The 71,032-nt window shown below is 41.9% G+C and overlaps 6 protein-coding genes across 7 annotated transcripts; 2 read left to right on the top strand and 4 right to left on the bottom strand.

Moving 5' to 3' along the window:
- Positions 1–19,285: 19,285 nt before the first annotated feature.
- Positions 19,286–22,427, bottom strand: LOC134224451 (nuclear pore complex protein Nup107). The gene is made up of 4 exons (XM_062703808.1): positions 22,280–22,427; positions 20,926–22,191; positions 20,258–20,858; positions 19,286–20,187 (listed from the first exon to the last, which is right to left on the bottom strand). Exons 2-4 carry the CDS (start codon positions 22,144–22,146, stop codon positions 19,373–19,375), a joined length of 2,637 nt encoding a protein of 878 aa, XP_062559792.1. The 5' UTR covers positions 22,147–22,191; positions 22,280–22,427; the 3' UTR covers positions 19,286–19,372.
- A 14,416-nt stretch (positions 22,428–36,843) lies between these two features.
- LOC134224443 (heterogeneous nuclear ribonucleoprotein A3 homolog 1) lies at positions 36,844–52,118 on the top strand. The gene is made up of 5 exons (XM_062703797.1): positions 36,844–37,050; positions 37,140–37,470; positions 50,363–50,789; positions 50,847–50,948; positions 51,440–52,118. The coding sequence occupies exons 1-5, from the start codon at positions 37,042–37,044 to the stop codon at positions 51,501–51,503; spliced, it is 933 nt and encodes a 310-aa protein (XP_062559781.1). The 5' UTR covers positions 36,844–37,041; the 3' UTR covers positions 51,504–52,118.
- Positions 52,119–57,926: 5,808 nt separating this feature from the next.
- Positions 57,927–64,305, top strand: LOC134224420 (endonuclease III-like protein 1). Its single transcript, XM_062703764.1, has 3 exons — positions 57,927–58,059; positions 58,133–58,828; positions 63,767–64,305. The coding sequence occupies exons 1-3, from the start codon at positions 58,012–58,014 to the stop codon at positions 64,208–64,210; spliced, it is 1,188 nt and encodes a 395-aa protein (XP_062559748.1). The 5' UTR covers positions 57,927–58,011; the 3' UTR covers positions 64,211–64,305.
- Positions 58,808–59,465, bottom strand: LOC134224437 (ubiquitin-like protein 4A-B). Its single transcript, XM_062703785.1, has 2 exons — positions 59,306–59,465; positions 58,808–59,241 (listed from the first exon to the last, which is right to left on the bottom strand). The coding sequence occupies exons 1-2, from the start codon at positions 59,351–59,353 to the stop codon at positions 58,888–58,890; spliced, it is 402 nt and encodes a 133-aa protein (XP_062559769.1). The 5' UTR covers positions 59,354–59,465; the 3' UTR covers positions 58,808–58,887.
- LOC134224428 (testicular acid phosphatase homolog) lies at positions 64,281–65,857 on the bottom strand. The gene is made up of 2 exons (XM_062703772.1): positions 65,485–65,857; positions 64,281–65,422 (listed from the first exon to the last, which is right to left on the bottom strand). The coding sequence occupies exons 1-2, from the start codon at positions 65,593–65,595 to the stop codon at positions 64,415–64,417; spliced, it is 1,119 nt and encodes a 372-aa protein (XP_062559756.1). The 5' UTR covers positions 65,596–65,857; the 3' UTR covers positions 64,281–64,414.
- A 293-nt stretch (positions 65,858–66,150) lies between these two features.
- Positions 66,151–69,765, bottom strand: LOC134224408 (prostatic acid phosphatase-like). Of its 2 annotated transcripts, none has more exons than XM_062703743.1 (4): positions 69,340–69,765; positions 68,675–68,993; positions 68,461–68,559; positions 66,151–67,595 (listed from the first exon to the last, which is right to left on the bottom strand). In XM_062703743.1, exons 2-4 carry the CDS (start codon positions 68,813–68,815, stop codon positions 66,519–66,521), a joined length of 1,317 nt encoding a protein of 438 aa, XP_062559727.1. In that variant the 5' UTR covers positions 68,816–68,993; positions 69,340–69,765; the 3' UTR covers positions 66,151–66,518. The 2 variants fall into 2 exon arrangements, with proteins under 2 accessions (XP_062559727.1, XP_062559735.1); XM_062703751.1 differs by lacking the exon at positions 69,340–69,765 and adding an exon at positions 69,131–69,287.
- Positions 69,766–71,032: the final 1,267 nt, after the last annotated feature.

Raw genomic sequence — 71,032 nt, 5'->3', positions numbered from 1 at the left:
TCCGATTTTCGCGGTGTGAACGATGGATGGTTCTACCAACAGCTGATGCAACTCGTGGTTCATTCGCCTCCTCCACGTACCGTCCGCTATCTGTCGTCGGCGAAACCAAATAACTGGACGGACTTCGTGAAAATCGTACCACTCGTGTTCATCCCTGCCCTTCGTATTACTCCCTCCAAAGCGATGTTGAATAGCAGACACGAAAGACCATCACCTTGCCGTAACCCTCTACGCGTTTCGAAGGGACTCGAGAATGCCCCTGAAACTCGAACTACGCACATCACCCGATCCATGGTCGCCTTGATCAACCGTATCAGTTTATCCGGAAATCCGTTTTCGTGCATTAGCTGCCATAGCTGGTCTCGATCGATTGTATCATATGCGGCTTTGAAGTCGATAAATAGATGATGTGTGGGCACGTTGTATTCGCGGTATTTCTGCAATACCTGACGTATGGCGAACACCTGGTCTGTGGTAGAGCGTTCATCCATAAATCCCGCCTGGTACTGCCCCACGAACTCTCTTGCAATTGATGTTAGTCGGCGGCATAAAATTTGGGAGAGTACCTTGTAGGCGGCGTTCAGCAATGTGATTGCGCGGTAGTTGTTACAATCCAGCTTATCGCCCTTTTTGTAGATGGGACACACGACACCTTCCATCAACTCCTGCGGCAGAACCTTATCCTCCCAAACCTTGGTAATCACCCAGTCCAGCGCTCTAGCCAGTGCCTCACCACCGTGTTTAAACAGCTCTCCTGGTAGTTGATCAACTCCAGGGGCTTTGTTGTTTTTCAGCCGGCCGATCTCCTCCTGGATTTCCTGGAGATTCGGAGCCGGAAGTCGCATGTCCTGCGCGCGTGCTCCTAGGTTCATTACCATACCGCCACCGTTGTCTGCCATATCGCCATTCAGGTGCTCTTCGTAGTGCTGCCGCCACCTTTGGATCACCTCACGCTCGTTTGTAAGAAGGTTCCCGTTTATGTCCTTACACATATCGGGCTGTGGCACGTGGCTCTTACGTGAACGGTTCAACTTCTCATAGAACTTTCGTGCGTTATTAGCGCGGTACAGTTCCTCCGTCTCTTCACGGTCTAAAACATATTAAAGTCTAAATAACTGCATATGCATATGCATATGCACAACACATGTTTCGAAATGGACAAATTGATATGAAATTTGCGAAAAAGAATCCACGTGTCTTGGAGGGACTCCAACCCTCAACCTCCTACTCTCTAGATAGGCGTGATAACCCCTACACAACAAGACCACTTAAAGGTCACGTTTGCGGAAAAGTCATCAGAATCCGAGTACCAATCTCCACCGCGGTTAGCTCTTTTTTGCAAATTGAATATCTTTCGCATGCTTGATTTGTCTAATCTTCACATGTGCCGCCCAGCCCGTTGTTGGCGGCATAGAGTGCGACCCTCTCGTTCAATAAACAATGTGCACTCGCTTGACTGTGGATGATGACCGGCCGAACGATGCTTACTGAAGAAAACACGACCGGACGCAATACAGATTTTTACTTTCTGATTAATTTACAATGTTATGGAAACTCATATGTGAACATGTACGTTATGTGGAAGATATTGATTTGAAAAATGTATTGGAGGTAACCACTTTCCCTTCGATGGGACTCGAACCCATGACCCTACAGTACGCTAGACTGGTGCTTTAACCAACTAAGCTACGAAGGACCTCCGTCGGCCTTCGCAACCTAGCGGCTACTGAACGAGCTCGAGATTCCCAAATTGGACGCATAGTCAAATCACTCGCAATCCATTTCTCAAGCCAATACTTCCATATGTGTATTGTACACGTCCACATTAGAGGAGCGTGAGTATTTAGAATGTCTGGCGGCTATACACATTCTTCATCAGCAACGGTACTGATCAAGTGAGGTTGTGTAAGCATTTGCCAGTCGGTCGTCAAGCTCAGACCCGACCGCATTGCGTAGGCAAGAGCACGCAACTCAGGTTCAGTTCAATCAAAGTTAATTGCCTATTTCCGGGGATTAAACCACCCGACTTGGACGTTAATTTACAATGTTATGGAAACTCATATGTGAACATGTACGTTATGTGGAAGATATTGATTTGAAAAATGTATTGGAGGTAACCACTTTCCCTTCGATGGGACTCGAACCCATGACCCTACAGTACGCTAGACTGGTGCTTTAACCAACTAAGCTACGAAGGACCTCCGTCGGCCTTCGCAACCTAGCGGCTACTGAACGAGCTCGAGATTCCCAAATTGGACGCATAGTCAAATCACTCGCAATCCATTTCTCAAGAATGTGTATAAGCCGCCAGACATTCTAAATACTCACGCTCCTCTAATGTGGACGTGTACAATACACATGTGGAAGTATTGGCTTGAGAAATGGATTGCGAGTGATCTGACTATGCGTCCAATTTGGGAATCTCGAGCTCGTTCAGTAGCCGCTAGTTTGCGAAGGCCGACGGAGGTCCTTCGTAGCTTAGTTGGTTAAAGCACCAGTCTAGCGTACTGTAGGGTCATGGGTTCGAGTCCCATCGAAGGGAAAGTGGTTACCTCCAATACATTTTTCAAATCAATATCTTCCACATAACGTACATGTTCACATATGAGTTTCCATAACATTGTAAATTAACGTCCAAGTCGGGTGGTTTAATCCCCGGAAATAGGCAATTAACTTTGATTGAACATTTCTGATTAATTTACTCACCCGCACAAAGCAGAACACAATTTCGATGAACGGCCGATTTGTTTTTGAAAAATATTGTTTATTTGTCAATGGTATAATTACATAAATCTTTTTACATTTATATTTACAAAGCAAGACCATGCTGAGGGTGGCTGGGTTCGATTCCCGGTGCCGGTCTAGGCAATTGTCTCGACTTCCCTGGGCATAAGAGTATCAAATGCAAAAATGGTATCTTGGCTTAGAAACCTTGCAGTTAATAACTGTGGAAGTGCTTAATGAACACTAAGCTGCAAGGCCTTGTCCCAGTGTGGTGATGTAATACCAATTGGAAGGAGGAGAAGAAGAAGAATTAGCACTCTCCAAGCCCCTGATACTCGTAAACATTTGGAGAAACGATGCTTCAAGTCTTCATTGGCAGAACCACAGTTGAGACATGTAGCTGCTTCTGCTAACTGCATGGTGTACGTCAACTACGGTGCGCTACTTTTTGATTAATTAACATATAATAAAGATGTCTTTCTCCAGAGTTAAGTTTTTTTGAAGCTATATTGTTCCAGACATGTATCCAGTCTATTTCTGGATATTTAGGCATTACTTTAGGTGTTTCTACATTTTCTAGTAGTATAACTATTCCTTTGTATATCGGGTTTTGTGTGGTTTGTGTTGAGAAATATGCGCATTCTTGTTCAATTGATCGTATGCATGGGCAGTTGGAAAGCATGAGAAAAAAGGCATTGACTCCACTTTTTCAACTGTCATCTAATTAGTAGCGATTTACATTTGAAACTTGGAAGTGGTAACTTCAATCCTCCTTTATCTATGTCGAGAGCTAATTTTTTAATTGGTATCCTAGTTTTACAATCTGCCATGAAAATGAACCCATATTGATGTTCTGCATTTGTGCATTTTATTTATGTGTACAACAGAAGCAACATACCAAATCTTAGATGTAACAAAATTATTAAGAAAAATGATTTTCTGCTGTAATGATAGTGGTCGGTGTAGTGTTTCGGACGTTCTCAACAGCGAGAGTAAATCAAACGCACAACCGATCTTGGTAGTGAACAGAAGGAAACTGCGACTTATTTCGTATTTCAAAGTGTTTTATAACTAAGGTGCATAATACTCATGGTCAATATAATTCAAGGTTTATATAAATGTTATGGGCGACACTACATTCCACACTTTCTTTTCAATTAAACAAGCTTCACTTGTCATAAGACGAGTTTGTACAATCCCATTTAATTCCACCACTTAATTGTACCTCGACAGATACGTATTTCGACCTCAACAGTAAGGCCGTCTTCAGTGTCTCGTACTTGACTCGACTGGAACGATCTGGAACGAGCTTTTTAGGATGGGAAACATTTCGGTATATTATCTTTCCATTTTCTTCTGACTTTAAAGTCACGTTTGAACCTCTGCGAGATAAAACAATGTATTATTCAGGGTCGAATGGAGTTGATAGCTTGTTGTCTCTCTGCATTCGTTTCGCTACCAATGTATCACCTTGTTTTAGATCACTTGATTTTGCCATACGTCGAATATCAATATATTCCGCTCCTTTCACTTTCTGAGCTTGATCACGGTCTTGGATCTCTTCCAGTATTTTCGTGCCTTTCATGAGCAATCCCGGCAGCTTATCTTTAAGCTTTCTGCCGAACATCAGGATGGATGGTGCAACGACGGTTGTGAAATGTGGTGTTGAGTTATGCATGAGGACGAAAGTTCTAAGGCCCATTGCCAATCCGAGTCCAATGTTTCTTGGCTAATTTTCAATCTCTTTACAATGGAACGGTTAAATCTCTCAACCTCCCCATTTGCTTGTGGCCAATATGGTGTCGATTTCCTGTGGTCAATGCAATACTGCTTGCAAAATCCTTGAAACTCGGCACTGATAAATTGGGGACCGTTGTCCGTTTTTATACTTTCTGGCATGCCAAACGACAAAATGTTTCATGCAACGCTTTGACAGTTAGATTTGCTGTAATTTGTCGCATGATGATAACTTCCGTAAAACGACTGAAATAGTCTACTATTTCCAGTAGATTATGGCCCGATGGTAATGGGCCAACAAAAACGATCGCGAGATCCAACCATGCCGTGCCTGGCATTTTTGTACGGGTCAGTGACTCTGGTGGGTTTGGTGTTGAAACAAGAGTACAATATTTGCACCTCTTTACGTATGCTTCTACTTCTGCGTCCATGTGTGGGCACTAAACCTTTTGCTGAAGCCTGCTTTTCATCACAACTATTCCCGGATGTGATTCATGGGCGATGTGTAGCATTTGTCCCCTGAACTGTTTTGGAATAACTAATTTGTCACATCTGAAGATAAAGTTTCTAACTTGACAAAGTTCAGGTCCGAAGGGTTTGAAGTCCTTTGCTGTTTCATTCCATACTCCAGTGTCCAATCATTTCAAAACGTTTTGTAGGACATCGTCATTCAAAGAATTTTCTTCCACTTCCTGCACGGCACTACGGCACTCGAAAGTCCCGTCAGAGCCAATTGTAAGATGCAACAATCATTGGATGCGTTAAATGGACACAGACAATCGAGAAAGAGCATCCACTAAATTATTTACACCAGGCTCGTAGATTACATCGAAACAGTATGTATGCAAGCGCAAAACCCAACGCTCGATTCTGGCGCAAGGCTTTGACCTTTCTTTGAATAGAAAAATGAGTGGTTTACAATCGGTTATCAATTTTAATCTTTTTCCCAATAGGTATAATTGAAATTTATCGACCGCCCAAACAAGAGAAAGTGCCTCCTTTTCTGTTTGAACATATTTTCGTTTAACCTCAGTTAATACTTTACTGGCAAACGATATGATCCTCCTATGTCCATCGGGGTTTTGCTGCAACAAAACAGCTCCCAATCCGGTGGGACTCGCGTCGGCACAGGTCTTTAAGATCGAAATAACCGAGGAAATCTGTGTCGTCAATAGCCTTCTTTATTTCATTGAAAGCACATGAATGTTGCAGATTCCAAATAAACTTATCCCCTGTGCGTAGTGACCCGAATAAAAAATACAGTAGAATAACAGTACAATTTATTGTAACACTACTATTAATAACATTGAATAATTGGTGATAGATTATATTGCAAATGAAACCATAGAAATACATTAGAATGCATTGTTATGAACCATTTACTTAAATGTAAATGAAGTTTTTGCAATAGAATGTACGGGTTGTTAAGTATCGTAACTATACAAAATCTGAGATTTTTCCATACATTTTTTTCGTCCCACAATAGAGTGTATGGTTAATATAATGTTGAAATATCCTTACAAAACTGTTCAAAATACAATGGATTGTATTGTATTTGTATAGTAAAACAATACGATTTTTGATTTCTTAGTTGTGACAGCTTTACTGTTCAACAATGCAATTTAAAGGGAAAAAATGCATATTTGGCGCTATGATGCTATAGCTATAGCCTGATCAGCATCTATGCCTCAACGAACGATAAGCCTGATGACGTGAAGGATGAGTTCTATGAAAACTTTGATAAGGCCTACGGAGAGTGCCCAACACACGATGTAAAGATTGTCATCGGAGATGCAAATGCGCAGATCGGAAGAGAAAGTTTCTTTCGTCCTGTCATTGATACGGAAAGCCTTCATTCCGCCACCTACGATAATGGTCTGCGACTTGTAACCTTTGCTGCTGCTAGAGGGATGGCAATAAGCAGTACCTACTTCGAACGTAAGAGTATCCGCAAACACACCTGGCAACATCCGAGTGGAGACACTTGCTCACAGATAGACCACGTGCTGGTCGACGGACGACATTTCTCGGATGTTATAGATGTAAGGTCCTTCAGAGATCCGAACATCGACTCGGATCACTACCTTGTAGTTATAAAAATTCAGACGCGACTCTCCAGGGTCACGAATTCACGGAACAATAGAATGATGCGTTTCAATATCCAACGCTTGTCAGTTGAAGGAGTTGCTGAACAGTACCACCAGAAGCTGGACGAGCGGATAGGAGATGCCACCGGATCTGACGACGTCAACAGATTGTGGGAAAATATCTACGAAACTGTGACTACAACAGCGCAGGAAGTGTTAGACGTTAGGTTAGGAACGAAATGGTTGGTTTGATGAGGAGTGCCAGCGAGTGACGGACGAGAAAAATGTTGCTAAGAGTCGACATGCGATATTCGATCATTGGTGATTTGCTGTAGACAGCAAGCTTATTTTCAGGGACAATGACGATCGGCGGTTGATCAAAGGGTACAATAGTTTCAACAAAACGTTACACTTCGTCACCGTCTTGTCAACCTGTTGCCGGAATATAAGCTTGCTGTCGAGAGTCAAGTCAAGATAGTCGGCCTCATTGGCCCATTCCACAGTTGTTAAAAACTTCTCGTAGTTGGGATTTACCAAGCAAATAGAAATACATAAGTATAAAGAGAAAGAGTATAATTCAATAGTTAACTTCTTCCAATAAATTCCTAATAATTCGCACTAATCACCACTCATGAAAACGTTTGCCAATCTACTCCTTTTTGACATCTCCTGTATGTCAGCTTGATATGACACTTGAGCTGCCTTAATAATACAAAGGGTCTATCGCTCGACGCAACAACAGTCGTGCCATTGAGGATAATTTTACAGTCCTCAGGCGGAACATGTTTAGGGGATTTAGAGTGGGGGGAAATGATGACCTGGGACTCACCGCGTTGATACAGATCTTGCAGCTGGTAAGGTCTCGTTGGAGTTATGCCACTAGCGCTCTGATCCCTCTACCGTTGTAGCCGATGGAGGTGTTATATGCGAACAGAGACACAATGCCTCCTTCTTGAGGTTCTGGCATGTCGGCGGTGAACAGTTTGAAAAGCAGGGGCCGGAGGTACTGTTCTGAGGGACGCCTGCGACGATGTTGTGCGCATTAGAACTCGCTCCGCTGATTGAGACCTGGAATGTTGTAGCTTGTACATTGCCATACATTGGCGAATGCTTTCTCAACATCGAGTAAGGCCATGGCGGATGTTTTTGAGAGAAACTTGTTCCGTCTGAGAACGTTGGTAACTCGAGTCAGTTGGTGTACGGTTGACCGACCGCGTCGGAAACCAAACTGTTCCTCGATGCAAGATTTTCGGCAGGCTCAAGTAACGTGTGATAAATAGGTTTTTCGAGCTTGGATAACCCTGAGAGAAGACTGATGGGACGATAACTTTTGGCGAAGGAATGATCCTTCCCAGGCTTACGGATGGGGATGACTTTCGCTGACTTCCAGGACGATGGAAAGTAGCTGAGCCGGAGACACTGATTAAAGATCAGCAAAAGTTGTTTAAAGAGCGGTGCACTCATGCGTTTGAGCTCGAGATTCAGAATGTTATCGAAACCTGGAGCCTTCATGTTCTTCGATGATTTGATATTGGCCGTCTATTCGCCAGCTGAGATCTCCTACTCCTCCGAAAAGTCGTTGGGAGTCAGATGAATATTGTGTGCATTATCGTTAACGGCTGCTTCGTGTGGACTGATGATGTTCTGCCCAAGATTGTGTGAGCTGACGAAGTGACGACCCAATGAGAATAGATAGAAGGTGAGGAAGAAGACCAAATGCAAGTGTATTAGTGGATGATGGAAAATGTAAACAGCAAATGGTGACGTACATATTTGCACGGCTTCTTATGGGAGCTCGTTCGAATGTAGTAGTGGAAGGTTTTTCGCTATACACGAAAGGCACGCACACAGTATATGGATTTCCATACCTTAGTATTTATTTTCATTGGTGACGACCTATTTCAGCGACCTTCTCTGCAGGAGTTATCAAGCGATCCTTAGAGATGGAATTAAAGGTGGAATGGGCCAAGGCGATGCTTGAATTTAAGTATTTTGGTGATTTTCCAGAACGGCTTTGCATAGTCTGGGAGAGTGTGGATCTTATTCGAGAAATCGTTATTTTTGAGGTCCACCATTCTGACCTTAATAATTTTTGTGAGTCCAGTACGCTGAAACTTCCGCATTCGAATCTAATCTTTAGTGAGTGTATCGATGCCGAGCCGTCGGTACATGTTGTTTTCGGGCCACCGAGATCGCCTCCTCGATGGAACGCAGCTGCCGATCAATTGCATCAGGCGTTACTGGTCGCGCCTCATAGTCGACGTTGGCGTCCACGCACCTTTGGAACCGGGCCCAATCGACTCGATGATAATTTCGCCAGGACAGCTTATGCCGGTTAACCTAGGAGCCCACTTCCTTCACCACCGGAAAGTGATCCCCGAGCTGAGCTCCTGATAGACGACCGACTACGAGATGTGGTCGTTCATGTGGGTGATGTAATACAGCAACAGTTCGCTAACTGGGCGCTTTTTAACTGGACTGCTTTTTAATTGGGCGTTCGCTAACAGGGCCAAAGCCCAGTTAAAAAGCAGTTATCCGTCAAAAAACAAACACTAGGCAGCGAGGGGAATCTAAATGATATATTGTTGTCGTTGATCATAACAATACATTATAAACCCCCTCGACAGCCCAATTAAAAAGCGGCGCTAGTTGACTGGAGTGATGTTTTAGCCCAGTTAGCGAATGGATGCTGTACTAACTTAAAACTAATACAGCAACCATTCGCTAAGGGTCTGTCTCATTTGGAAAATTAAACTTAAAAGTGACAGTTCGAGAATTAGAAAATCACCAGGCCATAAGAATGGATGGTGCTACCCAGCAAATCCAATAAGACATCGATGCAAAATGATTCGATATCTGTCAAAAGTAATCTTGTTCTGCGAACAGGGTTATTCGCTAATTATTGAAATGTCACTTTTAAGTTTAATTCTCCAAATGAGACAGACCCTAAAACCCCAAACGCAATACAACGGAACGCCGACGGAAACGGAAATTTGACAGTTAGCCCACACATTTTCTGTCAAATTTGCCGTTTCCGTTGCCGTTATATTGCGGTTGGGGCTTAACTGTGCTAGAACATCAGTCCAGTTAACGAGCGCCGCTTTTTAACTGGGCTGACGAAGGGATTTACGAAGCATTGTTATGATCGGTATTTTATTTCGAACGAGAATAATTTACCATTTCGACTCTTCTCGTAGCCTACCCGACTAGGAGAGCATAACAGAATCTGAACACAATATTAACATATTGTGATATTTATAACTTATTTTGATACAATTTTGTTCTTAGATAGCCATTATCTTTTAAATGTTGTAACAGAATTTTATCATAATATGAGTTAAAAATGCTCAACACCGAATTGCCCAAAAGTAGGCAATTAAAATAGATGTAGCAAAGTCTCCCAGCCATATAGATATCATAACGCTGATAAAATTTGAAAAGACTGCCTTATTTGGAATCTTGTTAGTTTCAATTTCTCGAAAAATATTCTTGTTCAGATTAAAACAAAAATTTCTGAATGTTGATCACAATCTGGAGACCTATCACGAACTGTAATAATTTGCAACTGCACAGAAACAATATATTTTGTATCTAATTCTGTTAATTATTTCTAACAAAATATGTTATTTTTATGATAAATTGTAACAAAATTTGATAGTTTTTTTGTTTCCAGTAGTGTAATTTTTGATAGAAATTTAGATATTTTAACAACATCCTGCACCATGTTTCTAACAAATTTTGTTATAAAAATTGAGTATAACATAATACCATAGGTTGATATAATTTTGATATGACCTTCTAGTCGGGATACCCTTTGTTTTTGTTTTTTGACGGATAATCGCTTTTTAACTGGGTTGGCCCAGCCAGTTAGCGAACGTCAGTTCGACACCGATGGCCTCGATGATGATCAGCTGGAAGCTTGGCAGCAGACGGCAGCTGATGGTGTGGCGAAGAGCGATGGCCACACCACCTCCCCTGGTCGGCCGGTCGAGTCGCACGATGCGGAAGTCCGGGATGTGGACGCTGACCTCCGGTTTTATGTGCGTTTCAGTGATGAACGCCACGTCGATCACCTTCTCCTCGAGGAAATCAGCCAGTTCGATGCTTGTGCGGTTATCTCGGTTGGAGTATTGGAATCGCACGACGGGGAGCCGGGATGGCTGGAAAGCTCACCTCGTTGAGAACAGGAACACGGTTTTTCTTCGCCAGGGTTCTGGTGGAGGCCTTTTTCCGGATTTCCAAAAACGCCGCCCGCTCTGGACAGTCCTTGGTTGCAGCTGCGATTTCTGCTTTTCTCTTTTTCGGCGGATTGTCGGCGGCATCAAGCGGCAACGGCTAGAACACGTTGCTCTACAAAAGCTGCTTAGAGGGGCTACCCGCGCCTCCAAGAGCAGTTCGCTTAGGCACTATTTCCGCGACCGAATCGGCCACCGATTCTTCCATGATGGGTCCAGGAGAAAATAACGCCAACGCGTCGGAGCGAAAACGTAAACAGAGAACGAACGAGAAAAAATAGGGTAAAGTGCCCAATAGTGGACCCCCAACCAATAGTGGACCCTCCAGTCATTTTTGCATTATTACAGCACAATGTAAACATTTTGCTATGAAATTCCATCGGGAGAACCTACCTTACAGTTCTATGATTTGATTACATGCATTGGGAGTGCTATGTAAAGTAAAGCCCCAAACGCAATACAACGGAACGGCGACGGAAACGGAAAATTTGACAGTTAGCCCATATATTTTCTGTCAAATTTTCCGTTTCCGTCGCCGTTCCGTTGTATTACGTTTGGGGCTTAAAAATAGATGATTTTTTACAATTCTATAAAAAAAACCCAGATTAATCCACCTAGCAGTGATGATGCCTTTCTCGTGCATTATAAAATATATTGAAAAAATCACTTTAAAAAGGTCAAAAAAGCTCTTTGGGTGAATAGATCACATTTTTTCGATCATTTTTAATATTTTTGCCTTGCCACCATTCAAAAACAATTGTTTTTTGATTTTTTTTTTCCAAGGGGGACCTGTGGGAAAAAACAATGATTTTTCAATAATTCCGAAAAGCAATGATCGGGCCCATTTTTAATAGCAAACCCAATTCCCTGTCGAATGCAACTTGTTGCGAGTAAATCGGATAATTCTAAGTTCTAAAACGTGTGTCTACAAAATTTGTACACATACACATACATACACAAAAAAAAACAGACGTCACCTCAGTTTGTCGAGCTGAGTAGATCGGTATATAACACTATGGGTCTCCGGGCCTTCTATCAAAAGTTTTTTTGGAGCAATCATATAGCCTTTCGGTACAACTTTGTTGTACGAGAAAGGAAAAAATGCATATGTTACAAATATGCGATCGTGGGTAAATAGTACAATAATTAGTGCAGCGGCACGTTTTAAAAATACATTATAAAATACAATATGGATTAACTGTCCAGACAGCGCGTCTACAATTGTTTTAGGGCCGATTCCCACGTAGTGTTTTTTCACCAATGTAATATTAAAGTTCAATAAAACTAGTTGTATGTCATACATTGATTTTGCATGCCTTTGTGTAATAATTGTACAAGTACATTTGTGAAAATTAACAACACAATTCACATAAATATCAATGAAAAAAAGCCGCATAATATGGAAATAATGAGGTGTATGAAAACGAACGTTATGTTCAAATCACCCAAATGCCCAAACTACACCATCATTCCACCCAAACCACCCAACCCAATAAGCAGTTAGCCTCAATGACACGCCTCTTCTTTCCTTCCAAAGCAGGAAAAAAATGGCAGCAAACGTAACGAGCGCACGAGAAAGCATGTACGAATGCGATTTTTATTTCCAACGATGAAATTTTTATAACTGTGTTGATGCGAGCGGATAAAGTCATCGGCTTCGGTCTCTATAGCGCGTGTGTTAGTTTTCGTGTTCCACATTTGAAGCTTTGGAAAGCTTTGCTTGAGAGGTTAGCATCATCAATAAAGCACGAAAGAAGCAACACAAACTTTAATGCTGTCAGTATACACGGTGCGAAATTTATTCATTGAATGTGGAAATGCTACACACTTAATTTGTTTTACTCAATATTGTGCGGTTACTTGCTGAGATTTTTTTACTTTATTAAACTGTTTTTTTAATCTACAGATTATATTCAACACCATACTTGCTAAATGGACACGGTCGGTTAAAGTGGCTGGTCCTTATTGCCTGATTTTCTCAAAATTGCACGCGGCGAACCTTTCATGAAAGGTACCGCCGCGCTTTCTGCACCCGTTTACTTGATTCTTATGGATGAATAGCATTGCGGTGTATCGTTTGTCGCGGCCGTACCTTTCGACAGTCATTCGCCGCGTGAAGTTTTGTGCAAGTACCCATTTGGGAACATTACAAACGCCGCGCAGTGTATCATATCCAGAAAATCTGACAATAAAGTGTTCGTGAAAGTAGTGGTTAGATTATTCGCTGTTGGTTTGAGCGAGACAGAGTATATGACAAAAAAATCAACCAGCAACTTGCGGTTTTTGGTTCGAAATGAACGTTTGTCAGCAATGGAATAATCCATCTAGATTTTCTACTAGATGGCGTTTTGCTGTACTATAAATCTCGCATAACTTTTCAAAAGGGCCTAAGTAACATTTTTTTAATGAATTAATTTGAGTACTGCAATCAACAGAACAACATGAAAACTATTGATTGCAGTATTCAAATTAATTCATGAAAAAATGTTACTTAGGTGCTTTTGCAAAGTTAAGCGAGAATTCATGAAAAAATGTTACTTAGGTCCTTTTGAAAAGTTATGCGAGAAATGTAATAGAAATGCATGAAGCCAAATAGAACTTGCAAGTGTTCTTATTGTTAAGTTGACTTTTTGTCAATTTATTGGTCAATACTTAAAAGGTGCTGTAAAAAGAAAAGTGCATACTTAGGTTTTCCAAATCTGATGCAGACTATCTTTTGAAAAGAGTCAAACTTGTTTTTACTGATTTTTTCAAATGGATATAATCGATAAACGACGCTTCCTACAAAAAAGTGTTGTATGGGTGACTGTCGCAAAATCATTCAAACTTTCTAATAAAACTTTTTGAAAAACTCTAAATAGAACCCTACACTAAAAAAATCAATTAAAAAAAATAGAAGTCAATTTGCAAAAAAACGCTCTTTTTGATTTGGAAGAAATTTTGTCTCAAGATAGGTGATTATATTCCCTACCAACCGTCCATACATCGCAAGCCGGGCACTTTTAAGGGAAAAAAGTTTTTCTAACAAAAACTTTTTCTTGACGGAATTGATTTTTTCAGTGTCTTTAAGGGGTGGATTTAACATATGTATACATATATACTCATATTAAGTATTCCTGTACAGTCAGGCAGAGTACAATCAGTACATTCAAAGTTAATTGCCTATATGCCGGGTATTAAGCCACCCGGAGTGGAAATTAATTACTATGTCTGAAACTTGATTATGCATATGTACAACATGTGATAGATTTAGTCCGGAAAAGGTATTGGAGGGTAACCGCCCCTTCGGTGGGGTTTGATCCCACGACCCCAGTTCGCATGACAGGTGCTTTCCCTACTAAGCTACGAAGGACCTCCGTCGTCCACCGCAGCTTAGCGGGTACTGATGAAACCAAATTCCCAGCACCAGGTACCAGCCGATCTCTCGCAATACATTTTCAGAACTAACTCTCTCAAATGTATTTTTGTACACATGTCAACCAAGTAGGATGAGTATTTAGTATTGTCCGGCTCCTACACACTTGCTTCATCAGCAACGGCGCTCAATGAAGTAGGGTTGTGTGAGGTTGTGCCAGTTTGGTCGTCAGATCCCTGGGTCGTCAGAGAACTGGGGTCGTGGGATCAAACCCCACCGAAGGGGCGGTTATCCTCCAATACCTTTTCCGAACTAAATCTATCACATGTTGTACATATGCATAATCAAGTTTCAGACAGAGTACAATGTTTTGGTCGTAACTGGTCGTAACTAAAGAAGCTAATAATGGAATATAATATTTTTTTGAAGATATAAACCCCTTTTTAATATTACTCTTAATTTAAAAACAAACTATATTTAGTGTTAAGAAAATTATGTTGAGCTTTTTAGTGGAATGTTTTCACCTGTCATAAGACGAGTTTAAACAATCCCATTGAATTCCACCACTTAATTGTATCTTGACAGATACGTATTTCGACCTCAACAGTAAGGCCGTCTTCAGTGTCTCGTACTTGACTCGACTTTACTTACTCGACTTATTTAGTGACTAAATTAGACAATGTATCATAAAAATAGATTTGCTTGGGGTTCTATAACGATGGCTTTCATTGGTTTAGTTTCAGATGAAAATACACTGAAAATAATTCCGACAAGAAAAAGTTTTTGTTAGAAAAACTTTTTTTCCTTAAGAGTGCCAAGCTTGCGATGTATGGACGGTTGGTAGGGAACATAATCACCTATCTTGAGACAAAATTTCATTTAAATATAAAAGAGCATTTTTCGCAAATCGACTTTAAAATTTTTAAACTGATTTTTTCAGTGTAGGGCTCAATTTGGATTGTTTCCGATATTTTCACTAGAAAGTTTGACTGATTTTGCGATGATCACCCATACAACACTTTTTTGTGGGATGCGTCGTTTTCTATTATATCCATTTGAAAATATTAGCAAAAAATTTCAGCTCTTTTCAAAGGATAGTCTAGATTAAATTTGGAAAAACATTTTTGTTTTCATTTCGGATCATCTGGTGATTTTTCATTTCTCATTTTCATTTCTTACTTCTTACTTTTCACTCCTCACTTCGCACTTCTCACGTCTCACTTTTCACTTCTCACTGCTCACATCGGCCCATAGGGAAAGAAATGGCAGAAATGACGCTTAACTTTTAAAAGAACATATGTCACCTTTTTTTCATGAATTAGGAATTTGTGTACCGCAATCAAAAGCTATCCTATTGGTCTGTTGATCGCAATAAGGCTTGTTCGCGACAAAATCTGGACACATAACTTTAAAAATAAAAATAAACTGCTGTTGGTTTATTTCGGTACGTTTTTCACTTCAAATGGCTTCATTCCTTATCGATGCTTCGATGAATGCACGAAACTTGGTGACATTTGAATTTTCTAAGAAATAATATTGTCAGATTTTCTGGATATGATACACTGCGCGGCGTTTGTAATGTTCCCAAATGGGTACTTGCTAAAACTTCACGCGGCGAATGACTGTCGTAAGGTACGGCCGCACCAAACGATTCACCGCAATCCTATTCACCCATAAGAATTAAGTAAACGGTGCAAAAAGTGCGGCGGTACCTTTCATGAAGGGTTCGCCGCGTGCAATTTTGAGAAAATCTGGCAATACGTGCCGAATGATTTGACATCCTCAGTAGAATCTGTTTCGAGCTCGTATCCTTCTGGTGGCTCATAAAATCCGTTTTTGATCCACTCTCTGATGTTTTAGATATTGTCAAACAAGCATCGACATATTTTAAAACGCTTTGAGCAGTGTTCACATGAAAACAAAATGTTTTTAGTCCGTTTCTGGATCGAGAGACCCGAATTTCAATGGCGACTGCACACAATTCTTTCCGAACCTACAATTTCTTCGACGCCATTATTCACTACGAACTTGTAACACTTATAAGAAATATATTTTCAGAAAGTACACACATACATTCATCAATCTACGAAATATTTCACTCGTTGATGTTCTATTTCAAAAGTTATACGTGTTTAAAGGTGTCCAGATTTTGTCGCGTACAAGCCTTATTAAAATTCATTCATGAAAATATGTTTCTTAGGTCATTTAGAAAAAATAAACTAGAATTTTCAGTGTATACATGAAATCTTAAAATAGGTACTTTTTAACTCATTAATGGGTTTCTCTGTTTCTTAGTGAAGTTTTTTTTTCTTCCGTGTAAGCTGTGTATTCTATGCTGTCAGTGTGCCGGTTTCGAATAAATTGTGTCTTGGGAGAACATAACCTAGAAAATCGATAGCTTATTTGTTACGAAATAATGATGTCTCATAACTCTTTGAATATTTACTATTTTTTGAGCCGTGCCATCATTATGAAATTCAATAGCGAACAAGAAGAAAACATTCCCCATCGAATGCAACTTGTTGTAGCAAAATCGATTCAGGTTTAGTACTAGAAAATTTGTCTAATGTTTCAATGTGCACACACATACGCACACACACACACACGGACACACACACGGACAGACAGACATTTGCTCAGTTTGTCGAGCTGAATCGAATGGTATATAATACTATGGGTCTACAAGCGCTCTATGAAAAGTACGTTTTGGGAGTGAAATGAAAGCCTTTCAGGTACAACTTTGTTGTACGAGAAAGGCAATAAACACGAGAGTGTCCATTATAGGAATATTTTGGGGGGTCCATAATAGGGAAGAAGAACGTCCCGAAACGGAACATAAAAATCAAATGAAGTGTCGACTATAGGGAAGCAATTTCCTATTATGGGCCCCCAGGGGGTCTACTATAGGGCGAATTCAGTCAGACTTTGAAATGTTAATTTCAACGAATAACGTCGAGTATTTGCGTGTTTCATGTATGTATCGTGAAAAGGAGATGCAGAGCTTGATATTAGATATCACGCAGAATTAATATTTCGAAAATTTCCACTCCTTATGCCAGGAAGAGCAAAATTTCGCTACTAGGGGGTCCACTATTGGGCATTTTACCCTACTTGGAAAAATTGCGCGAGCAAAAAGCACGTCCGTATGCGCTGCTGTCACGAACTGGAATGACAATGACGAATATATCAATAGCAGAGGCCTCGCGTGGTCAATTCTTCAACCTGTGCACCGAGCGGCGTATTTCGGTTTTCGGTTGTTTGATGTAACTATCAATGTATCAGCATTAAAATTACAAGTAAGCACGCGCCGGTGATACTTTTTCAAAATTATATTTGTTGTAGAAAAAAGTTAAGAATTCAAGGATGAAAATTATGACAAGTTGATGATTGTTCGTGCTTCTTGTATCAAAGTTATATATTTTGAGAAAAACCTGACCTGAAAAAGGGACCTGAATTGGCACATCCAATATAAACGATCCCTTATGTTTCGTCTATTGGCTTCTAAGGGTCTGTCTCAATTGGATAATTAAACTGAAATTAAACTTAGAAGTAACATTTCAATAATTATCGAATAACCCTGCTCGCAGAGCAAGATTACTTTTGACAGATATCGAATCATTTTCCATCGATGTCCTATTGGAATTGCTGGGTAGCACCAGCCATTCTTATAACGGGGTAATTTTTTAATTTTCGAACTGTCACTTTTAAGTTTAATTCTCCAAATGAGACAGACCCTAAGGGTCTGTCTCATTTGGAGAATTAAACTTAAAAGTGACAGTTCGAAAATTAGCTAAAAACCCGGTCATAAGAATGGCTGGTGCTACCCAGCAATTCCAATAAGACATCGATGCAAAATGATTCGATATCTATCAAAAGTAATCTTGCTCTGCGAGCAGGGTTATTTGATAATTATTGAAATGTCATTTTTAAGTTTAATTTCCGTTTAATTCTCCAAATGAGACAGACCCTAAGAGTAAAATCAGCAGTGATTCGAATCGTTCGGGGCTGTCAGTTTGAATATGAATCTGAAACATTGAATTTCCCAGCAGCTGTTCTAAATTCAGTTTTTATACCAGTCAACTGTCAAAAAAATAAAACTGGTATAACGCTCCGTTCTATTTTCTGCAGATTTGAACCACGATTGAATCACGAGATTCAAATATTTTTCAATTGTTTTGGTGTATGGATGCGTCATTTTATCTACGGATCAATCCACTTTGCAATTCCGGCGCCTTTCTTGGCAGTAACATAATGATTTCAATTAATTGAAAATTTGAAAAACATGAATAGAACACTGCTGGGGAAACCAGCGAGTTTGTTCTATTTTGCTCCAGATTCAAACTAGAATAGTGGTCGAAAATTTAGAATCAAACTGAATCACTCCTGATTTCACCCTTAGCAACATACCATTTATCGAATTAATGACTTCGTCAGTAGATGGGAATAACCAGCGCGGGGGGAAACATACATTTTCAGTGCAAAACGTAAACAAACGAGCATAAATTCCATATAAAAATCCAAGATGGCTGAGTTGGGGATATTGACAAAACAGAACACCCCCCAATAAATGCATCCTGGGCACCAAATCGATGTGCTTTTCTGCCAAACTGCCAAACGATGAACGCTTTGACTACCTATACATCGCCGATTGCGGTTAAAGCGGGTGACCTACACATACAAAATAATGCGTGTATGATGCATGGCAAACCGTTCTCTGCTGAAAGTGCACGTGTTGGACAACAATGACAAGAAATCTATCGCGAGTTTAAATGTTAGGGACAAAATTGCTACCTGTACAGTGCACAGGTTGCACATGCGGACGCGACGCCTCTGATCAATAGCAAGATTTTTTATGTACTAAAAAAAAATCATGATCAATAGTACATTTGAATATTCCCGTGGATTTGAAAAGCAAGTGCATAAATTACTATTTTATGGCAACATATCACAACGATACGGAAACCTTCGGAGCCTTAAGTAAGATCTCGGTCCGGTTGCATCCAAAGAGACCTTAGTGCAGCGCCCACCGGACGTGTTGCCCGGTAGACGTATCGCTCAGCGGTATTTAATTCAATGCAAATAGGCTGTGGTCAGAGATGGCGTTGATATTACCAGATTACCAGAATAAATAAATAATAGCATACCAATTACATTTACGGATTTTATTATTTTAACGCAAACAATTAATACCGAGACGAAACACCTACTTACCATACTCCTCATTACTTTCATGTTCACTTTTTCTTACCCTCATCGCCGACGAATGGATCCAGCTTTTCGTTCATAAGCGCCAACGAGGACTCGGCAATCTTAGTCATAACCTCCGCCAATTTGTATTTCGAGTAGACACTGTAAAGCTGCCTTTGTTCGGAACTGACAACGTCCGCCAGCTGTAAACTTTCGCTGAATCGCCCGGAAAGCGTGAAAATCTGGTGCAATAACAGCACCACATCTGGAATGCACAACTTGCGCAGGTTATCCATCTGAACTCTGCGATTCTGCCATTCTTCGTCTCCTTCATTATCGACTTTTTCGTCGAAATCCGGATCGATCAGCCATCCCTTTTCGGGGAACAGAAGGATATTGTACAACAGATCTCTCGTTACCGTGGTCTGTTCTTGCAGCTGCGAATGCCAACGTTCTAAATCCATCCGGTAAGTTTGCTCCCGATGCTCCGACGCAACCCGCTCCGTGAAGTTGTTCGATTTAACTAGCTGCGGTGCCTTCGGTTTCATATTGTAGTAATACTCAACCCAATCGTTGTAACCGTCGATCGCCGCCAGATAGGTTTGATGGCAGAGGTATTCCTTGATGCTGGCTTCTTCCTTGCGGGGCAGGTCATCCTTCGATCCGAAGTTGTTGATGATCTGTTGGATCGTGTCTACAGGTACTATGGCAAAAGCTTTCCGCGCAGCCTCTACGTTTCGTTTGGCCAAAAACGCGCGAACCAAACAATTTGCTTGCCACAACAATTCACCTCGCTGATCCGGATAGAAGATCAACCACTCTAGCGAAGCAATTTTTGCCTGATCCAAAGGAGTGATGTCGCCTAAAAGGAAAGTGAATGGAATAAAGAAATTTTTATAAATTATGACGGTTAAGCATGCAACTCTACGAACCTTCCTGCGGTTTGACATCTGACTCGTCTTCACGATTTCGTATTTTTTCTACCGTATAAACCGTGACTGCCGGAACATCCAGCCCAAAGTTGTAGGCCTCTTCCAGTACCCGTTTTCGAGCCTGCGTCTCGGTAACCGTTTCCAGGAAACTCGAATACATCAACAATTGTAGATCGGTGGGCAGAGCGGCCGTATAGAAGGCCACCAACTGTGCATCTCCGTGTTTAATCAAACATTCGACATAGCGTTTGATAACTTTATCACCGATGTCCTCCTGGCATTGTTTCCCAATCTGCCGTATGAACAATATCAGATGCGTCAGAAAACGAAGCATCTGCGCCGTCAGCGGAAAAGAACTATCGGAGAGCCAAGCGTCGAACTGACGCATTAGTTGTGGAATATCGTCCAGGATGAGATATTTTTGAATGACGCGATCCACATCTCGTGCGGTGGTTTTGATACGGACATTTTTATGCGCCTCCAGCTCCTCGAAAATCTGCTCCAAAGTCATCTTGCTGTTCCAATATTTTTCCGGCATTGGAAGATAACTTTTGACGCAGTGCGACCGGATTTCGCTTTCGACACGAATGTCGATTTGGGTCTGTAACAGTCCGATTATATTTAATGTTTTGATACGAAACTGCAAAAGACATAAAAGTTTTACTTACCTTCAAGTAAGCCCACAGCACATCAGTCCAGTTATGATCGCCCAAAATTCCGAGCAGTGCATCTAAATTACCGCAGAACGATCCAATTGTTGCCCGGGTGTACTCATCCACCGCTCGACTTTCGGCCATCTTCCACGCAAACTTCTTCCACAAATCTCGTCGTGGATTACCTTCGATGGCTTGTTTTACGCCCACCGTTAGGGCCTTACCGGATGTTGCTGCCGCCGGCTCATAATTCGGATCATGATGCAATCGCCATCCCTCAAGGATCGCTGCCTTCCAGGGTTGGCCGCAGTGTTCACAAAGATTTTGCGCTTCTTCAATTCTACCAAACCGCACCTCCTGGAAGATTTGTCGCGACAGACGTGCCTGATCCTCAACGTCCAAATCGTGCAAAGGACGCCTTTCTCGGGCTGGCGCATCTGGATCCAAACTTTTTACTATCTCCCTAGTACTGCCGAAGGCAGTCAAACCAACATTTTGCAACTGATGCAATGTGTTCTCCCAAGCCATCGTCCGATCAGTAAAATGACCAATCTGCAACCGATTCTGCTCCAGCGCCGTTTGTTCCAACCAATCAACGATCAGCTGGTACTCTCTCAAATTAGCATTCGCTGCATACAAATGTTCCACAATCGCTTTCTCGCTGTTCACCAAAGGCAAATCATCCATTTCACAATCTTCCTTCTGAACCACCAAACGATCCTTGTACAGGGCGAACAGCAGTTTCCAAGTGTCTCGCTCCACATTCAACCACGCCTCGTCTGCTAAAATTTTCCTTTCCTTCCCGAAGGCAGAAATTGCCATCATCTTGTCGATACCATTTAAAACTTCGTCCAACGTCTCTATCAAATCTTCAACCGTTTCGAAAATCTCCGCCTCGCTATTTCTCCTTTGCAACACTTCCAAAAATTGCCCGAACAGCGCCTCAGTATGATGTCGCACATTGTGCCCCGTCGTACTGACCTGACTGCCGGCCAAACTCAAGCGACTCGTGGACAGATCATTCCGTTGATTGTCGAACAGGAAGCTGCGCATCTCCTGCGGTCCTACAGTTAGAGACATATCGAAATCGGTGGTGGCCGTGTCATCCGGTCCTGTCGCTCCTAGCAACGATTGGTGGGGACTACGCAAGTCACGATCCTTAGGCCGGAGGAGACCTCGTTTCGACTTGACGATCGATTCGTCCAACAGAAGCAGTGATCGTTCCAGTTGGCTCATTATGAATTGTTTTTATCTGGTTTCTGTGAGCGGCAAAAACATAACCTGAAACAATATGTTGATGAATGAGAATTCTAACAGATTTTTCACTTAATTTAAAACAAACTCTAGTGAAAACAACAATCTTTATTACCTTTGTATAAAAATGGATAGTATACGTTAAAACCCTTGGATTTTTTTGTTAATTTTACCGAAAATCGCACTGCAAGCACCAACGCTTTCGAATATTTTTTGTTGTTGAGTGTCGAGTTGACATTCAAAGCCATGGAAAATGAGTTACTTGATAGACTGGTTACGGTTCCCATAAATCAAAAAGGCTTTTAATTAGGGATGCCAGCACGACTTCTAAAGAGCCCCACACACTGCAAAAATTTCACACATTTTTATTGGCAAAAAAACATTAATTTAATGCTACGTTTAGACAGTTCAAGTTAATTGAGCAAGTCGCTTGAATTGAACGCAAATTGACTTCTCCCGTCAAACATTTTTATTCGCTCAATCGATTCTTTGGCTTATTTATAAGGTCAACTTTTCCAAAGAACCCGCCTCTAAGTATTTTTAAAATTTAAAACAAAAATCGAAAAAGTGCTGTTTTTAAACATTGACCCGATTTTGAACGAAGTTCGTGTGAATTTAAAATTAAAGTAGCCTCACACCTCGGGAATTTGGTCCGCGGATTTTTTCGCCATGTATTTTTGCATATACGATGTTTTCAGAATTTGGGCACGAAAAATTAAAATTCCCGGCCCCCTTTAAAATACACGGGGACCAAATTCCGGCGGAAAATTTTCCCGAGGTGTAAGGTAAGCTTAATGCTACGTTTTGACAGGGCAAGTGAGTTGAACAACTCAGTTGAATTCAATTGACTTGCCAAAAGTTGAACATGTTCAACTTTCTTTTCGTTCAAGTGAATTGAATTAAGGTGTTTACACGTTCAGTTCGCGTTCGATTCAAGCGACTTGCTCAATTCACTTGCCTTGTCTAAACGTAGCATAAGGGTGTGTAGACGCGAAGTGCGAAGCGAAGCGAAGCGTTCATACGATTTGACAGATCCTTAGATTCCTTTGCGTGTAGTTTTCACGCATCGTCGCGTAGACGCGTCTACTCTGGCAGGCACCTAATACTACCCAAGTAACCGTAAGCATTATAATGCTGCTTTAATTCAGCTCTTTAACTGCACGTAATGCTACCCGTTCAATGTCTATCAGCTTTGAGTGCACATATAATGCTACTATGATGCCGGAAAAGGCAAATTAGCATGCTATTAAAATGCAAAAATAAAAGCTCAATAACTGCATTAGCCAATGAGAATAGATAGAAGGTGAGGAAGAAGACCAAATGCAAGTGTATTAGTGGATGATAGAAAATGTAAACAGCAAATGGTGACGTACATATTTGCACGGCTTCTTATAAGAGCTTGTACGAATGTAGTAGTGAAAGCTTTTTCGCCATACACGAAAGGCACGCACACAATATATGGATTTCCATACCTTAGTATTTATTTTCATTGTGCATTAGCGATGCTAATATAAGGTTATGAAAGAAACGTCAGATCATTTTCGCCTTCTTTCGCGCACTTTGAAGAGCTTTTGCTGGCAGCTGATCAGCTGCCATGATAAACAACTGACAAACGATTCGAATTAAAGAAATTTATTATGCATCTCGAGATAAAATAGAATACTGCGGCTTCCTGCTGGTTACTTCTCAGGTAATCGCAGCGGTCACTAAACACAACAGAGTCAATGAAAATCTCACCCACCATATGCACTTGCCATGATAAACACTCTCCACGTACTCAGTGACTCCGGTTGCATCTCACTAATACAATCGAACACTGCTGTCATTTCGCGAAAAGCACGTGGTTTTGTTTTGAGCGGGAAAATTCTGCCTATCTTTTAACACGGCGGCTATCTTGACGTTTACCTTCGCAGTCGAGCCTGCGAGTGTAAGATCGCTGCAGCATTCTAGAAAAAGATAAGCGCGACAATAAACAAAACAAAAGAATATTTTTATCCATCATTTGGTGGTATTTCAAGTAGTTAATTTTATTTATAAGTTATTTATAGTATAGGATAATGTTTTTTACATATTTTTCTTCGTTGGTTGAATAACGTTCTCATATGGGTCTCGAACCTGGAAGTATGACAGAGCGATCCCAAAGTTGTCCTCTCTTGCTCTTTCGGCCGTGGATGGTATGTCTTATTATGCTGCCGAAAGACTTATTTAAACCATCGTTTCTTTATTAATTGGTTCTTCTATATTAACTAGTTTATTTATGGACCCAGTAGCGCCCATGGCAAGTGTTTTTTTTTTGCAATATAGACGGTTCATTAAATGCTGGGTAAAGCGTACCATTGGTACTTCGCGTACCTGAAGGAATAAAATAGACCCCATCTCGCGGTCCTTAGCCTCTTACCCAGCAACTCCTATCCCTACCTCCCCGCGGTGCTGGCCGGGATACGAGCAACCTTAGGGAAGATCGGGTAACCAACCCCGGTGGGAACTATGGTCGTATGCTGACAGGGAAGGGGTTTGCTCCTTCCGGAGGTGCAAATCTTATTGAGCGTCTGTTCTCCATGTCAGGATCGGCTCACAACAGCGTCTGTTCTTCATGTTAGGGGCGGCTGATCATCGTCCGAGTGCCAGCGAGGGACTCTAAGTGAAACTGTGCACCATAGTCCACCAGAAATAAGGAGGAACGGTCCTCCGGAAATTTAGGGGGTTTGGTGTCAGGCCCTGCAATCCAGCAAAAAAAAATCACGCAACGAACAATCAACAAGAGAGTACGGACCGGAACCATCGGCGAAGACCACTGCGACGAAAAGGGACTAGCGATTGGAAACTCGGTTCGTGGAACTGCAAATCTCTCAACTTCATCGGGAGCACACGCATACTCGCCGATGTGCTCAAGGACCGTGGATTCGGCATCGTAGCGCTACAGGAGGTTTGTTGAAAGGGATCAATGGTGCGAACGTTTAGAGGTAATCATACCATCTACCAGAGCTGCGGCAACACACACGAGCTGGGAACAGCTTTCATAGTGATGGGCGATATGCAAAGGCGCGTGATCGGGTGGTGGCCGATCAATGAAAGAATGTGCAGGTTGAGGATCAAAGGCCGGTTCTTCAACTTCAGCATAATCAACGTCCATAGCCCACACTCCGGAAGCACTGATGATGATAAGGACGCATTCTACGCGCAGCTGGAACGTGAGTACGACAGCTGCCCAAGCCACGACGTCAAAATCATCATAGGAGATTTGAACGCTCAGGTTGGCCAAGAGGAGGAGTTTAGACCGACTATTGGAAAGTTCAGCGCTCACCGGCTGACGAACGAAAACGGCCTACGACCAGAGCCGTAGCGTGGACTCTCAGCGCCCTTGGCAAAACCGTTATTGGGCGCCCCTTACTTCCATGCATGCTCAAAACAAATAGCATGATAAAAGCTGGAATATTTTTAGTATTACCCTTTTTCGCGTGGTGGATTTATTAAAAGTTCACTTAACGAATTCCTTAAGCCTCTATAACCTGCATATTTTCCAACATTTCTTAAACTCTTTTCTAGATATTTTAACGATTTTCTGGCAGTTTTTAAATTTCTATCCGCAAATATAATAAACTAGATCCACTAGTGAGTGTGTTATCGACAAAAAATTCAGACTACCTTTTTGTGAATTCACGCACTAGTGGATCTACTTATATAGGCCAATAGAATCCATCTCTCAAGTGTGCCGGAAATAACTTTTTTTTTTAATTTGTCCGACGTTTTGGCCAATGGGTTGTGACCTTTTTCGAGGTGGTACACCACGTTCAATCAGAGAGGGTGCTTTTCAAGCTTGCTTTTTGTAAAATTGTGGAAAAGCGATTTTAAGATTGAGTTTGTTTGCTAATATACAACAACTGGGCAAGTAAGAAACCATCGGCCTGACTCTTCAGACTGAGAAAGCCAATTTCCGAGTAAAACTACTGGACTTTAAAAGAAATTAGAGAGAATTGGAATTAGATAGGATTAGCGATTGGACCAAGTTGGATCAAGAATAAAAAACTCCAGGCATCTTCGCATCAAGATATATCAATGCCTAAGGTGGGTCTATCGATAATTTGGTGACATGAGTTGACCTGGTTAGGCCAATAAATTTCAACTTTGAGGTAGATCAATTGTCATCGTTACAGATGCAGATTTCCCCAATGTAGATTCTCGAGTTCAGCATGTCTTTAGATAATTGCCTCGTTTAAAGCGTTACCACATTATATAGACCCAAAAGAATATTAGACCCATAATAGAACCAAAAATAAAATTCAAAAGATCATTGAATATTCAACGGCTTTGCATGTTTGTTCACCTTCATACAATTCGGCACCAACATTTCAAAAGGGCGAAACTGCTTTTGTAAAAAAGAGCTTCTCACGTCGCTGGTGGTCTAATTTGAGCCCACCCACGCAATCCAACACCACTGATGGAAGCAGTAGATCCTCTTCTTTCATTGCATGGCGCTGGATTGCGTGGGTGGGCACAAATTAGCCCACCAGCAACCTGAGACGCTCTTGTTTTCAAAAGCAGTTTCGCCCTTTTGAAATGTTAGTGCCGAATTGTCTGGTTTAAAGGAATTGAAAATGTCAATGGTCCTAATTTACCTCAAATTAAAACAAACTCCCTATCACTACTTCCAAGTATCTATTATTTGAAAACGATTTAGATTTTTTAGACAAACGAACAAAAATTATACACGTTTCTACAGGTTACTCTGCGTTTCGTCTTTGGTGTATTCAGGTCCTCATCTAGGGCTTCTTCTCAGAATCTGTTATATTCTTATTTTCTTTTGTATTTCCTATTCCTTTCTATTTTTCGCTTCCTCTTTCAGGTAAATGATGAAAAAGTGAGGGAAGATTCTCCCTGAACCAGAGATCATCAAAACGTTCTGAACACTGCACACTGCACTATAGGATTTCGGGCGGTCATTAATCGAAAATGTCATGTCTTCCGAATTATTTTAAAATATTTTCTCTCCATTGTCAATACTCTAATTAAGAGAAATTCTGAATTTGAAGTCTCTAGGTGCACTAGTTCCAAAGATATAAGGTGGCAAAGTCAGAAATGGGTAAAAAAGTTAGCAAATTTTCTGAAAAAATATTTTATTTTCAACTATTTATTGAAATATTTTTTAAATGTTTTTTCTTCAATGTTAATACATCATTACAAAGGTTATTGTATAAGCTTTTAAATGGTGTGCAAAACCTAATGGTTACACTGTGAAAAAAAATTGAAAAAATGCGGAAGCAATATTTTTTTCCAAAACGACGCTATTTTCAACTTTGATAGTGAAGAACTTTTTTTCCTCAGGAATCCCCGGGTTCTTTTATGATACACATCAAGGACAAAGCTTCGACTAAAATGTCCCGAAAGAATTTCTTGCCAGTATTTGCAATTAACAGAGTTAAGTCACTCTGATTTTTTTTCATTTGTTTTTTACCGTGTTTTGCCTCTCTCGTACTCCAAGGTTAATGCTCATTCCAAAAACGAATGTTTGATAGAAGGCCCGGAGACCCCTAGTGGTATATATCAACTAACTCAGCGCGAAGAATTGAGGTGATGTCTGTATGTGTGTGCATGCGCGTCTGCCTGTATGTATGTGCGCAAAAGAACGCAATCGCCATTTAGACACTTATTTGTGTCCGATTTTCTCGCAACAAGTTTCATTCGACGGGAAATCTAGTCCCATCGTTTCCTATTGAAAATGGGTCAGACTGAACTATGCGCTCAAAGGGTATGGTCAAAATACATTTATTGGTAATAACTTCGACTTTATTTATAACCATTTGAGCTCATTTAATTAACTTTTCAAAGGAGTAAATGAATAAAACCCCCAATGCAATGCAGCACAACGGTAACGGAAGGATTTAACAGTTCGCTCATATATTTCCTGTCAAATTTTACCGTTTCCGTCGCCATTCCGCTGAAATGCGTTTGGGGCTTGAGTGGTTTGAGTCATTCTCTAAACCTAATTTTCTGAGCTATTCATTAGCTACTGATGGAGAACTAAATATGAGATTTCATAATATGTAAATATTTATAAATCTCCTGGAATCAATAATTCCCGACATGTTTATTGCAAAAGTAAAGACGAACAATATCTTAGTTAGAACGGAGCGTATGAAATTCCTGCTAGTGTTCATGAATGTCTGGCTAATGGTAGGGAAATATTTATTCACTCATCTACACTTTGAGGTTCACTGGCTGAACAACCAGCGGAAAGTCAATATAAACAGTTGAAGAAATTTAGAACTCATAATGCAAGAAAATGATCAAGAGAGGCAAATGTTGACATTTTCCTTCGTGCCTTACATGAATCAGATCCATTTTAAGCTCGATTTGGATAACGAGGAGACGTTGGAAAAAATTTTCACTTAGTTATTCTTATGCCATGCGTAATTTTGTAATATTTGAAGATTTTCAAAAGTTCTTTATCTTCTAATACTTTAGATGAATTTATCTCATCTTCCATCGTTGATGGAATTGAAGAAAATATCATTGAAGACTTAAACCTTGACACAGAAAAAGAATGATGCTGTATATAACTTGTAGAAATCATGAAAACAAATCAAAAGTAATTCAAATAGTGTTGTTATTTAAATTAAAAGAATTTTGCTTTTCGGAAGAATGGAGCATTCTTACATTCCACAATGAATGTCCACATTTTTGAGAATATATTAATCTCATTTTTTGAATAACTTGTACACGTAAAAATGTCATGGGATTGCGATTTCTAATTTGCTAATACCCTTTTTCAAAAGTTATTTTCAATTCTGATTATTTGATTAACATTTAATGCTTTATGATCCTTCAGATCCTAGTACTTTGTCAAACAAATTGTTCTAAATACAAATTGTGAGGCATGAGAGTGAGAACAAAAAATATCACGGAATGTCATGAAATTAATGTCATTTAACATGATCGCCGCCATAATGTCCATAAATTGCTGAACTTAGTTTTTGTACAGCCCCTTCCTTCTCCTTAAGAAAACGCACGAAATTTCAACTTCCCAAATAGGTTTGCTTTGTCACGTTAATCGAACCTATGAAAAAAATAATTACGTAATTCATAGACGATCCCCAAAGGGGGGGGGTTGGAAATTGTATATTCATGCTATTTCGACCATACACAGCTAAAACTAAGTGGAAAATCACTTTAAAAGTCCAATTTTATTTTTGACCGCTCGCTTGTATGGGGATCCCCCATAGTGCACTGTTCAAGAGCACTGACCTAACTTAGCAACTTGTATCCTAGGAAAACAAATTCAAGCGACAGCATGCTACACATTTTTCGGCTAGTAACGGAACACGTGGGCATCTAACGGATAGAAATCAAGCATGATCGTATGTTCTTGCATAGTTCCAAATCTAAAGGACCAGGAATCTAAGGATCAATCAACATTGCATAGTTCCAAATCATGATCGTTTTGCTTGCGTACCAACCCAGTGCACACTGAACAGTGTTCAGAGTTCAAAACTAAGAACACCGTGAACACCTTGGCTCATGTTCTGTTCAGGATATATCTCTGCCCTGAACCAGCGTTCTGATACCTGACGGAAAAGGGCCTTTCGGAAAGTAGTCAAATGGTTGATTACGGATCTAGTACTCGAGAGAATCGTCTGTTAAAAGCTCGTATCTGAAACACTTTAAACCGGAGAATATACCAATTACCAAGGTTTTTCAAACAAACCGTGTAATTTAAGCCATTTGAGACCCTTAGGATCAATAAAACAATGAGTTAACCTTACCAAAAAATTCACAGAAAATTCAAGTTGTATCCAACCGCGTAGAGAAAAACTTGATGTTATTTTACATAATTTCCCATAGGGCAATTCTGGATTTCGGCGCCCCCTAAGGCCTGGCGCCCTTGGCGGGGGCCAACCTGGCCAACCACACGCTACGGCGCTGCCTACGACTAATTGATTTCGCCGCCTCCAAGAATATGGCCATTCGCAGCACCTACTTCCAACACAGCCTCCCGTATCGGTACACCTGGAGATCACCACTGCAGACAGAATCACAAATCGACCACGTTCTGATTGATGGACGGCACTTCTCCGACATTATCGACGTCAGGACATATCGTGGCGCTAACATCGACTCTGACCACTATCTGGTGATGGTTAAACTGCGCCCAAAACTATCCGTCATCAACAATGTTCGGTACCGACGACCGCCGCGGTACGACCTAGAGCGACTGAAGCAGCCTGATGTCGCCACTGTATACGCGCAGCATCAGGAGGCAGCGTTGCCGGAAGAGGGTGAGCTCGATGGGGCCCCTCTTGAGGACTGCTGGAATACAGTCAAAGCAGCCATTAACGACGCAGCGGAGAACAACGTCGGGTATATGGGTCGAAGTCGACGGAACGATTGGTTCGACGAAGAGTGCAGACAGATTCTGGATGAGAAGGACGCAGCGCGGGCGGTCGCGCTGCAGCAAGGTACCCGGCAGAACGTGGAACGTTATAGACGGAAGCGGAGACAGCAGACCCGCCTTTTCAGGAGAAGAAACGCCGCCTGGAAGAAGCGGAGTGCGAGGAGATGGAACAGCTGTGCCGTTCTCAAGATACACGCAAGTTCTATCAGAAGCTCAACGCATCCCGCAAAGGCTTCGTGCCGCGAGCCGAAATGTGCCGGGATAAGGATGGGAGTATCTTGACGGACGAACGTGTGGTGATCGAAAGGTGGAAGCAGCACTACGAGGAACATCTGAATGGCGCTGAGAGTACAGGCAGTGAAAGTCAAGGCAGCGGAGGAGATGACTACGTCAGTTCAGCGGACGATGGAAGCCAACCAGCCCCCCCTTTGAGGGAAGTTAAGGATGCCATTCAACAGCTAAAGACCAATAAAGTAGCTGGTAAGGATGGTATCAGAGCTGAGCTTATCAAGATGGGCCCGGAAAAGCTGGCCACTTGCCTGCACAAACTGATAGTCAGAATCTGGGAAACCGAACAGCTACCGGAGGAGTGGAAGGAAGGGGTTATATGCCCCATCTACAAGAAAGGCGACAAACTGGAGTGTGAGAACTTTCGAGCGATCACCATCCTTAATGCCGCCTACAAAGTGATATCCCAGATCATCTTCCGTCGTCTGTCACCATTAGTGAACGAGTTCGTGGGAAGTTATCAAGCCGGCTTCGTTGACGGCCGCTCGACAACGGACCAGATCTTTACTGTACGGAAAATCCTTCAAAATGCCGTGAATACCAGGTCCCAACGCACCATCTGTTCGTTGATTTCAAGGCGGCATACGACAGTATAGACCGCGTAGAGCTATGGAAAATTATGGACGAGAACAGCTTCCCTGGGAAGCTTACCAGACTGATCAAAGCAACGGTGGATGGTGTGCAAAACTGTGTGAAGATTTCGGGCGAACACTCCAGTTCGTTCGAATCACGCCGGGGACTAAGACAAGGTGATGGACTTTCGTGCCTGTTGTTCAACATTGCGCTAGAAGGTGTCATGCGGAGAGCCGGGTGTAACAGCCGGGGTACGATTTTCAACAGATCCAGTCAATTTATTTGCTTCGCGGATGACATGGACATCGTCGGCCGAACATTTGCAAAGGTGGCAGAACTGTACACCCGCCTGAAACGTGAAGCAACAAAAGTTGGACTGGTGGTGAATGCGTCAAAGACAAAGTACATGCTTGTGGGCGGAACCGAGCGCGACAGGGCCCGCCTGGGAAGCAGTGTTACGATAGACGGGGATACCTTCGAGGTGGTCGAGGAATTCGTCTACCTCGGATCCTTGCTAACGGCTGACAACAACGTTAGTCGTGAAATACGAAGGCGCATCATCTGTGGAAGTCGGGCCTACTACGGGCTCCAAAAGAAACTGCGGTCAAAAAAGATTCGCCACCGCACCAAATGTGTCATGTACAAGACGCTCATAAGACCGGTTGTCCTCTACGGACATGAAACATGGACAATGCTCGAGGAGGACTTGCAAGCACTCGCAGTATTCGAGAGACGGGTGCTTAGGACCATCTTTGGCGGTGTGCAAGAAGACGGTGTGTGGCGGCGAAGAATGAACCATGAGCTCGCCCAACTCTACGGCGAACCCAGTATCCAGAAGGTAGCTAAAGCCGGAAGGGTACGATGGGCAGGACATGTTGCAAGAATGCCGGACAGCAACCCTGCAAAGATGGTGTTCGCTTCCGATCCGGCAGGTACGAGACGGCGTGGAGCGCAGCGAGCGAGATGGGCAGACCAGGTGCAGAACGACTTGGCGAGCGTGGGGCGTATCCGAGGATGGAGAGATGCGGCCTCGAACCGTGTATTGTGGCGTCAAATTGTTGATTCAGTGTTATCTATTTAGATGTTAACTAAATAAATGAAATAAATGAACGGTTCATTAATTCATGCATTAAAAAAATCAAAATTATCAACGTCTGTTGTCTGTGATTTTTTTAATCAAATGCTGTGTCTGGTTGTCTAAGATTGTCACTGGTTTTGTTTTTTGCATCTGAATTGAATCGAATTATGAAGAATTGAAATGTCAAATATTTTATTTTTTGTGAGAATTTCCCCGCGTGCTCATCTGGTTGGCTATAGTCACCGGACAGACAAACAGGGCTATTATAGATAGTAGAATCTATAGATGAGCGAAAGCATGGCTGAGTCGATTTTTTTGCCCGTGCACACGCGCATATGACGTCACAGCCCTTAAAGTTTCCATTGAAATCGTGACGTCATGCTCGTTTGGAGACACGTTTGACAGTTCGTTTGGAGACAGAGGATTTATCTTCGCTCATCTATATATTCCACTATCTATAAGGGCTATTATATATATGATAAGGTAGTAGTGGTGGTGACGCATTCATCCGAGAAAGTTCTCACCACTACATACTAAAATCCACGTGGTTGTTCTGTCAAAATATTCGGTTGCATTATAAGCACTGCTAGCCATGCGTATAGACGAATCCAAGTAAAAATAAGAAGAAGACACACGACGGTGTTAACTTTGACAGATCCCACAGCACAGCATAAGAAGATCATTTTAAAATGCTTATAATAAATTCTAGACAACATGTAATTAAAATCTGATTGAAGTATGATACGGAAAAAGTTCCGAACTGTATAATAGATACATTTTTGGAAAATATTCAAAAAATTGAGATAAGCTTCCGAATATGTAATTCAGAACTTTTTCCGTACCCTACACTACTAAAAATTCACACATATTTATTGGCAAAAATCCATAGATTTAACTTATGATGTATACCAGCGCACACATAACCATTCTCCACGCGAACTACTTATGAAATATATTTACAAATAAACTTTATGTGTGGTCTCGAATCAGCAATTATTTTATTTATGTGTGGTTCTATATCGATTATATTAGGGTGCAGCTATTGCAAAAATTTATAACGGCGACACATATATCATATATAGATATTTTTGGCAGTGTACATTAATCAGATTTTAATTACAATTTCTCTAGAATTTATTATAAGCATTTTAAAATGATCTTCCTATGCTGTGCTGTAGGATCTGTCAAAGTTAACACCGTCGTGTGTCTTCTTCTTATTTTTACTTGGATTCGTCTATATAATGCCAATGTGATGCTTGTTTAATGTTAACAAACATTTGGCCTTGCAGCATTAACGATGCAGACATAATGCTAAATGAAGGCTTCAAAACATTTGCAGGGCTGTTATGATGCTTCAAAGCATCTTAAATGCTGATTTGAAGCCTCACTGAGGAAAATGGACGTATGATTTTCAATCAAACGCCTTATGAAAATTTGCCACAAGGAATCGGTATGAATTTCAATATTTTGCCTTATGAACGATGATTTTCATTTAAAAAAAAGTTGATTGCGGCAGACTGGGTTCGAACCATGGACGTCAGGGTCGGGAGGCCGATATGTAGACCATCGACGCTTGAATACTCGGGAAGGTAACAGCGTATAAGAAGCACTGTTGGTGGAATAATCTGTCGAAGATTCATAAGGCGCCAGTTATGAATTTCGATAGTCCAGTTCGCTGAGTGTAAAGGCTGCCTTACACCTCGGGAACATTTTCCGCCGGAATTTGGTCCCCGTGTATTTTAAAGGGGGCCGGGATTTTTATTTTCCGTGCCCAAATTCCGAAAACATCGCATATGCAAAAATACATGGGGAAAAAATCCGCGGACCAAATTCCCGAGGTGTGAGGCTACCTTAAAACTAATGCTTACTGTTACTTGGGTAACATATAAGGTTATTTTTTTACGTGCAGAGGATTTATCTTCGCTCATCTATATCCAGCTTTCCACGCTCGGTAATGGCGGCTTGTCGGTATGTAAAAATCAATCGGTCACTGTACTTTTTGACACTAGCTGGAGGAAAACTCACTGGCGAAAAGGCTTTTTTTCCCTTCCCCTCACCCAGGAACGCCAGTGAGCTTTCCTCCAGCTAGTGTCAAACAGTACAGTGACCTATTGATTTTTACACGCAGCAAAAAGCCGCCATTACCAAGCGTGGAAAGCTGGATATATTCTTCTACACGGACAAAAATGAAAAAAGCCAATTAGATTAATATTTAATCTTTTTCAAGCTTTTTCCACTTTTAATTCTACCGACACCTATTCGTTAAGATTGCTTGAATTTATTTCCAATCATTACAATGCTTTGTCGGACTTTAATATATCTCATGCTTACCCGAATAAAAAATATTATAGAAAAACAATACAATTTATTGTAACATTACTATCAAAAACAATAAATTGACCTTAGATTATACTGTAGATGAAATAATAGAAATACATTAGAATGTATTGTTATGAACCATTCAATTAATTGTAAATGAAGTTTTCGCATTAGAACGTACGGGTTGTTAAGTATCGTAACTATACAAAATCTGAGATTTTTTCATACACTTTTTTTGTCAAACAATAGAGTGTATCGTAATTATATTGTTGAAATATCCGAAGAAAACCGTTCGAGTTACATTAGATTCAACTGTATTTTTATAGTAAAACAATACGATTTTGGATTTCTTAATTATGTCGACTTTAACGTTCAACAATCAAATTTAGAAAAAAAAATAATGCATTTTTTACGCAATGGGGTAAATATTGTTTAGCATTTTGAATAAAGTTTTCATAAGTTATTAATAATTAAAACTTATGTACTAAAATGGTCCAAAAACAATTGCAAGTATTGTTACATTAGATAACTATGTTGACGTATTATATCCACGGTGTTGATACAATATGTGTAACCGTCAAAACACAATATATCCTATTGTATACCGTAAAGCATATGGTAATCCAATTGTTTACACTATTGAGCCTATGGTACTGTTTTATCCGGGTATACATTATTATTTTTACTCTTGAGGTTGTCATTTTTTGCGCTTCGGCACACTTGCAGGTATTGAGCATAAATTTTTGAAAAATAATTTGCTGACCAGTTCCTGCTGTATTTGTATATGATGGTGAGTAACAGTGGCGTAGCCAGGGGGTGGTTTTGGGCATAAAACCCCCCCCAGAGACAAAATTTCCAGAAGAAATTTTTTTTTCGAAAAAAAAAAATGTTCGGAGAACCCCCCCCCAGACCAATTTTCTGGCTACGCCACTGGTGAGTAATAATAAAATATCAATATGGTTCCAGTTTCAAAAAATCTAAAACTTCACAGATGCCTCCAATGGATCAAATCGATGGATGGTTTTTATCCAACTTGAAAGCCATGGCACCGTCGTCCTACGCAATGATCTCCCGTTGCAGAAAGTACAAGAAAAAACTTTGATCATCAACAACTACAAGAGGTCCACAATATCGCAACATAATCTTATCTCTTGGTGGCAAACATTTCCGACAAAACGGCCTTTACATCTAGAGCAAGTGGCAAAGAAACGACTATTTGGCGGAAGAATGAAGTTTGCACCTGTATCATCAAACCATTGTCGTCAGCGAATATTTTCAATTAGAAATAGTTACTTTGTGCGAAACTCTTTCCTCAAGGGATATACTGCCCTTCTACGCATAATTGTCCCATGTTACCCTTGATGAAAAATCTCAAACTCGACTCAATTTGTCCCACTGAAAAAATGAAGTTGTTGTCTGATAATAATAGAGGCTAAAAACCGTTTCAATTAGTAGGGATTCGTTTTATGTCCTGGAAAAGTGTTGCCTACGCTCATAACATCCCAAAAATATTTGTTAAATTTGAAGATCGAATCGATTTTATAAATTGGTGGGACAAATTGACTCGAGTTTGGATTTTTTCATCAAATGTAACATGGGACAATTATGCGTAGAACGGCAGTATAATAAATGTAAATAAACATTTTTGCTCCTAATTTTCAGCTTCCTTTTTTCTTCAAAGTAAAATAGTTTTTATTCTCCTCTGAAATAAAATCATTTGCAGGATAAATTAAGATTAATCTTCCGTAGATAAAAGTGGGATAAGCATTATCAATGATTAAATTTTGATTAAGCATTCACGGATTATTATTATTTTAAGCATTCCAATGAGTGGATAGATCGAATATGCTTTTAGATTAAAATATAATCTTTTTAGCTTTTTTATTTTTATCCGTGTATCTATATAGTAAGTCCTACGTCAAAAAGTACCTAACATTATAGGTACTTTTTTCAAACCGTGTGGGAGTATCTCAATGCTCTCAAGCGCAACTGACAACTTCGTTGCTCAAAGTCACTCAAAGGCCTTTTCCTCCATCATCGCGAGTGCTTGTGCGAGTCGCGCTTCTTTCACCGGGATCACGCAAAAATAAAACACATCGAGCAAAAATTAATTTTGCTTCTAGTTCGGCAGTTTATTTCATTGGTCAAGCTTCGTTTATTTGTTCTCCAGTCGGAGCGTTATCCGTTTCCGATTCTTTCAGCATCCGTTGGCGACGAGCAACAAAAGAAAATGCTGCCGGTAAGTGAGCGCGATGCAGCCAACCTCCAAACTTCCATCCAAGCATCATCAGAAGAGTGGGCCTTTCATCTGGGATTTCTTTTTGACAGCGCAATAAAATCTTTGTCGGCAGCTTGCCGCCCTCAACGAAACCGGAAGAAATCCGACGCCTGTTCGAAAACTACGGGGTCGTGACGGAGTGCGATGTGATGAACCGGTGCGCCTTCGTCCACATGCAAACCCCGGACATGATGGACAACGCTATCCAAGCGTTGCACAACAGCCAGTTCAAGGGAGTGACCATCAATGTGGAACGCGGCCGCACCAAGGAGCGTGCGCCGGGTAGCGGAAGCGATGGCGGCGAGTCCGGCGGAGGAGGCCGTGGAGGATTCCGCGGTGGAAGGGGCGGATTCAACCAGCAAAATAGATCGAACTACGATGGTGAGTAGTGCACGGATAATATTTTTCAATAATTGACAGAATGGGTTGGAATGCCACATCCCGAACTGAGTAAATCATCATTGTATTCAAACAAAAACGGGGGCTATATGTTTAACTTAAAGTCAATATTATAAGTTAAATCTCTTGAATTTCTTGCAGTAAACATAGAGAGTAAAAACCTGGTAGGGAACAGTATCGATTTTACCAGGGCTTTTTAATACCTCAAAAAAAGAGGTTCATGTTTACTGGATTAAGCTTTCTAAATTTGCATGAATAGTTTATTTGCAAATCACGTTACACTTAAATAAATAGTTTTCGACCCCCACCCTGGAGTATTTTCCGGACTGGGTGTGTTCATACACACCTGAAAAATGGTTTCTCTGTCATCTCTTCAACAAAACATATTCACGTAAAACATGCATTTTTCGGTGGCTACTGCAGGAACGGTTCGTATCGTATCCAAATTTGCTACAAACCTAACTTTTTTTCCCGGGATAACAGCTAATTCTGGAAACTTTCGCACAACCGAGCTCTCAGTAAACGCAACACATTGTTTTTGTCGAAACTCTCGAAAGTGACGTTTTGTTGTTGAAATTCGGCAAAAAATTTACTGAAAATCAGCTAACAATCAACAAAGCGGGCTCTCTTACTACGTTTGATCTCGTAGTTTGGAGCTTTGCTCGCTGTCTTGAACACCTGGAGTCTTTCGATCCTATCCACCTCGGTTCTAAAACGTCGCAATCTTCTTTTAGTTCTAGAATAGGGGCTATGAATATCAGCAATCGTGTTCGTCCACCAATAAACCGGTTGGCTTAGTCCTCCATGGCATTGTTATGTCACAAGCTCGTGTCAGGATATAGGATAACTCGTCGCCGTTCAGGCCAAGAGTCTGATTTTCCCATCGTTATGATTCCTCTCCGAGTTGAACTGCGAGGTACGCCATCCAAGAGCGCTGATCAAACACCTGGTTGCAGCCTGGCAGGTGTAAGCCTTGTGTCCTTCAGCTCCACACCTTATGTATAGCGTATTTCGATCTGGATCCCTGTAGAATGACTTAAGTCCAACATCAAAGCACTTAGAGCAGGCCTGAGTTTGTTGGTTTAATGCTCATCGGGCGTACTGACCAACCCCCTTATCCAACACCTTCTTGACATCAGCCATGGGTACTTGGAATGTGGTAACCTGCGTTTCCGCTCGACCCTTCTTTAACCGAATCGCGGTATCCTGGATTTCGACGCCACACTGATCTCTCAGTGCAGCCACCAGGTCTCCGGCTTCGGTTATTTCATCCAGGCCCCGACATTGCCGCTTTGTATAGCTTTTTTTTCCTAAGCGTGGTGCAAATATGGTTCTGTATATCTGTTCTCCGGTGGTATGTTAACTTGCTGCTGAAGCTGAAAGATTGATGTCTAGGTTGGGAATGCCACATTTTGACCATTCTCGCCAATATTAGCTCCCAAACAGAAAATCCTTGTGGATTGTTCGACCTTTCTTTTTGTGAGAAAGGATCAGATTGCCTTTCAATGCTTGGGGCGATATTCAGAAATCCGAATATCGTCGGTCGAACGAGAGGTTTTTTTTAATTGCCCGACCATCAGTTGCGTCTAGTTTTGTACCATGCTCAATGACTATTGCAGGCATCTCATTCAAACCATTCAGTATTCATCCTTTGTTCTATAATGCATCCCAATAGCTTTTTGGTAGGCTAGTTTTTGTTCCATTACCTTCGCTTCAAAATTCCTCGCTTCCATTGAGAGTTCGTTCGTGAATACTCAGTTGCAGCAAACTGTCTGACTGAACTCGAGTCTTGAGAATCCAAGCCCGTGGTGCTCAGCACTTTGGGCGTTTTTTCCTCAATTTGCTTCTCACACAATAAAAATAAGTTTTAACCATACAAATTAAATAGCACTTGGTCTAAAGCTTTCAATCAAATATATCTTTCTGCTGATGGTCATAAACTGGATATTGGTGTTAAATTCACTCCGTACGAAACGATCAAGGTGCGGCACGCAGGCCGCAGTCAGGGTGTCGACTACCTGGAAAAACCTGGAAAGTCAGGGAAAGTCAGGGAATTACAATTTGGACCTGGAATGTCAGGGAAAGTCAGGGAATTTCGATTGAGGTCAGGGAAAAAATCACAAAATCCAATATTGAAAATTTATGGTGATTTTTTTTTATTTCGAGCAATATGCTAAACACTTATGACAATGAAACGCTGAACCATTCAATTATTAAAGTACCGAAACTTCGGATCAGAATTATTATAGCGTTTTAGCGGGAAATCAGACAGCTGGTAAGCTGGTAATAAACAAAACAATACTCCGAGCCAGTTACAGTCGTCAACCATTTCCATCAAGCTACATATAAAGCTTTATTTGTGTGACCGTTGGCAGTCTCTAGACTAAAAGTTTACTCCGGGCCCATTCCCTGTACCCCATAGTAATCGAGTTTGTTTCTATTGATCTCTATGCAATAACACAGGTTCCAAATCCATGTTGTTCAAATGGTCACTGTTGAGGTCTGATACAAATATTTTTTTTAAATCCCCTTTAATATTTTAGATTATTTACTTTGAGTGGTTTTGTGCAGTTTCCTCATCAGTAGCGTTAGAGTCATTTTCCCTTTAAACAAAAGAAGTTTTGAAAGTTCGTTTAAATACTTAATCATCAATCGCGAGAGTCTGATATTGGGATATTGGAAGAAATGCGATCTATCTTGATAAATTTAAATTGCTGATCGGTAACCAACTCTAATAATATCATATTACCTTTTGATAAAAATGCAGAGCCCAATTTTTCGAAAATTATCTAGTCTAAGCAGTCTAAACTGAATCAAATGGCTGAAATATGCCATAGTTCAGAACCGATTCACAAATAATCATCAATAATGTTCAACCTACAACCAACAGCTAACAGATATTTAAAGGCTGGTTGAAAGAAAACGCCAAATACTATCTTTGTGGATATTCAACAACACTCCACAGCATCGGCATCATCTCCAAACAAGATTCTGTATGTAATGTTTTAAAAACATTTTGTGAACTTTCATTTGATGATGGGCTTATAAAGTCAGTTGTTGAACCTCACGTCCTTAGGTGGCAAATTACTAGTCAGGTAGAGAGAATGACAGTGGATTAAAGCATCATATGATCTACCTCATGTACGTAGGTGGCGATAGTCTCAATAAAACGTTTGCTCGATACTTCATAACCATACTCGGACGCAAGAGGAGGATAATGTTGTTGTTAATGGTAATGTTTCAGTTTATCATTCGTTGCTTTTGATGTTTAAAAAACAATTTTATCAGAAAATATTTTGGTTGATCTTTGAGAATTTTGTTCAGAAATTACTTCAGTGAAAATGCTTTAGTATATGTATTTTGTGAAAACAATTATTCCCTTCAAAAAATTTTCTAAATTACTTCAGAATTCTCACAAAACATAAAAAATCCCAGAGGATTTCCAAAAGCTCGCTCAATAGTTTAATCCTGGAACTCCTTGATGGATGTTTAGTAGATTTTTTCTTTGTAGATTATATGGTGTTTACTCAAATTTGAATTGAAATGAATTCATACAAAAAATATGCCAAGGAATCTTCAAACATGTTTCCACGAGTTCTTCAAAAAACTCCATTAGATGTTCCTTATAAAGTTTCATTGCTTGTTATACTTGCCTGACATCTAGTTGATAGTAGTTGAACTTTTTATAAATAAAACATTGCTGGAATTTCAAGACTATCGATTCACTTTTGGCACACAACTAAAAATTGATAAAATAAATTGAGTAGGTGTAGCTCCCCTTAGCATATGAGACTAGTTATGCCACTTTTTTACAAACATGACCATTTTTTTTATATTTTTCCATGGGGCCTTTGTCAAGGCCACAATCGACAAATATTAAACGACCTGAGTGTATTCAGACCTGGTTATTTAAAGTATTGCATGGTTAGAATTTTTTTCTGGGCTGTAAGTGCTGCATGGATTTATGTGAGCTTGTAGGGTTTGAATTGTTGATTATCTGGAAGATTGCAGCGTCCGTGACTAATTTTAGAAGTCCATTAACTCCACAGAGAGTGAATAAGAATTCTTAAGAGCCAATGGAGGTTTCTCAATTTCCACAAAAATACCTAACCCGTAAATTTATTTTAACGGAATTAGAACGATTTCTAGAAGCTCCCACGATTGTTCAAAAAGTTGCTCAAAAGTCGTGTCAAAAGAGTCGTGTCAGTAGTCTTGGAGGTCTATTGGGACTCTAGAGAGTCCGTGTGACTTCCCAATGGTGGATGATTGCACCAGAAAGTTTATAACATTGGAGCAAATTTTGGAAAGATGTGAATTATGAAAACCTTTGAGGAGTTCTGTGCAATTACTTGATTCTTTGTAGACGACCAGAATTACCTATTAAATTCTACATATCTTAAATGTTCTGCTTCAGAAGTGATTAGGCTTCCAGTAACTCAGGAACTCATATGGACAGGAATCAAACATGCAGAGATTTTCATATGCTTCTAGGAATTGAAAAAAAAAAACACATTTTTCATACCTGGAATTTTTCGAGAAATGGTCTGGAAAGTCAGGGAAAGTCAGGGAATTTCATTCTCAAATTTGAGTCGACACCCTGAGTGTAATTTTACTTTGATCAAGTCGTACGGAGTGATTTCAATATCAATATTGGTTTTAATACCTTCAGCTGATAGATATATTTGAAAGCTTTCGTCCAAGTACTAACTTGTTAGAAGAAAGCTTTTTTTCATTGTGTAACAAGCAAATAAATGGGAAAAACGCCCAAAATGCTGAGCACCACTGCTCCAAACGAATCCTACGATGGATAGGATATACCACGATATACGACGTTGTAATGCTCACTATAGATGGCAAAACGACATCGTGTACGCGGCCTACCATGAAGCCTACGGCCTCTTCTGGGATGTCTACTGCATGTTATCTTCGCTTGACGCTCTTCTGTGAAATGAACAACGTGTCGAGACTGCCGTGTTGTATAAGCTTAGCAATACCCATCCATTACCTCATACGTAGTGATAATGACATAATTTTTCAAATCGTGAATATTATCCAAGTTCTTAAAAATTCGCAGGTCTTATAACCGTTCCTGTCCACCTCTGGTTTTATTTTGCCTGAGTGCTTTTAAATCAAATTCGTAAGGTTTTGCTTGGACCTCTGCAGAGTTCTGTAGAGAATCGCTTGCTTTAAAAAAATGGTCTTATATTATTTCCTAACTGGCGGATTTATGGAAGTACACAATGCAATGACTGATCAATAAATAGCTTGACGGATTATTGATGCGTCCAAGCCCTTGTAAAACGATAGTAGAGATTAGAAGAATACTATTTAGCGTACTAAAAAGTATAATTCAAATATAGTCATGCATCTAAGTAAGTTGTGTAGATGGCAGTCTGTTGTCATAGGTAAATACCAGACCTATGACAACAGACTGCCATCTACACAACTTACTTATAAAGAAATGCAATGATACAACATCGATTCAAATGGGGGGTTTCCCGGCAACATTAAACATTTAATTACTTCCGGGCATAGTTCAACGCTGCACATATATTTTCTGTGACTCATTATATGGTTAAAGCGTTAACTATGCAGTTTTAGATATTACATAAATTAGTGAATGTTCTTTCTTTTTGTTTTCTATTGACGAATATGTCAATAGATTAAAAGCAAAAATATTGAAAAATTTAAAATTATAAAACGTGTAATTATAAGTAAGAAACCATATTTGTTTGTCGCGGATTTGTTTTTACAGTCGCGGTTTTCAATTTGCTAGTCGCGGATTTCGCGGGTTGGAAATCGACTAGTTTGTAACAGCCCTGCAGTGGCAAATGAAAAATAAGATGAAGAGGGTCAAGCAAACAAGAAATATGTTTTTTGTGGAAAGCAGACGGAATACCGTCTTGTCCTGGATTATAGGATGACTTGGGTTTTGTTGCGGCCCTAGATATAGCGTCAACATCGACATCTAACACGCCTAATGTTTAGCTGCCTAATGGAACGTTGCTTGCTGCGAGTCTAACTTGGTCAGCACTAATACGCTCATCGCTGAAGACACTGGCAAATTTTTCTGCGAATAGCCCACAGAGCTCCGATGGGGTAGACGAAGTTTCAACGTTGAACTGTATTGAAGATGGCAGACCAGACTCTCTGCGCTGTTTGTTGATGTAATTCCAAAAAGATTTCGGCCGCTGCTTGAACTTACGCTCAATACTGTGCTGGTAACGCAAAAAGTTCTGACGACTGACACGCTGGTATTCATGGTTGAGCCTCACGTACTGATCTCGCGGTGTCCGATACTTGGTAAATTGCTTCAGAGCAGCTCTCTTAACTGTCTTCAATTTTCGTTATCCGCCTGTCTCCCAGGGTGGTCTCTAAATGTTATTCAAAACTCTATTTGAAACGTGCCTATCGATGACGTACATCTTAACAGGTGAGAAAGCTAGAGCAGCTTCTTCCACATCATGCGTATTGCGAACATTTCCCCAATCGATACTCGATAACACACCTGTAATACTTAAGTGTTCGGCTTTCCTAAAATCATATGATACGGGCGCAGTACGTTCGATGAAGTCGTGCACGTTAATGTATTCGATGCTGATAAGTAGTGGAGGGTGATGAGCAGCATTTTTGACCAGCGCGCAAGGTGCTTTCAAGATGAGCGGTGCATTGTCATGTCTGCTTACAAAGCATGGGTCCAAAGTGAGACCGTTTTCATTCACAATGCTGTTAATTTGGCTAAGAGTGGAGTGGTTGAGCAGTACTTATCCAAAAGGCTGACAGCACCAGCAGGATCGAATGTTCTGGAACAGGGTAAAGGAAACCGCTGAGGGACTGCTTGCAAGAGGCACCAGTCAGATTGAAATCGCCCAGGACAAGCACTTCGTCAGTCGGAGTGGTTGTTTCTAAGACGGCGAAGACTGGCTGGCAGTGAGTATCGATGAGTTGTATGTCACGGACCAGATCAGGAGGAATATAAAACGAGCACAGGAACAGTCTTCGGACACCCATTTCGATTGATACCCCGACTTGTTCGAGGCTCCTCCAACAATCGCTTTCAACTGGTTTTGCTTTGATTCCGGAACGCACGGTAATCAAGACACCGCCACCAGTAGACTTTCTGCTGTTGTGTTGATTCCGATCGCAACGAAATACTTCGTAATCGTGATCACTGCTTGTGTCGAATGTGCGTCCCGGTGCAGAACAGGGCGGATAAACAGTCGAGGCTTGACGTTGATGTGGATGAATGGTAACTGGTGCTTGCAGGTGCTGCGTGCGCATAGATTTACTGCAAATCAAAGGAATTTCAGACGAAGGCGAATCTGATGGTTGATAATACTTGCCAAAAATTGGTTTTCGGAAGACCCCATCTCTCAGCTGGAGTTGGACGACGATTCAACACACGCCGACTGGAAGATGCCACGGTGAAACGGTCCTTCGTTGAAGAACTGGAGACGCGTGCTGCAGATATTCCGGAAGGTGGCAGCGTGGAAGACCAATGAACCGCCATCAAGAATGCCTTCATCGCCACCAGCGAGAACAATCTGGGCGAACTACGCACCCAGAGAAAACAATGGATCACCGATGAGACCTGGAGGAAGATAGAGGAGCGAAGAGAAGCCAAAGCCGCGATAGAGCGATCGAAAACGAGAGGAGCCAAAGTCTTAGCCCGTCAACGATACACGGCTCTTGAGAAGGAAGTAAAACGCTCATGTCGACGGGACAAGCGAGCGTGGGCAGACTCTCTGGCCGACGAAGGAGAGAGAGCCGCCGCAACCGGGGACATTCGCCTCCTCTACGATATCTCACGACGCTTAAGCGGGGCGAAGATGAATGCAACGATGCCTGTGAAAGACGCGAATGATCAGTTATTGACCGACCCAACTGACCAGCTGAAACGCTGGTTCGAGCACTTCGAACAACTTTTTCAAGTGCCAACCAGGCCATCACCACCTCGGCATGATCTGCCTAGGATCCGACATATAACACGTGTCAATACCGAAGCTCCATCACTGCTAGAGATTCGAACAGCCATCCAAAGCATGAAATCGAATAAAGCCCCAGGGGTCGAACGCATATCAGCCGAGATGCTCAGAGCTGACCCCATGACATCCGCACAACTACTGCATCGTTTATTTCGTAATATCTGGGACACCGCAACTTTCCCGGTCGACTGGATGCAAGGTATCTTAGTGAAGGTGCCCAAAAAGGGTGACCTGACTGTATGCGATAACTGGCGAGGCATTATGTTGCTGTGTACCGTTCTCAAAGTTCTGTGCAAAATTATCCTAGCCCGGATTCAGGAGAAGATCGATGCGACTCTCCGGCGGCAGCAAGCCGGATTCCGTGCCGGAAGATCCTGTGTGGACCATATTGTCACGCTCCGCATCATTTTGGAGCAAGTCAACGAATTCCAAGAGTCCCTTTACTTGGTATTCATTGACTACGAAAAAGCTTTCGACCGTCTCAATCACGAGAATATGTGGGGCGCCCTGAGACGCAAGGGAGTTCCTGAGAAAATCATCGGCCTCATCGAGGCACAGTACGAGGCCTTTTCGTGTAGAGTGCTGCACAATGGGGTCCTGTCCGACCCTATCCGGGTCGTAGCTGGTGTGAGGCAAGGATGTATTCTATCACCGTTACTGTTCCTCATCGTAATCGATGAGATTCTGGTAGATGCGATTGACAGTGAACCAAACCGCGGGCTGTTATGGCAGCCTATAACCATGGAGCACCTAAACGACTTCGAATTGGCGGATGACGTTGCACTACTCGCGCAACGGCGCTCTGATATGCAGAGTAAGCTCAACGACCTTGCCGATCGCTCCTCCTCGGCAGGTTTAGTCATCAACGTCAACAAAACCAAATCGTTGGATGTAAACACGGTGACTCCTTCCAGTTTCACAGTAGCCGGGCAACCAGTGGAGAATGTTGAAAGCTTCCAATATCTTGGTAGCCAAATGGCGTCAGACGGCGGTACCAAGATCGACATAGGCGCACGGATCAAGAAAGCAAGGGCTGCTTTTGCGAGTTTAAGAAATATCTGGAAAAACAGGCAGATAAGTGAACGCACCAAAATACGAATTTTCAACTCTAACGTGAAATCTGTGCTGTTATACGCCAGCGAAACATGGTGTGTATCAGTGGAGAACACTCAACGGCTGCAGGTGTTCATTAACAGATGCCTGCGGTATATAATTCGGGCCTGGTGGCCTCACAACTGGATCTCAAACAACGAGCTCCATCGTCGTTGTCACCAGAGGCCGATAGCAACAGAAATTCGGGATCGGAAGTGGGGCTGGGTCGGCCACACTCTACGTAGGGGCGGAAACGAAATCTGTAAGCAAGCATTAGACTGGAACCCAGCGGGACATCGCAGCAGAGGCAGACCCAGAGGCTCATGGCGGCGAAGCCTCAATAAAGAAATAAAAGAAGTCGACCGAAATCTAACCTGGCAACAGGTTAAAGCGATAGCCGGGCATCGCTCAGGATGGAGATCTTTCAAGTCGGCCCTTTGCACCACCGGAGGTGTACAGGATCCATAAGTAAGTAAGTCCATCTCTCAGCTCATACGCAGGGCCGGGGCGGCTGCTGGTCGCTGACAGGGATGGCTCGACTACGATGAGTGGATTAGGGGCTTCCACACGGCGTTAAGTGTGCGGACTGGAGAACTGGAGAACTGAATGAATAATCAGATGGAGCTGGCTTGGTGCGAGTCGATAGCTTGGGTTAGTTCTCGGCGACAAACTAGCAGAGCTTCAGAGTGGATCGTTGAAGCTAAGGACGAAAAACGGATCAGAGAGCAGATTGTTCCGTGGTGTTGTGTAGATGGCCTGTAGATGGAATTCGGACCGGGACGGCTGTTGGTCGCTGGCAGGAGGGGCTCGACTGCTTTGAGAGGGATAGGCTTAGGTGCAAGCAAGGTGGAACAATTAGGTCGGGTCCCTTCAGCAGTTTTGCATTAAAGGAATCAGCGGCGTCCCAGATTAATTGTACCTTGTCGGGCTTGGTCACTTCACTAAGATTTGAGCGTATCCTTTGCGCTCGTACTCCGCAATCCTCATGGTTCACTCGGTCCTTTTTCTTGCAACTTCAGTGGAACGCATAATCTCAGATCATCTAACCCTAATACTGGAGGTCACGCAGATGAGGGTGCTGATTTGCCAAATCACCATACTGCCGTAATCTAGAAAAGTGACGTAACAGCCATTTTACAACATGCATGTTTTCCATTTTTCTGTTAAAGAGCTCGATGAGTACTCGTTAACACCATTTTTGGAAAATGGCGTATACGTCACTTTTTCAGATTACGGCAGCATAGTTATGTGTTTGAGACTGCCGGACTAGTCTATTGACCGCAATCCACCTGGTTTCCACCGATAGCAAACAATTTGCTAGCTTCCCCGACCAATACATTCGTGGGTTAGAAGTTATCCAGGACCTACAAGCAGTAAATAGGGTCTCCTTTATGTGGATTCCTAGTCATGCTGATATCCTTGGCAACGAAGAAGCAGCTGTTTTGGCTAACCTTGGCCCAAATCGCCGGGCAGACGCGGAAACCTGGATAAAAAGAGTAACCTACAATGCCCGGGAAGACTAGTAGAAAAGAAATCGATCCGTATTCTGAGAAACATTAAAGAAATGACAGAAAGTTGGGAAGATGAACAAGACGGTAGCCTGCAACAGGAATTATAACGTTAGCAGGATTCGAGATGCTCTGAGCAATAACCGAGTAAAAGAAATCCTATAGATTTATAAAGTCCTTTATAAAGCATATTGTCCATGGTCCGTCGTGCGGCGTAGTTTAATCTTGCAGGTGTCACATGACTGGACTGGACGGCTGCCATTTCCGGATGATGCTTCTGACCCTATGGATGAGTTTCTTCGTGTCTTTTGGTCTTCCAATTACCTTTTTTATCTTTATTGATGGGATTTTTAGCCAACGGATGGCTCATCTCAGTATTTAAAGGTAAAAAATAGGACCCCTGAAAGGTTTCTCCTCTGTTGTACAGTTTAATCGGCTATAATAATTTTAAATTGTTCACTTTTCCTATTTTCCAAAATGTTTCAAATTTAATGTTTACATTACTATTTCTGGAGGCTTCCTTATCATGCAGTTTTATGTGCTTTGGTCGGTTGTCTGCCTAACGGTACATGCGCTGATTTTTTGAAGTTGGATGTCTAGTAAGCAAGAGGTTAAATTAGTGCAAAAATGCCGGTTTCTTTAAGAAAATTGATAATTTTTGATTCACTTGCCTTGTCATTTAGGAGCACGTCTCTGATGCTTCCCAATTGGTGGAGGGTCTTGAGGTTTTCCAGCTTGGGGCAATCACAGAGGACGTGATCTACAGTCATGCGCGTGTTGCAGATATAGCAAATTTCGCAAAAAGGTGGACCCCGCGCAGAAGTTGTGTGATATTCGCAAGTGCCCAGTTCGCAGTCTGGAGAGGACGACAAGTTCTCTCCAATTGTGGCGATCTTCCCAAACTTCGGTATCGCCTTTTATTCGCTGAAGAAGTTAGGATCATTTAGAAATCTATTTCTCGGACCATGCTTTCTCGATTGTTTTCACATCCGCTCCGGGTATACTTCTGGTAAAATGGCGTCCTGTTCGACCAGTATTTGCAAGGGTGTCCGTTTCTTCATTTCCGTGGATTCCACAGGGGCCTGGTACCCATGTGAAAATAACGTTGCCCTCTTCTCCGTCTAGCAGCCTCTGTGTTGCCTAAATCCAAGGATGCCTCGTTTGCGCTGAGTCCAATGCAAGTAATGTGCTTGCGGAATCGGTTGCGACCAGCACTGGGTTGTCACTTCGTTCTGCCGAAAAGACGGAATATTGTTCGGGTAAACTATAAAATTTTCGAATGTCGGGTCCGAAAACGCTTACACCAGCGGTGCCGGCCGCCTTAGATCCGTCAGAGAATCTGACGTGTATCGGTTTGCTCTTTTTTTATGATAAGTTGTTCTGTTGATCTTGAGTTCTCTGGCCATCCAACTCCGTGGACCAACACGGTGGAGTCCCTCCCCGGGAAGCGTCAAACCGGCCACGTTGTTGAGGACACGGTTGGCCTGATCTTGAAGGAAACAAACCTGCCCATCATCCCTTGCCAATTACCTTTGTATACAATGGAGCTCAGTAGACCAAAAATCCTTGACCAGTTTTCGAAACATTCTCACGTTTAAAGTTGTCCACCGTGTACTTTTCCCACGATCTTTGATCGTTCGAAAGAATTGTGTGCGCCGCAGTACTTCCTGTTTTGACAGCATGTTTTAAACAACTGAACAAGTAATGAAATTCCCGTTTTAAGTGGCCACCCGTTATTTGGTCAAATATAAAATCCACGCAACAAACATCCCCAAAACAGCGACGATTACCAACTCCTGACAACTACAGCAAAACCTAGCAATTACTCTTTATCAGATTTTAGATTTTTTGCTTTACTGAAAGGTGAAAATTATCTAACAGTGCCGTACACATGCCAATGAATGTTCAGAAGATGAACTCCTGGGATTGGATCCCGATTTTAGTGACGACGACGATTTACATGAATCTGGTTTAGAATAACTATCAGAATTTTTTAGCCAGAGTTTGATTCATTTGCCAACCATTCAAAACGCTCAACTTGTTTTTTTAGTCATAATCGTGATGGGACTGATATTCGATTACGTGTACAACTATCTACATGTGACTGTTTTTCACTCATGGGCCGCAAACTTAATGATTTTATGATTCTCAAGTGAAAAGTTATCGATTTTAAAACGTTTGGTGAACTTAACTCTAAATCGACCAAAATGCAAATGGGACTGATATGCAATTCACTGCAGTATTATAAATACTAAAATGCAGTCCCTTACTGTGTCCTTCAATTTACAGATAACGACCGTTCGGGAGGTCCGATGAGAAACAATCGGGGCAACATGCGCAATCAACCCTACGGTTCGGGGGGAGGTGGTGCCGGTAGGGGCGGCAGCTTTGACGGACAGAATCAAGGTGGTGGCGGAGGAGGCGGAGGCGGTTTCCGCGGTGGCTTCAATAATCGTGGGGGCGGCCGTGGCGATTTCAACGACCGTGGTAGCGGTGGAAGGGGAGGAGGTGGTCACAACAATTCCTCTGGCGGCTCTGGTGGTAGCCGTTTTTCGGGGGGACAACAGAGTGAGGATCGTCGTGGCTTCGCGCTGCCCAACGATAGCGGAGACCGATTCAATGCAGCCCGTTCCGGGGGACTCGCGATGAGTTCGTTCAAGGATCCATTCATTCGCAGAAGTATAGGAGACGCACCGGCGGGACCTTCGGCACCTTAGTAGGTCTTTTTGTTGCATGGGAGTAGGATTTTCTTACGGATTGTTTGTCATTTCAGTGTTAACCGAGGAGTTTACAGCCAAGGAAATACTGCCGCGACTGCTCTGGCAACAACCAATTATAATCAGGCATTTCCTCCGCTGGGAAGCGATTCCTCTCGGTAAGTTCACTATTTTGAATCTAAATCTTCAAGCTAAATTGTTTTTTTTTGTATGGTGAAGATGTTCTCAGTTTTGGTACAAAGTGTAAATGGAAAATTGAAAGCCAATGGTATTTAAAACCACACTTCTATTAGGTACGGAAATCTTGATCTTGCGAGAAACTAGTGTCGTAATTGGCTATTTGCCGTGCGGCTCACTTTCCGTTTCAAATGTTTTTTCAATGTTTCAATATCCTTCTACTTCCCACATAAAACCCATGCCATAATTGTATAGAAGGCAAAACCAGCCTTACAAAGAAGATAAACTAGGTTCTGTGATTCCGTGATTGTCCTTTGTTATATCTAACTATGTACTGTTAATGGGATTTAATTTGGTTTCATCCATGGTTGTATTATCAGCAAGTTCAATATTATGCTCCTTAACCTTGCGCAATAGTGTTAAAATAAAACTTTTCATAATCTATGTCTGCAAAATGCACCATTCCGAACAGCAATACGAGCCGCGGTCCGGCGCCACCACAGCAGCCACAACAGCAGCAACGATGGATGCAGTAATCTCGCAATCGACCGCTCCCACCTCACAAGCACACAACCTTTCGCGAGTCCGCTGTGTGCCTGAACTCTTCAGGAATGAGTGAGGAATCTACGCAAATTCACGAAGAGCAACACCACCATAAACCTCCTGAAGTATGCTCGTTGCTGTTTTCCCTTCAGCTCGATCCCCACCCCTACTGATGCATATTACCTAGCTATTATTATACTTATATTTAGTTATCACAGTTTTCCGTTCTGCCGTCCGGCCGTTCAGCTCCCGTAATCGAACCATCATTCAACAAGAGTTCTCTTCGCTAATGGTGCAGAAGACGACATGCAACTATTACTAGAACATTTCTGGCTAAAGTAAATATTTCGTAGCTTTAAGTTCAAGCGTCATCGATGCTTAACAAACATAGTTTTTTTTTCGTTTTATTTAAAGATGACATAAAAGTATTTGTAAGAAATACAGAAACTCGTCGGAGCCCATCCGCTCTCGATCATACTGAAACGAAGGTTGGTTTTATTAAGGCGATATGATGTAACTTTTTGCAAGTGTGTCAAATCAACAGAATACCGTTTACTTATAAAAATAAAAGATCAGAACTATTTAAATATAATCGATTTAACTCTCTACCGATATAAGTAGAATGCTGTGAATCATAAGCGTGAAGCGTAACAAAAAAAATGAATGGTGCAGGTATATTATTGAAGCGCTTGTGATTGTGAGTCACACTCTGTGTTTTATTTTAGAGAAATGCATTGCTAACCATCTTCATTAGGATCCGTCGTCTGCAGGTTCAAAAAAGATTAGTCTCGTGGAGGAAAATAATTATTTAGGCTGCACAACAATCACATTTGGTTTAACTCTTCATTACCAGATGACCAGATGTTATTGTGTATCGAAGATCTGATCGAGCTGATCCTGAGTTTTGATCATATTAAAATTATGTGTAGATAACATGGTTTGCAGAAATCGCTCTCAAGCTCTCAATAGATAACACAGAGATGGTAAGTGAGATTTTTTTTTTCATTCTGATTTGGATTCAATCCCTGGTAGATATTACGTGTAAATAAATGTATCTATGAGTTAACACCATGGAAAAATTCACAAAAAATCAAATAAAATTCAGGTGGTATTTAAAAAGCTGTGAAAAATCAGGTTAACCGGGAAATTGAAGAATACTAGCCGTCGTCGGGGGTGACAATGGGTCAAATGTGGGTGAGAATGGTCACTGTTTCAACTACTTAGAATGCTTGTAGAATGGATTGAATGTATCTGAGGGCAAGAAGAGTAAAACATAAGAGACCTTTTTGAACGATTTTGCTCTACGACCTCCAGGCAGTCGGTGAGAGCGATGACCCATTCTCGTCATCTTTACTAAAAATCGTTTTTTTTTTGTGGTTTTCACGTGTTTCTGAATCTTTTTAAAAAACCGCGTAAAAAAAACTTTTGAAAAAATCCGCGTAAAAAAACCGCTTAAATCCCGAAAATTGCGTAAACAAAAACCGCGTAAAAACGACTTTTAATTAAAAAAACGGTTTTTCGCTATTTTCACGCGTAACCAAGGGTATGTCGACCTGTTTCAAATATGGTGCATGCTCTTTGTGGTACATAGAATAGAATGTGAATGAAGATTAACTTCTTGGCCATCCAAGAAATTCCTGGAGTAAGGCCTTTCGATCTACACGCGTAACCAAAGGTCTGTTGACCTGTTTCAAATATGGTGCATGCTCTTTGTGGTACATAGAATAGAATGTGAATAAAAAATAACTTCTTGGCCTTCCAAGAAATTCCTGAAGTAGGCCTTTTGATCTACACGCGTAACCAAAGGTCTGTCGACCTGTTTCAAATATGGTGGTTGCTGTTTGTGGTACATAGAATAAAATGTGAATGAAGAATAACTTTATGGCCATCCAAGAAATTACTGGAGTAAGGCCTTTTGATCTACACGCGTAACCAAAGGTCCGTTGACCTGTTTCAAATATGGTGCATGCTCTTTGTGGTACATAGAATAGAATGTGAATAAAAAATAACTTCTTGGCCTTCCAAGAAATTCCTGAAGTAATCCTTTTGATCTACACGCGTAACCAAAGGTCTGTCGACCTGTTTCAAATATGGTGGTTGCTCTTTGTGGTACATAGAATAAAATGTGAATGAAGAATAACTTCTTGGCCATCCGAGAAATTCCTGGAGTAAGATCTTTAGATCTACACGCGTAACCAAAGTTCTGTCGAGCTGTTTCAATGATGCATGCTCTTTGTGGTACATAGTATAGAATGTGTATGAAGAACAACTTATTGGCTTTCAAAAAAATCCTTAAGTGAGGCTTTAAGATCTACACGCGTAACCAAAAGTCTGTCGACCTGTTTCATATATGGTACATGTTCCTTATTGTAGATAGAATATAATGTGCACACAGCATAGTTTCTTGTCCCTCCAAGAAATTCCTGCAGCAAGGCCGTTCGATCTACACGCGTAAGCAAAGGTCTGTCGACCTGTTTCAAATAAATTGCTTGCTCCTTGTGGTACATAGAATATATTTCGAGTGAAAATAGTCACGTAAATAACGACCCAAGTCAGGGACGTTGTACGGGTCGGACAGGAGAGTGACATCGGTCCTCCACTCCGAGACCTACTGCCACAGCAGCTGCTGGACAGATGCACAGTGGTTAAGATTCAACTGTGTTGCTTGCGTGGCTTCTTCTTGTTTCCTCTCCGATGGGACACGGAGGTCCACCCATAACGTGATTACATGCTTGCTTTTTGCTGGCGCAGATGGACACTTTGGTAACTTATCGCATTCCTGCGCCTTGTGCCCTTCCCAACCACAATGACTACGCAGGTTGCTACGGCCAGGGCCCTTAAAGTCGTAGGACTTATGTCCCGACTCTAAGCACCAATAGTACCAGTTTGCTTATTGGCCTTACTGACCAGCCGTTTTCAACATCCCTCGCTCCATTAACTAGGGTAGGCTAGCTGCGTGCCAAATAGACGACCTTTGTACTTATGCTTATCGGTTTCGAGCAGCAAGGCTTCTATTCTGTCCTTAACTTTCTTTGCGGATCGAGATGCGCTCGACTTCCGCTTTGAGCTACTGACTAGCTGCCAGGGATTTTCGGTCGCCAGTGTCGATGGCACTGATCGGCAGGTACCCTCTTGCGGCCCGGCGACTTGCGTTTGGATGGTGCCTTTCGCTTTTTTGGGCCGAGAATTCGCCATCTCGGGTCAACACCCTTCGGGCATCACTACATCGCGATATGCTCCGTCAAGACGACGTTTGGCCTACTGTCGCCTACTGCTTGGCTTTGCTCTGAGCACCTTCGCCGGTTTGCTGCTTGAGACGTTTTGGTTAGGCGCAATATTTTCCTCGTTGGCTATCAGGGCTAAATCAATCGCCTTTTCTGACATAGTCGATGTTCCAAGGTAGGAGAAGGCCTCAGTTGTGGCACCTTTGTCGGCCTTCTCGCTTCTCCCGGGTGGCTGAAAAAAACGTGCTGTTCTTGTCTTACGACTCGAACACCAGCAGGTTATGTTTCAGTTCATTAATAATGTTCTGCCTTTCGCTTGCGAACTCAATAATATTATCGAGTTACTCGACGAACACCCACTTCCCAGGTAGTGGTCTAAATGTTGTACCCAAATCGGAAAGTAGTCTAGATTATAGACACTGTAGGTTCTTTAAACGAGCTGAGGTGAAGACGAGGGTAGCCAAACAAACTCTCAACTAGTGTAGCCAAACGAGCATGACGCCACCATTACAATCCAAGCAATGAAACATGTGACGTCAAATTCGCTTGGTACACTTCTCCCTTCTCATCACATCACTTCTCGTTTCTCACTTCTCACATCTTACGTCTCACTTCTCGTATCAAATGTCTCACTTCTCACTTGTAGCTTCTCATTTCTCGGCTCTCACTTAAAACTTCTCACTTTTCACATATCACATCTTTATCTCATTTCTCTCTTCTCACTGTTCACTTCTCACATCTCACTTTGCACTTCTCGCTCCTTAATTCTTACTACTCACTTCTTACTTCCCACTCCCCACTTCTATCTTCTAATTTCACCCTTCTTGCCTTCCCTTCTCACATCTTACTACTTTTCATTTCTCGCTCCTCACTTCTCCCATCTCACTTCTCACATTCCAGTTCTCTCCATTCAATTCTGGCTTCTTACTTCTCACTTCTCGCTTCTCTCGTTTCTCACTTCTCACATCTTACATCTCACTTCTCGTAATGAATTTCTCACTTGTCAATTTCACTTCTCATTTGTCGCTTCCAACCCATCTCTCGGCTCTCACTTATCATTTCTCGTTTCTTACTTGTCGCTTCTCACATCTTACACCTCACTTCTCTTATCGAATTTCGCACTTCTAAATCTTACTTCTCACTTATAGCTTCTCATTTCTCGGCTCTCACTTATCACTTCTCGTTTCTCCCTTCTTATTTTTCAAATCTCACATATTTATCTCATTTTCCACTTCACACTTTTCACTTCTCACTTCTTGTTCCCCACTTCTTACCTCTCACTTCTCGCTTGTTACTTCTCATTTATAATTTCTCATTTCTGCCTTCTTGTTTCTCACTTCTTACATCTTACATATTACTTCACACTTCTCCTTTATCACTTCTGATTTCCCACATCTCACTTCTCACTTTTCACTTTTCAAAAATCACTTTCCACTGCTCACCTTTTACTTCTCACTACTCGCATATCATTCCACTTCTCAAATCTCACATTTCACTTCTCGCTACCGTTTTCTTACTTATCATTTCTCCCTTCCTATTTCTCACTTCTCATTTCGCACATCTCACTTCTCATCCACTTTTTACTTCTTCCTTCTCGCTTCTCATTTTTTGCTTCTCGGGTCACACCACTCGTTTCTTACTTTTCACTATTCACTTCTTACTCCTCACTTCTCACATCTCACATATTACACCTTTTTTCTCATTTCTCACTTTTCACTTCTCCCTACTCACTTCTCATTCGGCCTAACGGCTGTGGCCAAATGACCTTCGGGACTGACGGCCTTCGCTCTAATGACCCAGCATTGTACCTCCATTAAATATTCTAAGTGTTTTCCCTTGAAAAGGATTTAGAATATTTTTTTCAAAACCGCCAGGCCTTGGAAAATTCGTTCAAAAACGAACGAATGCTTCGTTTTTAGCCCGCAGTGAGGTTTTAATTTCGGTGCACCGATTGATGTGCGCTCGATGATGTGCTGCTGGCTGCACGAACAAGGGAAGAGGCAAATACAAACCATTCGTTTTATACATTGAAAGTGTGGAGTTTTGAACGTGGCATCTTCACAAGCCGGGTAGTGCCGAGGAGGCATCGTTCAGTGGGGCAGCGTGAAACAAGGATGCTTCCTTCGTTCATCGGCAGTGGTTCAGATGCGAGTGAGTGTTGTGTAAATACAAAACCATATTAGCGAGAAAGAGAGAGAATGCATTATATACCTCTCTTGTACATTCATTCCAACTGAAATGCGCAACTCAATATAAGGGAGGCAAGAGAGTTAAATATTAGTGCTGTCCAATGAGAGCTTGAAGTAGCTCGAAGTTTCTCCCTGTCCTGCTCATGCCCATTTGTTGACAAAAAAGAACGAGCAGGACGGGAACAACTTCGAGCTACTTCGAGCTGCTCATTGGACAGCATTATTCTCTGAACTAGCGTGTGTTTGTGATTTAACTCTCCAACTGTTTTGTACAGCAGTGCCATATGGAGCGAGAAAGCATTCTTCATCAAGCACTTTGAAACTGTTCTCTCATGAAGCTGCCTTCCTCGGGAGTATATCTGGTGCTGAAGCATCGGTCCTCATCTTCATTGCTTCATTCATCCAAGCCCTGAAAACCGCGTAAAATCCGAAATCCGCGTAAAAAACGACTTTTCCAAAAATCGATAAAAAATCAACTTTTTACAATTTTCACGTGATTTAGAGATTTTTTCGAAAAATCGCGTAAAAAATTAAAACCGCGTAAATCCCAAAAACCTCGTAAAAAAAGTCGCGTGGAAAGCGACACGCGTAAAAAGAGACCCCAGTGTATTGTATTAGTGGTTTGCGTGAAGAATGGTTCTGTGTGGGCTTATATACTTCATAACTTAAATCTATGGATTTTTGCCAATAAAAATGTGTGGATTTTTGGTAGTGAGGGATTCAACACATATTTTTGAAAATAAGATTCATCCTTTGTTGAAAAATGATCCTTGAAATTAGTTGATCAATGTCAAAATATGATTTATTCTTCATATATTCATTTTAATCAAGTCATGTTACAAATGCAGCCATTTATTAGAAGCTTTAATTATTGAGGTGTTTTTGAGATAGAACTCGGTATATGAGTTTTAATTTAAATCGCAAAAAAAGAATTCGGAGCCAAGGTACTATTTTGAATAGGACAACACTTCAGAGACTGACTGTGTACCGTGTGTGTGAAAGGCGAGAAACAAAAATGACAAAAAAATAAATAACGAGAACAGAAGAAAGCGCAAAAAAACCTGTTTTGTTTGTGGTGTTATTGGTGAATGATAAAATTAAATGTGAAATATTTTAAGGATTTAGTTTGCAAAATGGTATGTAATATGTATTTATTTATGTTTTGCTGAAAAATTATAACAAATGAAATGATTCTTTTTTAACTAACAGGAATCCAAATCGCCTTATTTTTCTCCGAAGAAGACGCGCAATTTCGTCAAACAGAAGCACACCGGTCTCAAGGAAACCTTGCAAAAGAAATCAGCTGCCGATGGCATAAAGGGTGAAACACCTTCCTTTGTAAAATCTTGTGTTCCGGAAATCAAAATTGGCGCGATTCCAAAGGCACCGGAACATGCGGAACCGAAACGCCGTCAGCGGAAGAAGCAAATCAAGGTTCAGTCTAGTCCTGATCGATCTTCGGAGGTGTATTACCCCGAACAAAGGACACCTGTGAAAGTGGATCCGTCTGAAACTGTCGTATCTTCATCAGCCAATGAAAACCCTTTTGTTGTCATCAAAACAGAGAAGGAAAGTTCCGCAGAAACTGACAGTGCCGTGAAACAAACGAAATGGGAACCGGACAATTGGCGCCAAACGTTGGAAAATATTCGCCAAATGCGACAAATGATGCAAGCTCCGGTCGATACCATGGGCTGCGATCAGTTCAAAGACGACGAAAACGTCCCTCCCATTACCCGGCGGTTCCACACGCTGGTGTCACTGATGCTGTCCAGTCAAACAAAGGATCAAGTCAACTTTGATTGCATGCAGCGTTTGCGGAAACACGGACTTACACCCGCAGACATAGTGGCAACGGATGTGGCGGTATTGGAAAAACTCATCTACCCGGTCAGCTTTTATAAGGTAAGCAAATTTATTGCCGCAATCATTTCCAATTCCCAGAGCCCTGATGCCTATCCCTATCACACATTTTGACCTTTCTTTGCAAGAATGTCGCTAGCTATTTTCTCCAGGTCGTCTAAACTAAGCTGCTGAATTTTGCTGTCGAAATCCTTCATAAACTCGTTGGTCAATCGTTGGGATTGCTCCTCCTGGAGATGCTTCTTGAACTGTCGGAGTAAAACCTCCCTCAGTGGGTCGGGCTTTTTCACCACCAGTGTCAGTTTGGTACCGTCCTTGATGTTGCCGTAGGATGCGACCGTTTTCTCATCGGACAAAGTTTTGCCCACCAACAGCAACTTTTGGTGTTCTACCGGAATCATGCTTTTGCTCTCGAGGTCCTGTTTGATTTGCAGGATGGTGGCTTCCTCCGTGGTCTGGAACAATGGGAATAAAACTGTAGAACCCACAATAAAGAGACCATCCGGGGTATTTAGGTACCTCAACGAAATATTCGTCCCCTTTGAGAATCTTTATGATTAACTTCATTTTTCCCTCTTTTTTAAAATAAATTATAGAGAAACTGAATCTTGCGTTGAAATTTGGTGTTTCAACGATGAGAGCGATAAAGCGAACTGAAAAATGATAACAAAACAAAATACCGATGACATTTCGATTGCCGCGGCGATTGCGGGGAAAAAAGCCTACGTGGCGTATTTCGGATTTTGTTCTAATAATAGGGATGGCTTTCTATTAAATTAATTCATTGTCTTAAACAGAATTTGTAGCAATTTCATATTTAGGTACCGGCGGATATTATCGTCAATTTCAGCTGTTACTATGTAGAAATAGTTATAGGGTTGCTACTAATAGGGTCACGAACTAAGGCAAAAGCTCTGGCTGTAAAACGAAAATTTCCAAATTCGAAATCGTCACGAAATTAAGCGGATTCTTTTTAAATCAATCGATTCGAAAACTCCATTTTTCGACGTAAAAAAATGAAAATTTAATTTTTTTCAAAACCCAGTAAAAATTGAACCTATCAATCTCGTTCATGCATCCACTGCATAATTCAATTTTTGGTAATTGCCTAATTTTAGGGTTGTGGGGATGAGTACATACAAACATATTCACCATAATTTTTAGTAAAAGTTACGTGAATTTCAGGTGAACTACTAATGCCACGTGGGTGGGCCCTCCTTAGCCGTGCGGTAAGACGCGCGGCTACAAAGCAAGACCATGCTGAGGGTGGCTGGGTTCGATTCCCGGTGCCGGTCTAGGCAATTTTTGGATTGGATATTGTCTCGACTTCCCTGGGCATAAAAAGTATCATCGTGTTAGCCTCATGATATAAAAAATGGTTACCTGGCCTAGAAACCTCGCAGTTAATAACTGTGGAAGTGCTTAATGAACACTAGGCTGCGAGGCGGCTCTGTCCCAGTGTGGGGATGTAATGCCAATAAGAAGAAGGGCTATGTCACGTAACAATCGTCGTTTGTTCAAGACAGATCAGTTACGTGATTTTTCACGTGAATATGACGTGGTGATTATAAGAGTGTAAACACTCTTGCATATAGAGTGTAAACATTCTTTGTATATCAAAGAATATTGTGGCCAAAATTCATATAATTTCACCCTTCTTACAATAATAGAACAAAACCTGCCAAAGCCGTCATTTCCCCTATATAGGGTAAAATGTGGTAAATTGTTCAATAGTGGACCACTTGGTAACGGAACTTCAAACTTGCTGCATGTATCCACAAGCAAGCCTTTACCAAAGCGACCGTATGCCGCTCAAAGCGCGATTATTCTAAACTACCTGCAGCAGGTACGTCCATTCCCTTTTTTTTGTATCTTTATTAGGGAGGCTTTCAGCCCTTGGCTGGCTCATCTCCATACGTCCGTTCCTCATGTTGAGGGCAATCCAAAACAGTTGTAGCAGGCAACTGAACCGAAAATGCGGTGCCACGTGAACTTTTTCTAAGAAGCTGGTTGATATGCGACCGAAGCATGCGCCTGTCTTCCACCCAAACCATTGAACATCACACTTCCAACACGTTCCATAATTACTGCCGGCGCCCATCTCCATGAGTTGTTCGACAAAACTGAGCGAATTCGGCACTAGTAAACTGAGTACCGTTGTCGCTTACCAGGGTTTCTGGTATACCAAGACGAGCGAAGAGACTCCGTAGTATTCCGATGGTAGCAGCAAATATGATAGACTTGGTTCGAACTATCTCCACCCACTACGAATGCGGCCCTTCGATCGGCCCAGCATAATCGACGTGAACTCGCTGCCAAGGGTACGTTGATTTGGGCCACGACAACGGCGTTGATTTGGGTGGCCTTTTGGCTGCAGATGTACAACTCTTGCAACCTGCAATGTACTCTGTGATGTCCGAATCGATGGATGGCCAGTACACATAGCTGCGCGCAATTGCTTTCATGCGTTGAATACAAGGCGTTCAGCAAACATAATGCACCCTTGAACCGTAGATAGCGAGTCGTTACGGTCGAGGTAGCGCTGAACCTCTCTGTCTCGTATGACCAATTTTGAGTGAGGCCAACCTTGCTGGATAAAGCTGTAGACCTTGCTGAGGACAATATCGGAACGGGTGGCTTATTGTTGAATCGCCCTAAAATGAAGTCTTCTCCCGGCTTGACGTTCTAATTGATCAGGTGGGAAAGAATGTCGGCGTTCCCGAACTTCTCTGTGTACACGTAAATGATGTCAAAGTCGTAAAGGAGTAGCTGAAGAGCCCAACGTTGTAGTCGGTTCGCCGTGTAAACCGGGATGCCTTTTTTCTTTGAACCTGAAATACGAATCAATGGTGCATGAGATAAGTTTCTAGCATGAAATGACCCCAAAAATCTTGTGAAACTTGACCACAGCAAATATGATAGCGAGTCCTTCAAGATCCGGCTGGCTAAAGGCTTGCTCGGTAGCTGTGAGTGCTCTAGATGCATGCTGGACTACTTTTAGCGACCCATCCGGAAATTTGTGGCTAATGGTCGCGCCGACTCCTACCGAAGATGCGTCAGCGGATACTACTATTGGAAGGTTCGGATTATAGTGCGTCAAAAGCAAACCGGACTTGAGGATCTGTTTGAAGGTGATGAAGCACTTTTCACATTCCGCTGTCCAAGCAAATTTCCGCTGTCCAAGGGGATATCGTAGCCTTCGCATACTTGGAACAATTTTTCCATAATAATGTATAGCCCCCAGGAACGAACGAACTCCGGAAACGTCTGTAGGTGCTGACATGTTGCAAATAGCTTCAATCTTTGCTGGATCTGGTCGCAGACCCTGTTCGTCGATGCCCGACCTATTTGATTTGCCGTTGACCGAACGAGCACTTTTTCAGCCTTAATAGTGAAACCAAACTCTTGTAGATGACGAAGGACGGCTTGAAGGTTACGCCAATGGTCTTCTTCGTCGACTCCACCGACAGGAAAGAAAGTCGTCCAGATACCCCGAAGTTCTAGCTAATCAGCTAACATTGTGTCTATTGTTGCTGGAAGGCTCCAGCTGCTACTCCAGGTGGAAGCCGATTGGAGCGGCAGAGACCTCTGTGCGTATTTATTGTGAGCATCACCCTACAGTTTTCGTCTACTTGAACCTGCAGAAAAGCATCGGACAGGTCTATTTAGCTGAAGACTTTGCAATTTGCTAGCCTTGCAAAAATATCCCCAGGTAGAGGAAGTGGATACTGATGTGGCTGAAGAGCGTCATTGAGACTGGTAGAGTAGTCACCACAGATACGAATAGCCCAACTTGCCTTGCGAACAACACTGATGGCAGCCGCCCATTCCGAGAAGTCAACCGGTGTTATGATATTGGCCTTCTCTAGCCGATCCAACTCGGCGTCAACTGTGGTGTACATGGCGTAAGCAACTGGTCTCTTTGGTCGAAACACAGGAGTTTTCCCTTCATTCAGCGTGAACTTGACTTTTGCCTTGGTACACAACCTTGGCGCATCACTGAAAACATCCGGGAAAGCAGCTGTCGGGGAGCTGACTGTCGTCGGATGGGTGCGAACCTGGTTGCAAAAATGTTCTATTGATCTATTGCTCTATCCGAAGTTGAAAGCGTCGATGAGATCTAGACAAAGCAGATTGAGCTGCTGCTTAACTACGAAGAATCGACCAGTGCGCTTCTCTCCCTTGATAATAACTTCACAGCTATACTGGAATTCGAGCTTAAGTGGTTTTACTGACGCAGTTGCTGCGGGACTTTGTGCAGGTTGTCCGATGTTCTGCTATGTCTGCTCGGAGATGACACTGATGTCCGACGCAGTATCGAGCTGATAACTGATTTGCCTACCATTGATTATTGCCTTCACAAATCTTCGTTTCCTGATATTCTTCACCTGTACACTTCTGGTTACAGCTTGCTTGAGGACTTCAGTTCAGCTTCTTCACACTGGAGCAGTGTCCGCCTTCGCGACCTATTCCACCGCACTCCTTGCACCGATGGTTTTGAAACGAGCAGTCCTTGGAATAGTGCATGGCTCCGCAGCTACAACAAGGCGTCGCTGGACCGGAACCCTTCTGATTGCTGGATCGTGTTTCTGCCGATCCTTTGTGAAAACGGAAGTTCCTTGGATTGTGCTGCTTCTTCACTGCTTGCACTCCTGCCGGCGAAGACGCTGTCTCTATCATCGCTGTATCATGCTTAATGTTGAGAAGCCGCTGTCACTCGTCTAATATCTGCTCCAGGGTCACATCATCCCGTTCTTCAATGCGTCTGAGCAATCTCGTTCTGATCTCCGAATCCTTTTCCGCCTTCAGTCCACAGACAAAAACAAGGCACTTGAACTAATCCTCCGACAATTTCCCCAGTTCGAACTCGACGCACAGTTTGTTCACCCGGCAGGCGAACGTCTTGTAGTCTTCGGTGACTTGCAAGCACCGATACCGATACCGTTTGTTATAATTATCTTCTCCCATTTCTCAAAACAGAACAAAGCGAAATTCATCAAGCAAGCATCGCAGATCCTGCTAGACACCTACAACGGCGACATCCCGGACACCATCGAGGGCCTGCTAAAACTGCCGGGGGTCGGAAAGAAAATGGCGCACCTGTGCATGCGTTCGGCGTGGAACGTGGTGACTGGGATCGGAGTGGACACGCACGTTCACCGGATCTGCAATTGGCTCCGGTGGGTTCCGAAGGAAACCAAAACCCCGGAGGACACCCGGGTCGCCCTGGAGAAGTGGCTACCCTTCGAACTGTGGGAGGAAGTCAATCAGTTGCTGGTCGGGTTCGGGCAAACCATCTGTCCAGCCTCCTATCCCCATTGCAACGAGTGTTTGAATGCGGCCATATGTCCAGCTAAGGGTAAGCACGGCATCAGGAAGACGCCTATCAAAAAGCAAATTAAGAAGGAAGAGTTGGAGTTTTAAGGAGGCGGTAAGTCGAAGTTTTTATGATGATATTATTTTTGCTATGCATTTTTCACCTGAGTACAAATTAAGTTGTTTAATTCCTTAATTTAAAATGAGTTTGTGATAAAATTTACTTTTATAGAACACAAAAGAATTTCAAAAAGAGTAAATTAAATTTCTTCACTTTAATTTCAAAATCAGATAGCGTAGCTAATTTTGCATTCAATCCTGAATTTCGCATTCTCGATCCCAATCACTCGGAATGATATCCTTATAGAGATCGAACATCCTCTCCAGTGGGCAGCGTTGACCACATTTGGGTATATCCAATGGTTCCGGATTCCCGCTGCTGTCTTTGTAGTAAATGGAAACGTAAGGTGAGTCGCCTGATTTCGGTATTCTCAATTCGAGCATGACACAAGCCGCATAAGGTGGGTTATGCGGTTTGAATAAACCTAAGCCGTTTAATAAATTGACAACGGTGATATCATGTCCGCTGTATACCCAGAGCCGTCTGTTCGGTATAAGGTTGCCGTTCACCTTGTCTTGAAAACGTGTAAGAATATCCTTTATCATTGGACCCGCTTTGAGACGAGCCATTGCCGTTGTATTGGTGTGCAGCCTAAACATCTCTGCCGAGATAGATCTTAGTGGCTCAGGATAGATCTTTTGGGTCCAAGCTGGCAAATCAAAACCATTCTCCTGTTCTACATCGAGACAATTATAAAAATCATATAAAGACACTACGGAGTCGATTTGTTTCCGCGAATGGTGTGTTGCATAATCGAGAATCGATTTAATCGATCTGAAATACGTTCGATAATCATCCGTTTGCATGTGCTGATTGAGTAGTTGCTGAAATTTGGGACAGTGTCGTGTGCCGGATATAATATGGTCCATCGATTTCGGGATTTGATGCACCGGAATTGGTTGCCAGGGCATGTCAGAGAGCCACTGATCGGTACCTTTCGGTGGATACAACCCGGCAAGATTAGAAAGGGCACTCATCAGGGTGCGATCGGCTTCCGTGGTTTGCACGTAGATTTCATCCTCCGAATAGATTTCGCTTAGCAGATCCCTGTAACGGTTCCTTAACCACTGCCCTAAATGAAACTGCGTTCGCTTTCCTTCGTTAGTCAATTGACCCCAGCCATGGTTCCAGTTGTATCTCGCTTCCCACGGATCCGTGGGATAGCTTACCAAAGGTGTTCTATTGCCGTGACGATAAACCTGTTGGAGTAATTGAGGCTTATTGCATCTAGCTTTTTGTGAATATTAAACATATCAATCACCACATGTGCAAATACGAGTTCATTGTCATTCACGTTATCACAGAACACTAACAATATAGTTTCAAAAATTATAGCTATTAAAGCCTGCGTGAATGCCTGTGTTTTCCACATCGTTATCGTTGGTACAAACAGGTTCTGGTCGAGTATTCAAATGAAGGTTTGTGGACGAAAAACCAAATAAGGTTATTGGAACCAATAGATTATTTACGGATATTAGTAACTTAATTTAAAATGAGTTACAGTGTATATGCATAAAAGCTTGTCTTATAGAAATGTAGGATAATGGAAGAACACTCAGCACAAAACCTATTATTTACGTTCGAATGTTCCTTCGAACACAAGCTGATGCGCCTTCTCGTTTACGCCAGTGAATTGAGGAATGATTCAAACGAATAGGATTCGTTAAAAAGTATAGTTCGTCCGTAAACAAGAATATGGGTTATAGACATTTTTGATACAACTTTGCATAACGAATTCCATGTCTACGAAATTTTCGTGAATTGTCTTGAAGCATACCCTTCCAATTTTCCGTCAACATTTGAGAGAACTTGTCGTCGAAATTTGGAAGAATTTTCTGTATTTCATGAAAATGTGGGCAAATTTCCGGATAGAATTCGGGAGACCGAGATGTAAAAGTCATCGTAAGTTACAAAAATGTCTGTCATGTTAGAGTCATAACATTATCATTTATTTAATATCAGAAAATCTATAGGTAGTACTCACAGCAATAATTTATTTTTTCGCACGATGTCGCCTTTCCACAAGCAGAGTTCCCGTCTTAAATAATGTCTTCTAATCATCACTAGTAGTTTACATTTTATACATTTTAAAATACTTATCTTCATTAAAATAGAAACATGACACAGGATATCTCGTAACGAATGATGTTGTGAGAACAGAATAAATGCAACATCTCCCAATAACCACAGCATGCAAATGCCCGCTTGTCAAACATCCACTTCCGCATAGTCTTCTATCTCATCTATAACAATCGTCGCTGCCGCTGCCGCCGCCGCCCCCCGGTTCCCGTGTCATTATCCATCAATCCGCAGGTACCATTTGTCATTGTGATAGCTGCGACGCCGCCGAATGTAGGCGCCCATGGCCAGCGCGATCACCAACACCCCGACCATCGCTAGGAACACGATACCGATGACGCTGGTTGACGAGCTCATGTCTGCTTCCACGTAGGTTAGCGATAGGATTGACACCTGGCACTCGTGCTTCCAGTTGTCGGGTAACACTTCGCTGTACACCTTGAACATCTGGCTCAGTGGGCACCGTTTGCCGCAGTTTGGAATCGACATAGGCTCCGGCTCGGCGGTGGTGTTTTTGTAGTATACTGAAACAAACGGTTCTCCCCCGGAAGAGTTTTGGTACAGTTCTAGCAGGATGCAAGCCGCGAACGGTGGGTTATGAAATCCGTCGAACAGCCTAAGCGTGTTGAGGACGCTTCCCACGGTTGTATCGTGGGCGCTGTACACCCAAACTGACCTGTTGGGCTTGAGTGTGTTGTCCGCTTTGCTTCGGAACCGCTGAAGCATCTCCTTGACCAATGGACCAGTTTTAAGACGTGCAAGTAGGGGTGTGTTTGTTTTGGTGGCGAACGATCTCGCGGAAATGGAACGGAGCGGCTCGGGATAAATCTTTTGCGTCCATTCTGGCAGTGTGAAATTGTTTAATTCTTCGATGTGTAAACAACTGTAGAGGTTCTGCGCCGATGTCAGCGAGTCTATCCTGCGGCCGGAATGAGCAGTTGCATACTCGTAGAGCGGTAGAAGTGATTTGTTGTATTGCGCAAACTCGTCCGATTGTTTGTACTTTTTGAGGGCATAATCAAAGGCGGGGCAGGACTTTTTGGCTGCCAACACTTCGTCCATGGATTCCGGTACGGTGTGCACCGGAATCGGTTGCCACTGGATGGCCGGGTCCCATTGATCTTTACCGGTAGGTGGGTACAGGCCGGCTAGATTCGATTCGGCGCTCATCAATGTGCGATCTACATCGGTTGAACGAACGTAGATTTCATTGTTGGTGTAAGTCTCGCTGAGGATACTGCTGTAACGTTGGCGCAGCCAATTTCCAAGCATGAGGTGACGCATTTTTCCTGCCTGATGTCAGAGAGAAATATGTAAAGGAAAGAAATTTAGTAGTTTTTGAAAATCGGAGGTAGGATACTTTATGTTGAATGTCTTTTTTCTCTATTTAGCGATTCCTTTAAAGGCCGGTCAAAATATTACATTCTTGTTCGGCCTTGCCCAGAGCCAGAACATTATGGAAAACTTATGACTTCCAAAATATAAAAAATAATTTTATATACACATTTTTTTAAACCTCCTTCATAATTCAAACTATTACAAAAGAAAAAATAACATTGACCTATTTCAACCAAACTAGGTTAACATGATTTTTTTTATAAACAAGGGATGTGTTCTGTGTAAAGCACAACTAAAAAACTTAATTTCTTGTTGTGTGTGGCGAAACCCAAACAAAAAATAATTTTAACAGAAATAACCCAAATTGCGATAAAACTTGTTTTTTTTTAGCAAAAAATTCCATAAGATGGGACAATAATGCGTTTAGTGATATTACAATTCCATTTGCGCTGGCTAATAAGTTTCTCACATAACGGTTTGTACTACTACTAAGCTTCTTGATGTCTGGTTTAGTATGTCTTGGCTTCTAGCGATCTCGAGTCAGAGAACGAGTTCAGAACAACTGCCACACTGCCTCACTTGGTTGTTCGTCGTGTTCTCATGCGTAAACATACATGCATGCTGCATATACTATTTATAGGCAGGCATGAAAATTATAGAGTTTCATTGCCTAGGTCAGTGCACCGTGCACCGGTCTCGTTTTGTCTGTTAAGGTACTTCTATGCGTGTAAACACTTCCTGTTTAGTCTAGGTCTAGGTTTTGCGGTCCTCTGAACAGGTGTAATTCCGTATTATGAATAACGTTTTTTTTTGCACTCACATTAGTTAGTTGACCCCATCCAGTGCTCCAGTGGCTAGGATCCTTCCATGGGTCATTCGGGTACGGATCGATTGGTGTCCGATCACCATGGCGGAAGATCTGAACATAGATTGGACACAAAATTTACATTATGAATAACTCATTATTTCATTTCCGTAGCAAGAATTCGACCATTCAGAGATTTATGCAATTGAAATCCAGCAACATCACTCACCACATGTGCAAAAAGAAGCTTTTCATCTTCGCTGATGGCCTCTTGCTGAGCTCGAACGAAGGACACACTCATCGATGCTACAATTAGCACCGACATAAGTAGGTGATGCGGACCATTACTACTTCTGTGAATTGTGTGCATTTTGACTGCACTGCTTATTTGTTCCACGACTGGAGGCGGCGGCAATAACTGGCTCCCGGCAGTGAGACAGCTGTTGAATGGATTTGTTACTATTCCTTCGGACCACACGTACAATACTGGTGCAGAGCAGTAGAGTCACTATTCTTATTAATGCATCATATGGCAGTGGAGAACATGGCTAATGGAGTATAAAAACAAGACAAACGAGAGACAAATTATCACTATTTTCATATGATCTGCAGATTGACTCTTGTTATGACGTAAATCGATTCATCCCAATGCAAGATGGACAATTATGCACAGAACTAAACATACATCTTAAGTAGTGCAGTGTACCACCACCCACTTTGAAAAATAATCTATTTTTAGGCTTTTCAAATTCGATGAATCGCTTTCCGAACGACGTCACACCGCAGGAGTTCGCTTATCACCGAATCAACACAACATAACACATAACCCAATGCTATGTTGGACTGACTCAAATAACAATCGCTGACCCGCAACCTTGAGGACACAAAACGTACCGATTGAATACACAATTGATTATGCCTTCTTCGGTTGTACCCTTGGGTTTGCCTTCGAGGTGGTATATCAGCTGTCGACGTCCAAAGCACTGCAGTTCGACTAACCAATCACTATACAAAATGGCTAGCAGCCGTCTAGGGGGCGATTTCGATGCTTTGTCTTCTACCTCGCTTCATGCTGAGATGCGATGTAGCGCATGAGGAACAGCGTCAACAGTGATTACACGAGCGGGTGATTATTATTCGGAAGCGTTTGCACTCTGTTGCAGAACAGAATGTGATAATCTGTAATAATAACTAAAGCAGACTTTTCTCAACGCGTAGCAAATATTGATGCTAGAATAGATTAAAACAGCCACTACTACTGATTATCTGTATTCGCGTGTTCGGACTGTGAGCAGGTATATTGACCTAGAGGATAAACAACGACTTACCTACCTACTAACCGAATGCAAAGAAAAGTGAATGACTTTTCTATAGCAACTAACACACAGACATCCGTCGGTGGCAAAATATAGACAAGCCTGCTTAACCCAATGCGACCCATCGGAAGGAAAAAAAGGCAGTTTTCGACAGCTGAATTTTGTGCAGACTAATGAATTTTATCATTTGATAAGAGTAACTTGATATCAATGCTCGAAATTAGGTTTTCACTGGACATTATACATATGACATCTCATAACAAGATTTGCTTCGTCAAGTAATATGGCTCGTAGTCTGGATGGTATATTACTCCTTAATGTTAGATAAATATTAACTTTGTAAGTATGAGGCTTTAAGGGCCAATTTCTTCACCTCCGCTTAAGTCTTAAACCAGGTTTAAACGTATGGGTAAGCACCGCTTAAGAGTTAAGCGAAGGTGAAGAAATTGGTCCTAACTGTTTTATAGATTTTCTCATTTTGAAATAATTAGCAGGCACGTCTTAGTTCCTTACAAACACAAAGTCCAATGGCTTTAGATTTATTTCGTTAATTCCAATTACATTGTTGTAACGATTGACCGTTTTTTCGAGTAATTTCACCGAGTGCGTATTATATCGACGGATACGCAGTACACTACAGTCCTTCCCAATCATATCGGCAGGCATTCCAGGCAGGCTATTGCGCTTCGGCATACCCTTCTAAAGCCGCAATTGCATCTTTAAGTTCAATTTCAACTAGCTGCATCGGAAATTCTCGAGTCAGCACACACGATTACGTAGGAGGTCTGGCAAAATAATGTTTGTATCTGTGCCGGGAGCGATTCGAGCGATCACCATCCTTAGTGCCGCCTACAAAGTGTTATCCCATATCATCTTCCGTCGTCTGTCACCATTAGTGAATGAGTTCGTGGGAAGTTATCCAGCCGGCTTCGTCGACGGCCGCTTATCAACGGACCAGATATTTATTGTACCCGGCAAATCCTTCAAAAATGCAGGTCCCAACCAGGTCCCAACATCTGTTTGTATTTGTATTTATTTATTTAATCCAACTGACCACTTATGGTCTTATTGAAAAACTTAAAACTAGAACACAATGAGGCACATTATCAATAGATTTCATTATCGTACAATAAAGTCGCACAATAATTCTTTCACAGTTTACAATTATCGACAACAATTAAACATTTATTAAATTTTTCGTCAACCGTCGTAGACTAGTACATATAAATATACATATTTTTTCATTTCTTAATGCTAATATCCATAAATTG

This window comes from Armigeres subalbatus, chromosome 1 (genome assembly GCF_024139115.2).
Source record: "Armigeres subalbatus isolate Guangzhou_Male chromosome 1, GZ_Asu_2, whole genome shotgun sequence".
Classification (NCBI taxonomy): Eukaryota; Metazoa; Arthropoda; class Insecta; order Diptera; family Culicidae; genus Armigeres; species Armigeres subalbatus.
Note: the sequence above shows the minus strand (reverse complement) of the source record. Positions and strands in the feature narration are given on the sequence as shown.

Bases quoted from the DNA above. Each gene is read 5' to 3' on its own strand.
- LOC134224451 (XM_062703808.1), bottom strand. From the start codon at position 22,146: ATGAGCCAACTGGAACGATCACTGCTTCTGTTGGACGAATCGATCGTC. The intron at 20,859-20,925 runs GTAAGTAAAACT...GGACTGTTACAG, and splicing joins TGCTGTGGGCTTACTTGAAG to ACCCAAATCGACATTCGTGT. The intron at 20,188-20,257 runs GTTCGTAGAGTT...CTTTCCTTTTAG, and splicing joins AGATGTCAAACCGCAGGAAG to GCGACATCACTCCTTTGGAT.
- LOC134224443 (XM_062703797.1), top strand. The intron at 37,471-50,362 runs GTGAGTAGTGCA...TTCAATTTACAG, and splicing joins AAATAGATCGAACTACGATG to ATAACGACCGTTCGGGAGGT. The intron at 50,949-51,439 runs GTAAGTTCACTA...CATTCCGAACAG, and splicing joins CTGGGAAGCGATTCCTCTCG to CAATACGAGCCGCGGTCCGG.
- LOC134224420 (XM_062703764.1), top strand. From the start codon at position 58,012: ATGATAAAATTAAATGTGAAATATTTTAAGGATTTAGTTTGCAAAATG. The intron at 58,060-58,132 runs GTATGTAATATG...TTTAACTAACAG, and splicing joins AGGATTTAGTTTGCAAAATG to GAATCCAAATCGCCTTATTT. The intron at 58,829-63,766 runs GTAAGCAAATTT...TTCTCAAAACAG, and splicing joins ACCCGGTCAGCTTTTATAAG to AACAAAGCGAAATTCATCAA.
- LOC134224437 (XM_062703785.1), bottom strand. From the start codon at position 59,353: ATGAAGTTAATCATAAAGATTCTCAAAGGGGACGAATATTTCGTTGAG. The intron at 59,242-59,305 runs GTACCTAAATAC...CCATTGTTCCAG, and splicing joins GGGACGAATATTTCGTTGAG to ACCACGGAGGAAGCCACCAT.
- LOC134224428 (XM_062703772.1), bottom strand. From the start codon at position 65,595: ATGTGGAAAACACAGGCATTCACGCAGGCTTTAATAGCTATAATTTTT. The intron at 65,423-65,484 runs GTGATTGATATG...TTACTCCAACAG, and splicing joins AACTCGTATTTGCACATGTG to GTTTATCGTCACGGCAATAG.
- LOC134224408 (XM_062703743.1), bottom strand. From the start codon at position 68,815: ATGCACACAATTCACAGAAGTAGTAATGGTCCGCATCACCTACTTATG. The intron at 68,560-68,674 runs GTGAGTGATGTT...ATCTATGTTCAG, and splicing joins AGCTTCTTTTTGCACATGTG to ATCTTCCGCCATGGTGATCG. The intron at 67,596-68,460 runs GTGAGTGCAAAA...CTCTGACATCAG, and splicing joins GATGGGGTCAACTAACTAAT to GCAGGAAAAATGCGTCACCT.